Here is a 72,089-nt window from a genome sequence, read left to right on the forward strand (position 1 = left end):
AGATACTTACTGGGCCAGGATAAAATGGACCATCTCAGCAAGCCATCTGCAGTCTAATCTCGGTAGCCTATTGTTAGATAATGTTGGACTATTACCTCAGTGAAAAGGCTGTGATGATCTTTATATCCTCTTAGCTTTATCAGCAGCAGACAGAGCCTTGAATACGGCAGACTTTAGGTTACATTACTTTATCTGAGAGGAGCCCCAGGTTCTGGAGTCCCGTGGTGTGTAATAGTCAGCCACTCTAAACCAAGTGAAGATAACAGAGCCTCCACAATAGACTGTAATAGGGTTAAAACTAGTGCTGGTTTCTGAGTCTTTGGGTAGGCAATTTGCTAGCAATGTACAGGGTGTTTAAAATCGAGCTGAGGGTTATAGTGTCGTGGAACTCTGTCTCATTGTCAAGAGCCGGGTGGAGTAGGACTCTCCCAGCTAATGTAATAGTTAAAAGAATTCTTTAAAAAAATTAATCATATTATGTATCATCTTTGGAAATTTGGATGGTGAATTCAGGCAGTCATCAGTGAACTGAAGAAATGAGTTGTGAAACCTGACTTCCCAAAGTAGAGAGAATTAAAACATGACATGGGATGTTGGAGGAATCATATTCTCTGGTCCCTCCCAGTCCTATGTTTCTAAGACAGGTTCTTGTGACAGATTATAAAATAAACTTTGCACATAATTGCAAAATCATTTTATTATTTGACCCCACATAAGGAGGTTAATTTACTTTAGACTTATATCAAGCCTTTGTCATGCCTCACATGGAATTCTTCCACAGTTGACTGTCTGGTCTCTGAGTTTTCACCTGGTAACCCTTCCAGTCTATCTTCCTCACCACCATCAGAGTGATCATCCAAAAAAAAAAATTATACACACACACACACACACACACACACACACACACACATTTGCTTCTGTCCAAAGCAAAACAAAAACTGAGGAATTGAATCCCTCTTGTAGTTTTCTGTTGCCTATAAAATTAAGTACGTATTCTTCATATTGATATTTAATATTACCTCAACCTACCTTCTTGTGCCACTTCGTGCTGCTCTTCCCATGGCTCCCATCTTCTCTAGCTACTTCAAACTTCCAAATATTCCTTATGTGCCAGATTTTTTTTTTATGCCTCTGGAATTTTATTGCATGTGTTCTTCTGATTAGAATGCTCTTGCCTCCTTCTTCCTTAGGGAAAGGTAGTGAATAATGAGGCAAGGGAGATATGTGGAAGAGGGTAGTGGATTGCTCTTAAATCATGGTAGAGAATTTGCACTTCATCCTAAGGTCAGAAACTAGAGACTTAGATGATCACGAATCAAAACACTTACGGTGATAGCTATCTTAAGTTACCTTCTATTATTAGGGATCTGGGATCTCTGGAAAGAAAAGGACTCCATAACAGATTCTGAAACATCAATTCTATAATTTTCCTGGTAGAGCTCCACTTTACAAATGAGGAGACTGAGAACCACACAGATGTGAATTGATAGCCTAGAGTCCCGTGGCTAGTAAATCCTTTATACCACGCTGTATCTAGACTACCTCCAGCTTCCTATCTCAGCTGTTTCTTGGCACTTTGCTTGTACATCTGCTTTAACATTTGCCAAATTATGTTATAACTTACATACTTGCATTTTTTAGTTGCTCTTTGAGTTGAAATTTACCAAAATATGTCATACAAGTTTCTTGCCACAGTGCCTGCCATATTATAAGTGAGCTAAAAAATAAAACAAAACAAAAACAAAACCCAGTTGTGATATTAAGTACAAGAAAACTTGGTTTGAAAGTACATTTTCAGGTATTGTATGCATAGCACATGCTAGGTTCTACCCCCAAAATTGGTACTTATAATGGCCCTACTTACTACTTTTGATTTATAATTTGGATGAGAGAATGGTGACCAGCAATATTGTTGTGGGCAATAATAATACTTTTCTTGAATCCAAAAGAAAAAGATTTATATTTAAAATGCTTTAGGAATTTGATACATGTGTAGATATAATTTAATACTATTTGTAATTACTATATATATAAAATATAATCTCTGAATTTATGTTATACAGGATAATCTTTAAGAAGATTCCAGAAAAGGATTTGTGGGACATTTTGGATCATAAGCAAATATGAATTCATGATATTCATATGTTACTGTTAATGAAGTATTTAGATATTTAAATTGGCTATGAAGTATAAAATTATCTTTCCATTAGTTGGATCATTTGTGGTTCTTAGATAACTGAACCTATAGTTATACTCTATGACGTAAACAACAGGTAAAAACTTGAAAAACATTCATTGATAAGGGAAAAAATGTGGATAGTCAGTGATAAAAATTGTCATCTAATATATATTAGGCATGTTGTTATAAGTGATTTTTAAGCATTATCACATTTGATCCTTGTAACAACCCTTTGAGAAAGCTGAGTAAAGTGAGTCTCACAATTACATACACAAATTGCCCATACAATTAGTGAATAGTAGAGCCAAGATTTTCATTCAAAACTGAGTCTAACTTCTTCAACCTTTCCTGAATACCACGCTGCCTTCCTAAGAAATTTGATTTCTTTGGCTTTGAGAAAATAATACTACAAGAGGCTATGAGTGTTTTAAGGGGTATATATTTATACGCAAAATGAGAATCCCTGCTTCCATTGAAGTCTGGATATGAGGGCATTGGGTTATGCTGCAACTGCGGAAGTTTCAGTTAGATTATTTGAAGAAGACACTAGAATATATTTCCTTGAGAGGTGGTGTTGTCTTCTCAGGAGATCAAATAAAGAAAGGTTTGAAGGCCTACAGCTTTCTCTCCGGAGGTGAGGTGGCCAACATAACGAACGTCTCATTTCAGCTCCAACTTTTGATTTTAGTTAAACAGGGTACTTACTGTGTACTGATCGAGCATCTTTAGAGACTCCAGAGAAAGCAGCAATTAATACTGCTCTACCGTATAGGGTAGCAGGACTTCTGTTGGAACAGCTGTTTGTTGATCCAGCTGACATTCTCTTTCATCCACCCATCCATTGTTCTCCTTAAACAATAGTGAGATACAAATGTGAGTTTTACTCACTCTAATGAAAAGGGTAGAGTTTCTCTCCCTATAAATATTTTCAAAAGCCTTGATGATTCATGAGATTTGCACAAATACATTTAGAGCTGAACGTAAGTCTATAAGGTGTTTTAAGAATACTCTGCCCGTGGCATAACAGGGTGGGGAGGGCACTTACATTAAAAAAAATTCTGCTTGTGCTTCTAAGGCAAACACTCTTTATTACTCTCCTCTCTACCCGACTCCCTCCCCCCCACCCTGGAAAAAATAAACATTATCCAAAACAAAACCTGACATAAGAGAAGATTGCTTCTTGGGTGGGCATGAGTGCAATCTTGCCTGAAGCGAGGGGTACACACAAGATGACCTTTAAAAATTTCCTTTTAAGCCCATTACTCACTGGGTTTATCTAAACATTGTTTATGAAGGAAGATAAAATATGGATGAATTTTTCAAATGAAGAAAGTGGCAAAGACTTACGGATTCTGTTTTGTTGCAAAAAAGGAAATTGTATTTGTACCTTCAGCTCCTGCAATTCTCATTTATTTCATTCAGTCATGTGGGGGACGTAGCAAGTATCAAATTCACCTCTGAAGCTCAACTTGTACAATAAAAACTTGATGGCTTCATCTCTTTTCTTCTGCAGAAATCTGTATTTCCCTTTCAAGTTAGTAGTAGTTCTTCATGCTTCCCTGTTAGAGAAGATTCCAAACTTTAAAAAAATCTCCCTCTGGGCATTTTTCCTTTACAGATGCTTCTGAAATGAGGGGCTCAAATTACACAGGAGATTAGATTCAAACACCTGTGATTTTTCCAAACATTTTTCAAGATATCAGATCACAAAACCCATTTTATCTCCATATCCTGTCTTTCACTTAGACACTGAGTCCCACTTATTTCAACTAGTTATTTGTTATAATTCAGGATGCAGGTCGAATGCCATCTCTTCAAAGATTTTTCCTGACCACCCCAATCTAAAGTAGCCACTTGGTCACAATCACATCCCATTGTTTCAAGCCTCTACCTAGAATTTGTTACCATCTTGTTTCTTTATTTAATGTTAGCATCTCTCAACTGGAATGTATTCCATGAGAACAGAGGTCAGCTCTGCTTTATTCACCTCTACATACCCAGCAGTGACAACAGAGCTTTCAGATAGTAATTAATATTTGTTGGATGAATGAATACAAGATACCCTCACCAGGAAATATGCTGCAAATGTCCACGGATAATTTTATATTCTAAAAATAACATGTTCGTGGAGAAATACAGACAGATTTTAATTACTTGGCATCAAAATTTATGTTAATTAATAAATTAACATAAAGTCCTAAAATAAAGCAGATCAAGGCAAAATGTAAGGGTTTAGTCTGGCATTGTTGCTTTAAATTAGCAAAACTGCTTTCCTTATAGAAAAACCTAATAAGAATGAGTTTTCAGCATCCTTACTGGCTTCCAACGTTGTGATGATCCCGTTGTCTCCTCTGACAGCATTACTCTGTTCTCCGTCAGTGTTGATCTCCTTAGACATAGATATCTTGATTTAAATACCATTCTTGGGCCTGACACCATTTCTCTAAACAGATCTTCGTTCCTTTTTTTTTTCCCAGCTAAAAATTGTTCATACCCCTTGAAATGTGTCTGCTCTTAGGCAATTTGGGTAATTTTGTAAGCAGACCTACTTTGACTCTCTGAACTCTATTTTGGCCTCCCTCTGCCAGGAACCAAAGACTAAGAGTCCTGTGTTTTTCTCAAGTCCTTGCCATCCTCAAGTCTTTTAAATTATCCCTCTCTCTCTTCTTAGTTGATCACTCCTTCCATTTTTATTTTCTTTCCCACATTTGTCTCTGCTTCTTCCTTTTGGCTGGCCATGTTTTATCAACTGTCAGTCAGGTTTTAAATTGCCTCTAATCTGCAAGGCAAAGAACAGTTTGGAAATCAAGCCATAGCTCTAATATCGGTCTTAATTGGAGCCTATACCAAATGACATTGGCTTTGTTTTCGTTCATAGTGTATTTTAAACTATATTGGCATTGACATTAAGTATACTTGGAAGACTTCCCTTAAGATAGAGTAGAAATTTTATATTTCTTTAATTGGGCTTCATATTGAACATATCAGTAATGGTAATGATTTTAAATTCCTGAAAAAGCTACCTAATTTTTTCTAAAATTTATGACTGGTGCCACCCTCAGCATCAACATTTAATGGAACAGAATTGCAGCCAAGTATATCTTTAGTGGCACAACCCAGACTGGTGAGGAGAAAAAAGTAAAACAACTTAATCATGATATTTGGAGTCTTCTTTTAGTTAGCTTAAAATTCCCTTTATTTAATTCTATTTTTAAAAGTGGAATTTATATGACTATAGAAATATATTTATTACATAACAACTCCATGTCAGTTTTAGAAAATTATGTACAGCATCGGGAAGATAATCAATAATGTTGTAATAACTGTGTGGTGGCAGATGGTTACTAGACTTATCTTGGTGATCACTTTGTAAGGTATATAAATGTTAAATCACTATGTTGTACATCTGTCGTGCGGGGTGGCCTTTGGGACCTCTGTTCCCGCTCCCCACATAAGAACGTAGGATATGGTGAGGCCAAAAAGGAACACCCACGGAGCCATAGGTAGGGGAGTCATACACTATAGTCTCTCTCTGGCCGGGCGAGACACACGCAGTAGTAGCCACACGATCTGCAGTCCACAATTCACTTTTTTGCCTGCCAACCAACCTACCAATCAACGCAGCCCCGCAGTTACAGCTGATGACCAACCAATCACAGTTGATGGTCATTCACTACCCGAGCCAGCACCTCCCCACGCGAGGCAGAGAGCCTGGAAACTGCAACCTGGGACTTGGTCCCCACAACACCTGAAACTAATATAATACTGTATGTTAACTATATTTAAAAATTAATAAATAAATTTTAAAAATTAGAAAAATGCAGATAAAGAAAGCACACACCCATACCCACACACTCTCAACCTTATTTTCTAGTAAAGTTTCACTATTCTAAACTTCTTCCATAGCCACACAATTGGCCGTCTTACAAATATATCAGACTCTCCATCTTTGCTCAGACTGTTCATTCAACAGGAAAAACCCCTTTAAATATTCTCTCTTTTTAAAATCATGATTATTATTCAGAGTCCAGCTCCAATCTTCTCTATCAAAATTGCTCAGGTCATTTCAAATGAACCTAATCTTTCCTTCCTCCCCTCTAATAAACAGTCGATTTAACTCATCCTTCAGAATTTTTAATTTCCTGTAAATTGGTAGTTGGAACTTGTGACTTGATAAGATTCAGGTTTTATATATATTTATACATATTTTTCCTCCTTCTCCTCCTCCTCCTCCTCTCCCTCATTCCTCCTTCTTCCTTTCGACTAGGCTACTTCAGTCAAGAGGCACATATTGTCTTTTTATTCTCTTTTTATGAATTTAGCAGTCATTGATTCTCAATGCCTACATCCATTAATAATAGAGGATGCCAAATTAGAATATTCTAATTTTATTTTTCCTCTATATTATTAATTTGAATAATTCTATTAAGGAAACTTTCCCTTCTGTTACTATTTGGTTATTTTGTGGTAAAGTTTGAAAAGAAAGCCATCATAGAGGCCTGATTTTTATTTCCCTCTTTACCTACCAGGTCTCAAATAACAAGTTGATTCACTAGCATCCTACAAAAATGACCATCACTTTTATTCAGTGTTAAAATTATCTTCTGGTGGTCCTTTACTATCAGATTAAGTGAGAGAATGACCTAAAAAGAGACTTCTAACAGCAAACCATTTTACTTTCCATAAACAAATGTTTTATCCCTGTTTTAGTCTTCTTTTTTAGAGATTAATAATTTTAAAGTTTTCACATGCTCTGCTTATCACACCTTGGGAATCTCGTCCAGTCTCATTATTTAAAATACAGTATATGCATAAATAACTCCCATATTTCTGGGATTTAGATCATCTCTGGTTCTTTTCCCAAATTCCTGTTTCATATACCTGACTCTTTACTTAGCCCTTGACATCCCTGCTTAGAAGCCTAATCATTATCTCCTACTCAACATATCAAGAATTCAACTCCTGATCTTCCTCTACCCACATACCTTCTATATTCAGTTTTCTCCATTTCACTCAATGGCAACTTCACCTCTTGAACTTCACCACCAGTTGATCAGGCAAAAAAATTGAAGTCACCCTTAGGTGTCTTCTATCTCTTGTATCTTGATTAAATTTGTATCCAGAATATAATTATTTCTCACTCTCTCTACTGCTACCATCTTGGTTCAATCACCATCATCTCTTGTGTGAATTATTGTAATAAACTTCAAAGTATTCTATCAATTTTTGCTTTTGACTCATACAGCCTAATCTCAAATCCAAAATGTTAGAATGTACATCACATTATGTTACTGTTCCATTACAAGCCCTCTAATATCTTTTCAACGCAGAGGGAAATCCAAAGCCCTTACAGTGGCTAATGATCTCATCTCCTACTATTACAACCACATTGAGCTCCTTATTTTTCCTTTAGCAGAAAAAGTACCACACTGCTGGGGGTCTTTACCTTTGCCATGCTCTCTGATAGGAAGGCTCTTCTTCAGATTTTTTTATATTTTCTTTTACATCTTTCATTCAATTATAACCTTCTTAGTGTTTCCTTCTCTTCTAATATCAGCTTTGGTTATCACCTTCTAATATATTGTAAGATTTATTTACTTATATTATTTATTTTCTATTTCCCTCATTAGATTATAAGCTCCAGGAGGAAAGGGGATTTTGTTTTGTTCATCGTTGTACCCCGTTTTCCCAGAACACTGTCTGGTAGTAGTTTCTCAATAATTATTTGTAGGTTTAACAAATGAATTCTGAACTTTGGTATTTTTTACAGTCTTAAATCTCCTATTTTCTAATTTTTAGTTTTAGAATGTTCATTTAGTTACTTTCCATGAGTTATGTCACTTTAAGAATTCTTGCTTATCTTTTGCTTTACCCAAATTTTCTTTTACTTTCATGAGTATACTGATCATAGTTGAAAGTCCCCATTAGACAACTCCAATATTTGAATCATCTCCAGGTCTGTTTCTATTGTCTATTTTTTTCTTTAGACTCACAATCATTTGGTTATTATTAGTATTATTATTTTCAGGCCTCATACTTTTTGACTTAATACATGAAACATTGTAGGGGATCTTCAAGACGGACATTTCTCTAAAGCAGTTTAAGTTTTCTTCTATCAGGTACATAGATTACTGGCAGAAAACTATAGTCCTGTTCAAACTTGGTATTAGGTTTTGTTAACATGGGTCTATTTAAATTCTGCCCTTACATGTAGGACATAGTCCTCACTTCTAGAATATGGCACCAAGTACCATATTAATCTTAGGATGGCACCCTCTGAGATGTCAACTTGGAAATCCAAAATGTTTGATAATGCTTGTCCATTTTGGTAAGCATTGAACTTTAATTTCGGTAAGCATTAAACTTTAATCTCCTCTGTATCATGTGGCTACTGAGAATCATTCTTAAGCCTCTCAATCTCTGTTTTATTCTGGGTTATTTGGATTTTCATCCTATATGTTTTATGTAATAGAATGAATGTATGCATTCATTCTATTATATATTACACATATATGTATAATACATAATATATAATATAATTTAGGAGTCAGTCAGCACTTGGGATTTGAATGTAGATTTTGGGTTTCTTCTTTGAACTTTCCTACTCTCCAGGTTTTTTCCCTTCAAATATTAACTTCTTTGGCAAACCTGAACTCCAACTTCTGTCTGCTAAGCAGCAATGTTGTCATTTTTCTTTATTAAAACTTGACTGCTTTTACAAAAGTAACAATAATTGTAAAAACTAATATATGTAGATATATCTTACAATGATCATGTCACAATGATCTGATTGTTATAATGATTATATACTTTTATTTGTAGTAAAGCTTGGCTAAAATAGAAATTCTGAGTCAAGGTGCATGTTTCAAATGTTATTAGCTCCTGCTTTATTATTTTACCCAATACTTTTTTCTCCCACCAGCAATGTATAATTACTGTTTTCCCACATTCTCTCCAGAAGAGTATATGATCAACATTTTAAAATTTCAGTAAACTGAAATGGGTTAATAATGGAATCTCAGTGTTGATTTGATATTATCAGTTTATGAGTATTCTTGAGTTGAGCATCTTTCTGAAGTTTGTTGGCCATTTGTCTTCCTTTTTTCAGTGAGAATTTTTTATTACTATTTTTATATTAAATGATATTGTTTGTCTTGCTAATATTGATTTTTAGGAGCTCTTTGTGAAGAAATAATCTCTTATAGTCTATCATTTTTATTTTAACTTTTCTTTAATGATCTTTCTATCCAAAATTTTAATGCAGTTATCTATAAATGCTATTTTTGTATGACATCTGGATTTATTGTTTAATAATGGTCCCTTTACCTTTTATGTTATATAAACATTTCCCCAAATTTACTATAATTCTTTTGTTTGGCTTTTTACATTTATATTTTAATCCTTCTGAAATTTAATACTTTATGCTGCAATGGTGGACTTAATACTTTCATTTTAGGATGTGTAATATTTAAGCTAAGATCATTGATTAAATACAGTATAATTTTCCCACAAATACTTCAATACTTGTCTGTTTTTCAACTTATCTCCTATTCTTTTGGTCTTTGCTTAAGCTAATGACATACTGTTTTCATTTCAATAACCAATATAGTAAATTTTATGTGATATGGAATTTATTCCCATTTCTTTTTCAGAGTTTCTTTGAAATTATTAGATTTTTATTTTTGCATATGTATTTTAAAATATCATCGTTTTAAAAAAAATGAATTGTTAATGGAATCACGTTAAGTTAAGCCTCTCAATTGCTGTTTTATTCTGAGTTATTTGGAACCTCAACCTATATATACTATACGATATGATACTATACTATAATATAATATAAACATAGTATAGGAGTCAGTAAGCAGTTGGGAAGGAGGATTTGAATGTAAATTTAGGGGTTTCTTAACCCAAAATTTAATGTTAATACGTATTAATTAACATTAATACGTATTAACTTGAGGAACTGTTTATATTTTATGATTTAAAAAAAATAATTCATGAATACTGTGCAGACATCAGTCTTTCTATTTTTCAAATCATTTATTTATAACTATTTTAAATATTTAATGTTTACTTTTAAAGTTTATTACAAGGAATATTATAGTTTTATCACTTTTATCAGCATGGTATTATACATACTGTGTTTCCCTGAAAAAAAGACCTAGCCGGACAATCAACTCTTATGTGTCTTTTGGAGCAAAAATTAACATAATAACTGGTATAATATAATATAATATAATATAATATAATATAATATAATACCTGGTCTTATATTAATTTTCACTCCAAAAGGTGCAGTAGAGCTGATTGTCTGGCTAGGTCTTATTTTTGTGGAAACACGGTATGTATACATACATATTTCATATTTGAAGTATACATATTTTAATGGTTGTTCGAATAAGGAAAAGTATATAAAAATAGTTTTCTTTTATCCAGTTATCTCATTGAATTTTTCTAATATTTTTAATATATTTTTTAGAGTTTATTTTGACTATAATGACATATACAAATAGAGATTTTATCTTTTTTTACAATAATTATACAGCTGATTGGTTTTCTTATTACATTAGCTTATTCTGGATAGTATGTAATTGTGGGGATGGTGGGCATTCCAGTATTTACTCTCATTATAATGAAAATGGTTTTGGCATTTCAATAGTTAATACACTGTTCATTGTTTGTTTTACAATGGTAAACATTGGCCATCATATCTAGATAATTATTTTCTGTTCTTAAAGTTTGTATTGAAAATGGCTACTGAATTTTTTGAAATGTTCCTTAGGTATATTTTAATGTGATCACATGTAAATTTTTTATTTAATATGTAAATTCAATAGATTTTGATTTAAAAAACTATCAAAACAATTCATACATCCAAAATTTATAAAAATAATGCTTTCTTAAAAAATATGAGTTTTAAATATGCTTTTTAAATAGGCTCATACTATGTTTAATATTTTTATAATCTACTATTTAACAATTTAAGGTAGCTATTTTTCTTGCATATAAATATAATTCTATGTTACCATATAGGTGGCTACAAAATACATATTACATGGATACATACCATAATGTATCGTGTTGGACATTTAGGTTATTTGAGTTTTTGCTATTAAACACATTTTTCAGATATTATTCAAAAAATGTTTTAAACAGCCTGAAGTTTACAAGGTATAATTTAACTGATTTAAAAGGAAAGCTTCTTAATAGTTACACAAATACTTAATTTTTCTTTTTTTCTCAATCATAGCATATGCAATTTTATTGTCAACATTCTCAAACTTTGTAAGTTTCCTGCACATCTCCAATGCATGAATCTATTTAAGAGTTACTAGCCGTGCATGGCTATTTTTTTTTTTTTTCAGAGCATTTTGTAATCATACATGTTGGTTGGGCTTAAAATTATGGAATTTCCATGTATTCTTAACAAAAGTAGATTGAGGGGCAGTTGGTGAGGAAGAATAAGAAGGATTATGGAAAACTCTTTGTGTGAAGTGAAATGAGGTGAGGTCACCAGCAAAGAATCTTTCCTCCATAGAAGAGTTAATACTCTTAGCATCTATCTTTACCTCAGATGATCTCTTCTGTCTTTCACTTGTCCAGATTTTTTTATGGAAGCTCATTTCTAGAACATATCAAGTAAGGTGGTTAAAAGACAATATGGAACTTTCTAAAAAAAATATGTATAACTTCTGAAATAAACCAAATATAACATTTATCAATAAGCACCAGGATTATATACATACTATGTCATTAAAATTATATACTTTTGAAAAAGTATTTTCACTTATCTCTCTACATTATAGAAAGGATTTAGCCTTTGAAATAAGAGAGATGCAGGTTCATTTTCACAGATTTACAGGTACAGCACTTAAACTCTGTGAGGTTCACAAAAATTTAAAAATAGAATTACCTTATGACCCAGTAATTCCACTTCTGGGTATTTATCTGAAGAAATTCAAAACAGTAATTCAAAAAGATATAGGCAGCCCTATGCTCATTACAGCATTATTTGCAATAGCCAAGATATGGAAGCAACCTAAGTGCCCATCAATAGACAATTGGATAAAGAAGATGTGGTACATGTATACAATGGAATAGTACTTGGTCATAAAAAATGAAATCTTAACCATTTGCAACATCATGGATGGGTTATTATGCTGTGTGAAATAAGTCAGACTGAGAAAGATAAAATACTGTATAATATGTGGAATCTAAAGAACAAAAATAAATGAACAAACAAAACAGAAGCAGACTAATAGACATAGAAAACAACCTGATGGTTGCCAGAGGGAAGCGGGGTTGGGAAGCTGGGTGAAAAAGGAAGGGATTAAGAAATACAAATTGGTAGTTACAAAATAGTCATAGGGATGTAAAGTGCGGCAACTATATATAGTGCCAGGTGGGTACTAGTTTAATGGGGGTGCGGTGGGGGGAATCACTGCATAAATTATGTAAATGTCTAACCATTCTGCTGTACACCTGAAACTAATATAAAATAATATTGAATGTCAACCATAACTGAAAAATATAAATAAATAATTTTTAAAAAGAAATAACTTCAGATGGGGAGAAAATCAAAACTCTGAGGTTCAATTGCTGGAATCATAAAATGGAGATAATAATACTTACCTTGCAAGATGAATACGAAAACTAGAGAGAACATATGGGAAGTTCTTTGCACTGTGTGGGGCACTCTGCGGATGCTTTGTAAATGGTAATCGATTACTGTGATAGCACTATTGTTGATAATAATAGTATGGTATTTAAAATATGTATAGTTTCCAGACTAGAAAATGTTTAGACATTTTCTTTTAACCTTTTAACAATTTCTATTACTCATCCAGCTACTATTTGCCTGTATTCATTAGTCTTCATCCTGGAGAATGTCTTGGCTTGGTAGATTATTGATGACAATGCTTCCTGTTCTACTTTTTGTTTGGATGCAATATGAATTTACATGCTGATTAAATTGGGGAGTGGGATCATCACTTTACTCCTCTGCCTTTGTCATAGATCTCATTTGTTTGTAATCGTTTTTTCTTAACCTTTATACACCCAAGGAGATGGTGCATGAGTACATTACTTATTTGCTTCATACTTTCATTCATAAGACAAGCAGCTAATGGATAGAATGCAAAAAGGAAAACAAAAGAGGTAAATTACAACTTCTTTTGAAATCAAGACTGTTTCAAACTTGAAAATATTATTATTATTTTTTTTTTGAAAATTCTTACTAATTTTGTGTGTATGTGAAAATATAAATATCATATATATTCATGGGGGTCATTAACTAAGTATGTGTAAAACTAGAAAGATGACATACCATAAAAAATGGGTTTTTTTTAGTGCATAAAATGCATGTATAAAATTATGATGAAGAGAAGAACTCTCAGACTGAATGCTACTTAGTTGGTCTCAGTTTTGAGAATGCAGTCCTTTCATGATGTCTTTTAACCCTGACGTTTACTATTGTAACACTGCTGGAATTCTTTTTAAAATAATTTTATTACATTGTTTATTAAACAATGTCCTTAAATAGTGGGGTGGGGGTGTGGTATTATAAATACTGATATCTTGAGAGTCTGGGATATTTTATAGTGGGACCTGTGCATGGATATAGCTCAACGTTGTCCATGATTCTGAAATTTAAAATGAGATTAGATCATTACAATTTTTCCTAGATCATCTAGTAGTCCTGTGACTAATTACCAACAGTTCTTAGAATTAGTAACTTTTCCTTATTTTCCTGTCACTAAAGCTTTATTATTGAATGCAATGACAAAAGACCATTCGGGGAAGTAGAAGAGATACTAGATTGTAATTTAGAATAAGAGTAAGAGGAAAGAAGGTAAGCCAGAAGAGAGGGAAAGATGGGTAGAGAGAAGGAGGGAGGCAGAGGAAGAAAGGAAGGGACAAAAGGAAAGAAGGAAAAGAAACAAAAGAAGAAAAAAGGAAATAAGTGAAAATAGAAAGAAGTGAAAAAAGAAAAGACAGAAAGAAACTAACAACCATTTTTTACTATGTCTCAGTCGAAGGGCTAACACATGATACAGCAGTGGCTCCTCCCAGCATTATGAGGTAAAAATTTCCCCGATTTGACAGATGCATACCTGTGTGGTGCCATAGAAGGAATGTTTGATTCCAAGGGATCATGAATACACTGAACATGAAGTTGCTCCAAAGCCTCCACACCTTGTTTCTTCATTGTTTTCATTTTTGCCTTTTGTTTCCTATCTTTGCTCCATAACCATCATGAGCACACTCTGTGGGCTAATTTTAGCCATAAGGATTTAACGTTTCTTTTAACTACAGATGGCAAGGCAACTAGGTAATCTTGTTTCTCTAGTGGCAGCCTGTCAGGTTAGTGCTGATAAAGCCACTGTAGCAGGAAATCACTCCCTTACCAATGGCTGTGACCATTTATCTTTTTGGGCACAAACTTTCTTAACTGAAAACACAAAAACAAAGAGACAGAATACCATTTTGGGTAAGACTTCGGCTCGGGACCCAGTCTGACTTAGCTCTGATACTTACTAGATGAGATCTCCTTGGGCAAATTGCTTAACCTCTCTACACGTCAGGTATTCTCTAAAATGAGAATAATACTACTACTTATATCATAGAGTGCTTCTAAGTATTAAAAGAGTTAATATGTAAAAGTGTCCCGGCACATACCAAATGGTATATAATTATTGCTGTTATTATTATCCTGTACAGTTCATTCTAGCTTTGTAAATCAGTGATTCTATAAGACGATACCCTATTTCTATACTTATTCCACATTCCTGAACTTTTCCTGAGTTCTAACCATATCCAACCCCTTTTCTTGCAGGAAGTCACTGTCTTTGCATGTTGCTCTCCTTATTCTTGGAATTCATTCTGAAATCACATTCTGCTCAGCAAGAGTTTTCTTTGGGAAGTCAGCTACCTCTTTCACCCCACCCCAAGGATGCTGATTAGCAGGTCTTGTATGTCTCTGTCATGACTCATCATTGTACACTTCATACATTATAAATGCTGTCAGCTTCCCATCCCCCCAACTCCCACCCATCCCATCTCACATACACACCTGACAGGTAGCTCCTTGAGGACAGGAATTGCAATGCCTCTGGCTCTTTTCCCCTCCTGAGCGCATATCACAATGCATGAATCACAGAGGGCTGTCAGTAAATGTCAAAAGAGTAAGGGAGCTTGTGACTAGGAAGACAGCAACCCAGGGGAGATGAAATGAATGAAGCTTAGGGACCCAGGAAACTGGGAGCTAGGTATACATACAGCCATGGCAAAGACCCATAAGCAATAGTTATCGGCCCATCTTGCTGCCAACTAGCTATATAATAAAACTAGTACTTTTAAGTACCTTATCCAAAAACACCTAGTGGGCACTTTATATTTGATCTCTCCTTTAATATTTACAACAAGCTCATGTAATATATACTATTAGTTAGTCCCATTTTGTTGATGAAGAAAGAGGCTCAGAGAATTAGGTAACACAGCTTTGACTTACTAAAGCTGGGATTAGAGCCCTGATCTCTGACTCCAAATTCTGTTCTCCATTTTTTAAATTGCTTCTGTATGCACACTGCCTTTCACATTGATAGATATACAGATTTTTTAAATGAAAAAAATTTTATTTTTTTTTCGAAGAGTTGAGATGTCTCCCAACAGTCAAATCTCTTTTGCAGCCCAGGATAGTCCATCCATCTTATTATTTCTGGGGAAGAATGGAGGAGTACAGGCCAGATAAGTTCAGAGAAATATGATTATATCTCGTCTCTCACTTTTTAAAAAAGCCCTGACCACAGTTCAATATTTGCACATTGCTTTTTAATCTCCTCTTTTATAAAAAAATAACATTTTATCATCAGATATCTCTAAACTTGGAGAGAAAAACACAATTAATTAAAAAAAATGGTGCCAATTTCATTTGATTTAAAAAAATGCCTTGAAAAACAAATTAAATTGAAGGCAAAAATTGACAACAGCCATCAACTTCATTGGGAGTTACTTTAGAATGGACATATTTTAAATCCTGAACAATTAGCTCAGGATGGAAACCCTGCCTCATTTGACCACACTCTTTTTTACTGACAAGGAATCAGTCCTAGATGCTTAACAGTCAGAACTGGGTCTTCTATGAGACCCAACTTGATATCTTATTCTGTGCAAATGAGTAGAAGGTGGTGAAGAATGTAAATGGATGTCTTGGTTTGAATATGTTCCAAAAGTAGAGTTTATGAGGCTATTGAAATCCTGTTAGACAAGAATTATTGCCTACATATTTCCAAGCTGAGCAATTTAAGATAGATTAGAGTGGAATTTTTGATCAGAGCTGCTAACAAGGAGACTTCTCACTAATAAGCAATATATTACTGTAGTCATGGTAGGGAGATTGTGGTAACCAGTTGTTTTGGGCATTGTTATTTTAAGTTACCTCTCTTCTCCAAAGTTGGGTACTTTGCATATGCTGTTAACTTTTTACTTATTCTACGTCTGAAATCATGTTGAGGGAAAGGAATTTTCTTCAATTGCCAGGTAAGGAAGAGTGGGAAGTAGAGGTTAAGTTCAGGTCATTGTGATTGGTTAAGAATTTGGGCTGGAATGTGCTCTTCGGATGCCCAGTATTCATTCTACACCCTTCAACATGAGAATGTAGTGATATATATCACACAAAACTGAGAAAACAGTCAGTGTACTCTGATGTGAAATGCTGATGACTTCAGCATAGGAGAATCTATGAGACTTTTTACCATAGCTTGTGAGATTAGAGTTTGCTCATCTGGGAAGTAGACGGGTTTCTGAGCTTGAGCATTTACCACTTGGGATCAATAAATCCCCTCGTTCATTCTCCTCTTTTTTGAAGAAAGATTCTGCAACAGATCATGGCAGCATTCTCCAGTTATGTTTCTCTCACACTTCAAAAGGAGAAAAAAACTACATTTAGTCTATAGATAAATCATTTTATAAAATCCTGTTTTGAGATACATCATTTCTCATTTTCCAATGTAAGGGATTTTTTAATATTTAAGCACTGAGTGTTTTCTCAGTTTTGTTTGAAATTATTCATGTGTATCACTACATTCTCATACAGTATTGTTTTGTTGGTTGTTTGTTGGTTGATTCTTTGTGTCTTTTTTTTTTTCCTTTAGTTTTTGTTTTAACTTTAATGTTAAGCCTTGATCAACTTCCTGATGTTAGTGACAGGTTCTATAATTTCAGGTATAGTATATTGAGCATTACTGAAAACAGCTCCATATCAAACTGACCTTCCTGGAGAAGATAAAGCACAACTCATTGGTTTAATCATTGCATTCCATAAAGGGAGATGTCACTTAACTAGCTTTCCTCTCAGTGCCAGGAAATCAGCTGAAAGTATTTTTCTTCAGATAAGTGAACATGCTTGTCATAGCTTACCATGCCTGCTAAATCTTTCTATGAAATATTTTACAGGGAAATATGTAAATATTTTGACTGCTTATGCCATTCTTTTCAGACTGCTTTGCAGATTACACAGGGGTCTCTATATGAAACAGGAAGGAAAAGCAAGCAGAAATTTCTTAATGTAGCATTTTTCATTAATGAAGACAGAAAGACTAAAGGAAAACATTTTAAAATGGAGTCTTAATGTAAATATCCAAGAAGAGTAATATATACTCCATGAGTTGGCCTCAAAGTGACACTAGTAATGTCCTCTTACCTTTCCTTCCTGACAGCAGATAAGTAAACCAGGGCTTAAGAATAGAATATTTGCCAAATACACATTAGTGCAGACTTTGTATGTAGCAAGACTTTTATGGGTTTGCTACATCTTACGTGAACAAAGTTCTATAAACCAGCCTTTAATTTTAGAAATATGTTCTTTACAACTTATAGTTAACAGATGTGATATATTCTGAACATAGATAGAGTTGAAAAACGTGAGGGAATTTTCACCAGGCAGTTCTCATTAAATGTGTAAAGTCTTTGTTTCAATTCAGTTATTTAATTTTTGCTTTTTCCCCATGATTATTATTGAAAGAATAACATAATATTCATGAGATTTGAAGACCAATATCATGGAATAATTGTGCTTGTTCTACTATCTGAGATGACATGCTTACAGATGTTTTTAATTTGTCAAATGACCATATTTTTCAATGGAACACATTTTATTCACTTTTGGGGTTATACATATAAATGTATAACTTGACTGAGGAAAGAATTACATCACTAATACTTGCTTACAACTGTGGAGCTGAATAGAATAACCAGTCGGGGCTCCTGGTTTGAAGCAATAGAAACCATCACTGGCCTTGCCTTGACCAAAAAGAGATATGTTGGAAAGATATCAGGGATGCCCATGATTGACAACTGGCTGGTAATCTAAGGCTTAGAAAATGCAGGCCAGGCTGTAGGAAGTGCAGCCAAAGCCATGCCACAGCAATCATCCGATCCATGGACTCTTGCTTTGGTTGGGATCATCTGACTTCCCCTACATTTCCTCATTCTTTGCATTGCCTCTCCAAGATCCAGAGTTCCAGAACAAATGCCTTATCAACAAAGCTGACCTATTGGCCTGTACTATGGTGTAGCCGGGAATGGTAGAGGAAGGTCCCAGATTCTGTAGTCTGAGATAGGAGCAGCAATAGTAGGCAAGGATTGGGAATTGTCTTCTAATTATGTTGGCACACAGCGAGGAACTAATAAAATAGTGGGAAGTGACGATGGTCAGCCAAAAAATGAGAAATGTCTACTCCACTTAAGTATTGGCTTGGAAGTCATGATTGGTTTTTAGAAATGGACTTTATTATTGAATGCTTTGAGACCTTGAATAAGTCTCTTGTGCTGTCTTTCCCTCATTCTCTAAAATAGCAAATTTGACTTAGAGCAGGAATGGGAAGTGATATTTCCATAGTCTTTCCATAGCAGACATCACTAATCAATCACTGTACTCTTCCCTGCTGAGACCCAGCATGACTTCAGAAGCTTTCTTAGTACCATGTTTCCCTGAATATAAGACCTAACTGGAAAATAAACCCTAGCAGATTTTTCAGGAAGACATCCCCTGACCATAAGCCCTAATGTGTCTTCTGGAGCAAAACTTGATATAAGACCCAGTCTTATTGTTGGGGAAATACAGTATAGTGCTGTGGCAGAAACTACTAAATTACTAGAGCTGACAAATGAGATAAAACCTTGGAAATATCTCTGAACTAGAGGTTAATTATATTTCCTTAAAGTGTTAATGTTCTTTGAAGTTCCAAGATTAAGAAGAATTATTTTAGAAAATTAGAAGGAACCTAGATCAGGTGGAAATAGACTCATAAAGTAACTAATCCTGTAATAGCTGTTCGAAGAGAAAGAAAATATTTTTAAACTTGACTGGCTTTTATTATGGAAGTTGAGATGTTAAAGAAACACTTTGTTGTGGAAGGTGCTATTCATCTTCTGCCATTAATCCAAGAAAGTCCTCAGCTCACAAAGACTATTTTTTGAACAATAGAAAAATGAGATACTGGTCTGAGGCTTAAATTATGAACTTCATTATTGATGGTAAATAAATATGACATATTCTTTTTTTAAAAAAATTATTAGCTTCAGGTGTACAAAACAATGTAATAGTTAAGACATTTACACCCCTCACAAAGTGATAACCCTCTTCCCCAATCTACTACCCCGCTGACATCATATATAGCTGTTACAATTCCATTGGCTCTATTCCCTATGTTGTACTCCACATTCTGTGACTATACATATATTAAATTATAGTTGACATTCAGTATTATTCAGCTTCAGCGGTCAGGCATCTACACTGTCCATGAAGTGATGACATTATATTCTTAATAGTAAAGAAATTACCATTAACCAGAATTATATTGTTAATGGTAAAGAAACTACTATTTAAGTAGTCTTTTAAAGTTTATGGAACACAGGATCTGAAATGGCTCAAAAAATCTTAGAATTCACTAGGATGTAAGTTACTAAACATAACAGTAAGTTGAGCTATTGTGATACAATAAATATATTTATTTAGAACTGTTTTTATTTACTAATCTATTATAATAGTGCGTCTCTTGTATTTAGAGCTTTTTAACACCCCAAGCCACTATTCAGGCTAGACGGATGTGCAATTTAGCACATGTAACACCAGATGGAATGACGAAAGTACCCAGAAATTGCTAGTCTCCAATGGCCAGCAGCATCCCTTCTCCACCCGATAGGTTTCCAATGTGTTTCCTGTGACTTTGTGCTGTGTTTGTATTTATCTACACATCAAAGTGTTCTTTTGATATGATAATAACTTGTAATATGTCCTTGGATCATGCCAGGAAAATATCTTTCTAATTCAAGGGAAATAACATGCTTTTATGAAACCACAAAAAGTCTTCAAAAACAATTTTTGGACACTAGCTTTCTGTAGGGTACCTAGAACAAGGTAAGTTTCACAAGCTAGCTTTCCTCTGCGGTACTAGTGGTAGATTACAAAAGGACCACAATTTCTTCTCCTTCCTGTATGCATGCCTTTTAAAAATGCAACTTTGCAGCTACTTTCATCGAGAAGTGGAGTCTGCTACTCTACCCCTTGAATCTTTGTTGGCCACACGCCTTACTATAGCCAAAGAATTCTTAGCAAATATCTTGCAAACAGAGGCTAGAAAAGTGCTTGAATTTTGGAGTTTATCTTGCTGCTCTGGGGAACACTGAGCCCACCACCACGTGAATTAGCCTGCACTAGGCCTCTGGTGATGAGAAACACATCATTTCTGTCACTATAGTTAACACTGAGTCAACCATCAATAATGGCAGGGAGACCTTCCAATACCAATCAGCCCCATCCGAACTGGCCCACTATGAACGGCCCAGTGAACTTTGAGAATCATGAGAAATCAGCTTTGTTGTTTTAACACATTAAGTTTTGGGGTGAACTTTTAAGGAACAAAATATATCCCTGGTCGTTGCTTTTATTCTCCCCATCATTTGCCCAGGATTGGTTTGCCTACACTCACAGGGTTATCTCTAGAAATTCCTTAGCTCTACCTATTTATTGTCAATGAATAGAATGCATCCTAGATACACTGGAAAAGATTCCTGATAGTCTATCCACAGTTTTTAAAAGAAAACTGACTTTGGATCTTTTGGTTGTTATTATTTTAGCTTCAGACATTATTTTTTTAAATGAAAAATACATCTATGTTGAAATTCTTTTTAAGTTATAGCAATGACACAGTGTCAACACCTTAGCACATACTTAGCACAGTAAGTTCTCAACTTGCTCAGGGTTAATCTGTCATTAAGATTTGGTGTGGCATTGAAGAGTGAAAAACGCAAAAGAGACCAAGATGGCCTCAAAGAGAGAAGGAAGGAGCTTCATAACATGTAAGCTACATAATATCTTCCTGATGGGTTTATGGAGGTCAGTTTAGTTTTAGAATATATTTATTTCTTTGAGACATTTTGCTCTAGGTCCTAATTCTATCTAATCCTGCATCCCAGGGTCAATTGATTAATGTTTTCTCTCCTTCATCTTCAAGCTATTTTTAACATATACATCATCTGTGTTCCTGGAAATTGTCCTCAAATACAGAGTTCCTTCCATAATTTTCATGTTTTGACTATGTTACTTGGACTTCTTTCAAAGTTAATTTATGTGCGTACATGCACATGGATGTATTTGTCATACTTTTCTGTTATTTCTCTTTGTGCCTTGGAAATAGTTTTCTGGAGAACATTGGTCAGAGACATGTTTGGGAGGAATGGCAAAGCATAGTAATCTATGGTCAGAGAGATTGTACCTAAATTGTGTATCATATCTGTAGTTACAAATATGCTTTTTTGTTTTTATCATCATATTTCAGTAATGTGATTGTACTTTGGGGTACATAAATATGCTGTTTATGTGGTTCTGGAGTTCTTTGGTCTGGTATTATGATGACAATTTATTTCAATGTTTGCATCTTAGGAACCATGGAGAAGTTGCTAGTTTTGTGACTAGGCATATGACAACACTGGCATTGCATTCAAATCAAAACCCAGATACAACACAGAACCATAGTGTTCCCTGCAAAAGTAGGAATAGGGTCACAGTGGTTCCTATGACAGCTGGTTCTGAAAAATTACTCGTAACAATTCTCTTTGGATTGAAACATTTAAGTGATCAAGAATTAGAGTCACTCAAAATGTCTCATCATTTTTAGGTCAGCACCCTTTGGATGTGACATAAAACATGCAGAGGTTTCTTTAGACATCAATAGACTTTATGATTACTTTTATTCTGAATAATTCAGTTCAAATTCTCTCTAAATTAACTTTGAAAGAGGTCCAAGTAGCATAGTCAAAACATGAAAATTTTCCTTCCAAAATAAGTATACCAAGTATATATTGAAAATGCTGTTGTGGGCAAAGTCTTGTGAAATCCATTAATTTCCAAAATAGAGGCAACAGGAGGCAGAGGTGTCTCGCAGAAATACACTCTCTTAACTCCGTCCCAGCTGGGACTGCCCACATCAATAAGGGAAAAAAGTAAGAGAAAGGTATTCCATGTTAACAGTGGGTAAAGCAAATTGTGACCAGTCATTAGTAACTTGGACTCCTTGTTGCTTCGCAGAGGACAACAAATGAAAAGGAACAAGGTGTCTGGACCTTGGAATGAGATAGACTCTAGCTGACTATGAGAGCGTATGTGAGAAAAGTAACTATTTTTCTGCCTTTGCTGAGAAAATACTCTAAACCTGGGCTTTAGTGATGCATGTTCTCTTTCCAGTAACCAATAAAAGCTGGTTAAAGCATCAAACAAGAATCTTTACTGTGCTTTGTGTAGTAGTTCAGAATCAGATTCTCTTCTCTAATTCTTCTTTCACAGTCAATGGAAACAGGCTTAAATTTCAACATGATTTGTAACCCCCATTGGGATATTTATTTATAGGTATCCCTAACAATATACAATCAAAATTAGTCTTATGTTATCAGTAAGCCTCACCAGTGTTTGTGTGGGAATAATAAGGACATGAGCTGATGAAGGGATCTTTCAGCCAGGGCCGAAGTTTAGAATTATCTTCTCCCCGCCCAACTGTCCTATAGGCAATCATTTCATTTCAATAGCTCCTAGAATTAATAACAGTGCTAAAAGTGCATTAGTGATTCCACATTTTTTTTTCAAAGTATTTACTGAGCCTTTTGTGTAGTACATCCAAAGCACTACTCTGGTGCTCTTGGGGGTTCAAAAGGAATAAGACCAAAGCTTTGACCTTAGGGTAGAATCAGGTGAAGATACAGAGTGGAACCACTATTTAGGTCTCAAAGAGAATCTAGCTGTTGATTAAGTGGGATTATGGTATTTGTTAGCCTCGAGGATCCAAACTAACTCATCTTAAGTTGTAAACCTGCCTGTTGGAATGATGCATTCATTCACAACACAATTGTTTTATTGAGCACCTTCCATTATTCATTCACTTATTTGTTCATTTAAAACATGTTTACTGGGTGTCTATTATGGGCCAGACTCTGTACCAGTCTCTGGAGATAAAGTGTTGACCAAAATGGAGACAAATCTCTGCCCTATGGAGTTTTCATAACAGTAGGAAAAGACAGATGACAAAATGAAGAAGTTGAAATACAGTAAGTTAAATGGAAAAAAAAAGAAGCTATGGAGAAAATTAAGACAAGAAAGTGGGATTGTGTGTGTGTGTGTTTGTGCATGTGTATGTGTATGTGTTTGGGGCAACAATTTTAAATATGATAGTGACAGACACTGAATTAGATTTTGGAGAAAAAGTAATGAGACTGACATGCTCATGGAACTTAAAGACCAGTGGAGAAGAAAGGTGATTATACAGATAATTATATTAAATTGTGATATTAGGATAAGAGGTATATAATGTATAATGCTATGGATGAGAACACAGGACAAGGGGACCTCGCGTAGTCTAGGGAATCAGGAAAGATTTCATGGGTGAATTGACATTAAAATCGAGACCAAAATATCGAATGAGTCACAAGAGAAGTGAAGTGGGTTGAGGGTCAGCTCAAAAAGATAAGTTTAAAGATCCAGAAGGAAGTGAGAACTTGGTACATTCAAGGAACTGAAAGTTTAAAATGACTGAAGTGTGTATTGGAGGAGGGTGACTTGAAATGAGTCTCTAAAAGTAAGCGTGGTCCTACCACAAAAGCATTGAGTGCCATATGAAGAAATTTGGACTTTATCCTAACAGACAGAAATGATTAAAAGAATTTAAAGGTTTGGAAAAGACTTGAGGTTTGTTGCCAAGGTCCTCTAGTGAGGCAGGATGGTGCTCTGTTCATTTAGATTCTTGATCCTGAATGGCCTCTTAACTCTGTTCTTTGATTCAACTAATTAGTTTTCCTTTCAACTTTAAAGTGCATTTATCTGTGACCCACACATTTATTCATTTCTTTTCCTTCAAAAGATACATAATATTGTTAATTTACATTCTGGTCATGTCCAAATAAACCTTTTTAATTCAAATGTCTGAAAAGATGTGTTGTATTCCTCTTGGGACTTAAATCACTAGAAGCCAGCTAAAAATTCTGGGTGAACAGTACAAAGCTCAGGGCTACAATTTTGATCTTAGTTTTAACTCACTTGAGCCTTTATGGCATGTGATGGCCTTGCTTTACATAGTATATATTATTTGTTTTCCAAAAATACAATATACATGAATATTCTCAAGAACATTCCATAGCATAGACATGAACTTTCATAGTTGGGAGGGTTCACAGAGATCAAAATTATTGTCCTGAGGAGAAAACTGCCCACTTGCGAGAGGATATCACTTAATTTATATTATTTGACTAAATTTCCCTATAGTATTATTATTTTTACTTTATATATTTTATATGATTTTTGTTTCATATATTTTAATAAACTGTTCTTTAAAAAATTGTTAATACAAGTATTGGTTCAAAAATCCAAAAGTTGTAAAAGGATATGCAGTTAAGTACTTTTTCCATCCTTTTTCGCAGGCCATGCTCTTTCTCTTCTCTGATACTATTTTTATGTAATCTATCCTGATATGCTTCATGTATATGCAAACACATATTAAACATGTGTGTACTTATAAAATTTATTATAAGACAAATTTTAGCATTCTCTACATATTTTTTCCTCACCTCGCTTTATCTCTGAGCACTATGTTTTTGAGATTGTTCCATATGGATATATAGGAAGAGTTAATTATTTTTAATAGCTGTATAGAATTCCATTGCATGGATGTTCCCTCATTATTTTAATTGATCCACAATCTAAAGGATTTTATGTTTTCCAAATATTATGATACAAATATTTTAATAAATATCATTTATATAATACAATTTTTACCATGTGGGATTCTTCTTAAACATGGAAGTACTGGTTCAAAGAGTGTAAATTTTTAAAATTTTAATAAATATTGACAAATTACCTATAAAATGCTATATATTTTCATTAACAATTAATGAGAATGCTAGTTTTCCCACACACGCTTTAACACAATGCCTTAACAAACTTTTAGATCTTTCCCATAGATCAAAATGATAATTTACTAGTATTTTGTTTTACATCTCTCTTTTTAAGGGTAAAGTTGAGCATATTTTCATAGATTTCAGATTTATTTACATACACTTTTCTGTGAACTGCTAATAGCATTTGACTATTTTTTCATCAGGTTAGTATTTTTTACATTGATTTATCAGCATTATTTATGTATTAAATAATTGAAACCCTTGTGATGTAAGCTGCATTTTTCCCCCCACCAGTTTGCAATTTACCTTCTCACTTTGGTTAAGGGGTTTGTTTTTACTGTGCACATTTAAAAAGTGCATGTAGTAAAATATATGATCCTTCTATTTTATCACCTCTAGATTGATGAAGCTTGCATAGAAGGACCTTTTCTACACTGAGATTACAAAACAAAAAAATCCATGTTTTATTTGAGTTATGGTTAGTATTTTACATGAAAATATTTGATATAAAGATATGTTTTCTATAATTCATGTACAAATCCAAGTTATAATTCTTTAACATGGCTATTTGTTGCAATATCTTTTTTTTAATAGTCCGATCTTTGTTCCCTTATGTGAAGTGCCATCTGTATCATAAACTAAATTTTTAAATTTATTTGAGTCTATATTTGGACTTTCTATAATGTTCCATTGATATGTGTGTCTATTCATGTTTCAATTATTGTAGCTCTAAAGCATGTTCATAACTACCAGATCTAACCCTTCTTCATTTTTAAAGTTATTTTTGACAATTTTTTTATATATGTATAAACTTTAGCATCTATATAGTTCCAAAAACTCGTATATTTTGGTGATTTTATATTTATTGATTTACTTAAAGATAATTAGTGTCATTTTGAAATTGTGTCTTTCCATCCAAGAAGAGAGGATGTTTTTACATTTTGGGAATCTCTTCTCTTGTGTAAAACAGTCTATGGACTAACACTGGTCTGCAGTGAGATAATAAAAATTAAGAGCAAACATTTAGAAACTTTTAGAGCAATTTGACACGTTTGTGACATACACTGTGGTTGTGACATTCTTTTAGAAAATCATTTTTATTGTATTTTTTTGAAAATTATCTAACCATGATAAATTGAAAGTAAAAAGATTAGCCTTTCACTAATTTAGTTTGAGAAGCATGGCTGCAAACACAATAGCAATTTTGGTGGTTATTATTGTTTGAAGATTGTTTAATTTGATTATTTATATGCATATACATCGATATGTTGATCTATAGATATAATCATATCCATGTTCCTTGTAAATTAAAAAAAAAAAATCCACTTTAGTTGGCTCTTTTCACCCTTCTTTGTCTTCCCTATTTCACAGCATCTCTCCACTCCAAATAACCTATGTTAACAATCCATTGTATTGTCTTCCATATTTTATCTAGAATAATGTTAAATAATAGCAGGCAAAGTTTCTTCTCCCTAAATTTTAAGAATACTGCTAGAGCTTTACCAGTAAATATGATCCTTGTTTTGGGAATAGGATAAAAAGATATCCCTCTATTTCTTTTTTATTCAATTTTAAAAGAAGAATATATCTTAAACATTATCAGATGTATTTTTAGAATCTCTGGTAATGTTTTGATGATATTCCTTTTAAATGCATCCATACGCTGAATTACATAATCATATTTCCTAATGCTGAACCATCTTTGCTTGCCTGGAGTAAATCCTGTGTTGTTATTCTTTTTCCCCAGATTTATTGAGATATAATTGACATATAACATTGTGTAAATTTAAGGTGTACAATGTGATGATTATATATATATATATATATATATATATCCAAAAATGTATACACATTTTAAGAAAGGAAAATAAAACTGTATTAAAATTGTAATACAATGAATGACACTAGCATTCATTTGATTAATGCCATCTTTTGAGAGAACGCCATACTGCACATTGCTTCTTCAATTCAACTTCAAAAAGTAATACATAGATAACATCTCTTAAAAGGTGCACAGTTTTTTGGAGAAAACTCATAAACTGTGATTTTTTAAACACTCAGGCCCTCAAAAGCCTAAACTACACAAAAACAAAGCACCTAGTCTACATCTTTGGGCCACATAATTTATTGTACAATTGACTTAAAGTTGTAATTTTCAAAGCATGGAAAGCATCATTTGAAACCAAATTGGGGAGCTCGCATAAGTGGTAGATTAAATGCTGTAATAGGCTCTGAAAATCAAGGCTACAAACATAGAAAGCAATCAGTCCACTCATAATTACTATGCCACTTGAATTCTAGTAATTGATGGAGAAGGAAAACAAATCTAGTTACTCATCCTCTTGGTGAATGAAATGTGCTCTGCACTACAAATGCAAATTTTATCCCTCATCTAAATCTTTGACTTAATGATATTCTATTTCCCAATCTCTTCCTCATGTCACTGACAATGAAGAGGCTTCATCTAATGATTAAAACATATTCTCTGTTATATTTGAGCTGGAGTTTATTTCAGAGTTGTGTGATTTAAGATAATATAAAATAAGTATTTTATGGTTTTATATCTCTGTAAGAGAATATGGAAAAATAGATGTCTCTATAGTTTCTCCTCAACAGGAATGATGCAAATATATATTAGTTCCTGCCCAGGGAGCTCAAAATTCATTTCAGAGAGCCAAGATATAAGTAAAGAGTGCCCACTGAATAACTACACAGGAGATAAGTAAATATTCAAAATGATGTTGTAAGTTCCATGGGAATACATTAAAATCTCTTTTTTTTTCTGGAAAATTTGGGGGATGTTCTCCTAAAAGTCATAAGTAATGTTTATTATTTTAAGTCCTGAAAGATTCTTAACGTTTTAATAGCTTGATGGCATTGTAGCTTAAGTGTTATACACATGCCTCTCCCTTGCTTTGTAACCATATCAATAACCATAAGTGACAATTTTCTTGGTGATTCAAAATTGGGGTTGTAAATGGCAATTGTTATAAAACAGGGAGACATATGTTCTTTATATATAATAGCTCTTAATGAAAAAATGTTAGTGGTTGTATCTTTTTTTAAATGTCTTTTTAAAAAAAGTTTCTCTATCTTCTGATGTGCTATTTGAGAATGTTCTACTTGTTCATCCATGGATTAGGAAATAAGGTATGGTGTGGGAGTGGGTGTGTACATTTAAATGTGTGTGTGTGTGTGTGTGTGTGTGGTATGTGTGTGTATTTGCGTATGTCTGTTTTTGTGTGTTGGATTCCTTTAATTCAAGGAACCAAAACACTTGTTTATCTAAAATGCTAGAGGATTTTCATTATGATGCAGAAATATCTCCCAGATAATCATGCCTAAAGGAATCTAGAAAAATTGTGCATTAAAGAAGACTGGAAAATGATTTGGGAACTAGAAGGTCACTTAGGATACAAAGCAATTCTGGGCTCTAGACTATCTTATCACCTTCTCTTCCATAGGACTCCTGCAAAGAACTTGACTAATTTGACCCATCACCTACTTTCTCCTTCTTTTATTTGTCTTAGTATTTCTATCTCCTACTCATAAACGTTTTAATTAGTTCACTTAGTCACTATGACTTAATTGGCTCTTAGATTCCCAATCATTTTAGAAGTATCTTGTTGGCCTATGAACTGGCTGCTTTAAGGTAAATTATATTTGGTGCCACATTAGCTATTTATTGAAATAGAACCATTTGGAAAGAGACAGCATTTGAGTATTCTTAGATATCATGAGTTTTGGCCTGTCCAAATTTCATATGAACCAATTGCTTATGACTATGTTTAATTTCAGTCTAAATGTGCTTGGAGTATAGCACTCAGGAAATGGAATCTTTTATCTGCTGTGACTGTATTTTATAAATGTATACTTTGATTCCTCAGTGTCTTTCTTTTTCCGTACAAAGCTGAGTGCTTCTTTTGTGTATTTTATAGTATATCTTATAATCTATCTTATGTTAATTTTTATAAGTATGTCTCTTTACTCCTTAATGGGTTAACACACATTTCCCAAAAGGCCTATCAAACTCCCTTGCTTAAAATCAACGATGAATATATATTCAGTTGTTTGAAGTAAACTGAAGAAAGGTGTTACTAACTATGGTTGTCAATGACGATTTATAAACAATATGTGCTATGAAGGAGAGAAATAACACTTGGAACTGAAATAAATAATTAGGTAGGCTTTATGAAAGAGATGAAGAGAGAAGATGTTATATAATCAAAATTTATAAGGGTTTTGTTTTAGAGATACCCATCATTGTCATTGCTGACATTAAAAATAAAGTTTAACCTGCAAATGTTAATTTCTACTTAATACTCATTTTGTTTTGATTCAAGATCTCTAATACTCGAAGAGAGCTAGTACTCGAAGACAGAGAAGTAAATTCACACACAGACAACTTTACAAGGAAAATACCAATTCTGGCTATTTTCCATCTAGAATATGAGCCAGTACATTAATAGACTGAGGATATACACACACACACACACACACACACACACACACACACACACAGAGTTTATGGTATATTCAAGTTCCTCCTTTTTTTATATGTCTTTTTATATTACTTTTTTATTGGGGAATATTGGGGAGCAGTGTGTTTCTCCAGGGCCCATCAGCTTCAAGTCGTTGTCCTTCAATCTAGCTGTGGAAGGCGCAGCTCAGCTCCAAGTCCAGTTGCCATTCTCAATCTTAGTTGTAAGGGGCGCAGCCCACCATCCCATGTGGGAATTGAACTGGAAACCTTATTGTTAAGATCTCGCGCTCTAACTAACTGAGCCATCCGGCCTCCCCTCTGGCAGCTCAGTGGCAGCTCATTTTCTTCAATCTAGTTATGGAGGGAGCAGCTCACTGGCCCATGAGGGAATTGAGTAGGCAACCCTATTGTTAAGCTCATACTCTAACCAACTGAGCCCTCTGGCTGACCCCTTAATTCATTTTTGAGTGAGCTCACCTACAGGATCTAATAACTCAGTGGAGACAGCAAATCTGTTTGATACAAAGATGAAGAAAATGAGATTCTTTATCTTTCAAACTGAGTAAAGAAAGGCATTGCCCCCAAGAAGGATGGATAGATAGATGACAGAGAAATCTTCATAATTAACAATTGCTTTTTCACCTCCTATTCAAATCTTTTCCCACCAATCTCTTTATTTCATTGGTATATGAACTTGATGGTCCCATAAAACAAGTAAACAGAAATGGTAAATTTAAACTATTTGGGCTGAATCAATGTCATGTGGGGAAATATGAGTCCCTTAGCAGTAGTGTGCTATGCATGCACTAAACCCAGACCTTACACAAACACATCAAGTATCAGTCGATAATACCCCTCCACCACTTTATCAATATGTCGCATATGCTACTGTGGTTGCCCACTGTGGTGAGGGGACCATGCTTTACTCATCTCTGTTTCCTCACCACCTAACATAGCATCTGAATAAGTATGTTTCAGTAAATGATAAACACATACACACAAAAAAAACAACAAACAAACAAACAAATACACCAAACCAAAAAAACCACAAAAACAAACATTAGCAAAGTGAAGCATTCTTTAATGGACATGTTAGGAAGTGGTATTTAATAGAATAAATTCCAAGGACTCAAAGAATTCTGGGCACATGTTCATCATTATAATTACCATAATTGTGTTATTATTTGGGTTATTCTATGTGTACAGCTCTATATTAAGAAGTTAGTACACCGCATTTCCCCGAAAATAAGACCTAACCGGAAAATAAGCCCTAGCATGATTTTTCAGGATGACATCCCCTCAACATAAGCCTAATGTGTCTTCTGGAGCAAAAATTAATATAAGATCCAGTCCTAATTTCGGGGAAACACAGTATGAAGAATAAAACAACTCAATCTTGGTCTTACAAGGTAGATTTGACAAGAGAAAAAGGTAAAGAAAGGAGGCAAAGATATAGTTGTGAAGTGTTAAGGGCACTGGAATGACTGGTGACAACGATAATAAAAGGGAACAATAGCTTTGTGGAACTTTTTGTATAAAGACATATGTATAAAGCCCAGAGATAGACAATACAGAAAAAAATGGAGAAGAATTTAAATTGAACAATTGTAATAATACTGACAACATGCCCAGAAGTAGGGGTATCTGGAATGGAAAGTTGGCTTTGGTGTTAGAGATAATTAGCTAGATTTGGAAAATATACTTGAAGAGAAGGTAAAACATTCAGACATTCTTGTGGTTGTTAAATTCGCATTTACTAGCTTATGTAGTGTGAAAACAACACGAAACTCTAACTCCAGCAAGAATCTGAAGATAAGCCTTACAGGCTGTATAGTTGCCCTCTGACACAATAAAGGACCCAAGTACTATATGACTTCCTGTTCTACTATTCCTATAATGAAACCTTTGTCCCCATGGCCACAAAACAACTGCTGTATCTTCAGGTATCACATCCATGTTTAGGACAAAAAAAGAGAGAAAGATGAAAGGAATAGCTGAAAGGATGACTCCTCAAAGATTCTCACTTTAGAAAATATTTCTAGGAAGTGCCACCTAATCATTTCTGCTTATAAAACCAGAATTGGGACTATACAAAATGAATATTTTAATGTTTCAACCTCTGTAAGCCAGTCCATGGTCTCTGCCACAGTATGGTATTGAAGCTTGGAAGAAAAGGTCAGGAGATTGACAGCAATAAGTGAAATTGTTTAGGGAGAGATTATGGAGTAAGAAGAACAAAAAACGGAAGTAGGAGCCTTAAGGACAGCAGAAGAAACATTTTTATTTTATGAAATATGAGGAGGGACCTGAGAGAGCAAGGAGGAAGAGCCGATAGGAAATAGTTTCAAAAGAAATGTCTGTGTGTAACAATGTAAAATGCTCTGAAATTATTATTAAGGAGTAGAAATGAACAAATGGTAACCAGAAGGTCATTGATAAACTCGGGTAGAAAAATTTTAGTAGAAAACTGAGAGGAGGGAACTGTTAGCAGGAAGTAAGAAGTGACCACATATTGAAGAAAACAAGGACTACAGACTACTCTTTTCAGGAATATGATAATGAAAAGAAAAACAAAAAGAACTGAGTAAACCCAAAAGGTGTCATTGTTGAGAAATGCTTGTGAATATATTTTAGGCTGGAGAGATCTGAACATTTACTTAGGCAGGAAAAATATAAATCAATGTCTAACAGATAGCAGATACTTAAGGAAGGAACATTTCTTTGATTCCTGTCTTCTTATTTTCATTCACTCCAACAATGTTGGTTGACTTACTTTACGGTGCTACTATCTTCTGTACTTAGTGCTTAGGATACCAAGATAAAGATGGTACAGTATTTACCATCAATTACTCACAACGTGGAAGGTGGGAGAGACAAATAAGCTGAACAGAGGTTTTAAGTTCTGATTTCTGAAACCAAGACCTCAGGGTATGTCAGATTTGAAGGTCTTGATAAAGATGCTTAACATAAAAAACCTTTAAGAAACCTCTCTCTCTCTCTCTCTCTCTCTCTCTCTCTCTCTCTCTCATTTCAATTCTCTTTCCAGCAATCTATTTGGGAAGTGGTATCACAGGCCAGTGGTGGTTAAATAAAAACCAAACAGAAGATGCTTGGATAATCTTTCTGAGCTTGGGAAAAGTTGTTGACGTTTCAGGGCTCTTAGTGATGCATTTGATCATATGCTTATTTCATTAGGAATCAAAGCATGTGCATTCTTCCGCATGGAAGCCACCAGCACAGGTACAGTAACATTCCCAAGGTGCGGTGACTAATACTTTGAGTAAGATCTAGCATTCCCTTTATAGATCAGGTGTTAATATACACTGACATCCTTGCTCACAGCACTGAAAATTAATACGAACACCACAGGCTAAATAACGGGCCATTCTGAAAATGCAAATGCTTTGGGTAGAATGGGAAATGTTTCATGACTTGCTTTAGAAATATTCTCTCAGTTCCTTTGAAGATAAAAATAAAATGCTGAAATTCCCATTAAGGTCTTTTAGGGGTAGTTGTGTTTTTCCTTCTCCATCTTGTACTGAAGTGAAACCTTTAACTTGTGTTATAATAAAAAAAAAAAAAAATTTCCAAAAATGACAAGTTGGAATTAATTCACGACCAAGTATTTTTCCAATGACAATCATTTTTATCCTTTGAAACAATATTTTTCATGAAGTTTCTTTTTAAAAACTGTTTCTCCTGGTTAGTTTAATTATAGATTCAAGGGTCTGGAAGGGATACAAGTAGTTAGTTAATCAAAATGTCTAGACACACAGGAGTTTCATTTTTCCCTTTTTAGAGCAAGAACTGTAACCATCCAACTCCTTTGAGAGCTAACAGTGACCATTTCATAAATTCATTGAACCTGGAAGGACCTTGGAGATTAAGCTAGCAGGAATTATTCAAACGTCTATAATTCTGGAAATACTTTCCTTAAAGGGAGTATAGGTAAAAAAAAAATAATGATAATAAGTAAATAAAGAACTCTCAAATTCAGACCCAAGTAGCTTTAGTAATATAACTAGTTATGTTCTTTCTTTGGGCACCGGCCTAAATTGGATGCAGTGGTTAATTGCATGGTAGATGACACCAGACTTTGGTTTAGAATCCTCTCTGTGCCACTTACTAGTTGTGTGACTTTGGACAAGTTACTAAACAACTCAGTTTCCTTTTGTGTGAAATAGGAATAATAATAGCTACTTGATAGAGTTTTTGTGAATATTAAGTGAGTTCATAAATAGAAAGTAATTAGAACATTCTTTGGCACATAAAAATTACTTTGTATGTTTAAGCTCTTGTTGTAACTTAATTTTTGCGACATGACCAGAGGGTAGTTAACGTTTTAATTTTATAGATGCGAAAATTAAGACTTACAGAAGACAACTTGCACAAAATGTCATTAATCTAGTAAGCAGTGCAGCCAGGCACAGAGCACAATGATTTTCATTTCAAAATATATATTCTATGTGATATTGCTTTGAATTTTTCCATATGTTATCATGCGTCACCTGTGTTAGTATCCATGTAATGCCACTTTAGTTAATATTCAAATTTTAATTAAAATAAGATCATAGTGTCATTCTAAGTGGTTTATTGATCTTTTTATACCAAGTTTCAAGCTAGACAAGTTTTACATTTCAATATACTCGTTTAGGAAAAACAAGATATATTAATTTTTTACTGCTTTCTAAATATTACCACAATTCAGTGGCTTAACACAGCACAAATTTATTTCTCACACAATTTCAGAGGCCCGACATCTAAACTCAGTTTCACTAGGATAAAGGCAACATGTCTGTAGCCTGGACGTTTTTGGAAGCTCTAGGGGAAAACCTGTTTCCTTGCCTTTTCCACCTTCCAAAGGTCATCTGCATTCCTGGGCTTGTGTCCCCTTCCTCCATCTTCAAAGTATATCATTCGGAATTTTTCTTTCATTGGCATATTGTCTTCACTCTTTCTGACCCCTCTACCTGCTTCTTATAAAAATTTTTGTAGTTACACCAAGTCCACCTGGAAAATCAAAGACAATTTTCCTAGATCCCATCTGCAAAGTTCCTTTTGCTATGTAAAGTACATGTTTATAGTTTCTAGGGATTAGGATATGAATTTTTTGTGTGTGTGGTGCTGGTGGGGCTTTATTTAGCCTACAACACAAGGTTTGGATTAAGAGATATTTATTTTATGTTATTTTGAAAACTTTTAAGTAGCATCACTTTAAAGAACAGAGAGAGAATTTGGATAAAACTCTTGACACCTTTTCATCTTTCGCTCCCTCCACCCACATACTTGCTCATCGAGGCTACTATAAGATCTGATGTTTGTTAATTATCGATTTTATTGCCAGAAAAATGCCTACTTAGGCTACAATAGTCATCTAAATATAGCCAGGGATTCAAGACAACAAATGTTTAACTATAAATATTACAGGATTCAAGGAAAACCACAATAATAGCTTTAATTTGAGGAGAAGAATAAATATTTCTTAAAGCTTTTGGCTGAATCAAGTTTGAGTTATGTTTTTCAAAGAGTTTTTTTCTGAAAAATGGGCTCAGATGTCCACTTACCACCATTCCCATATTTTAGGATTTTATTGTTACAAAACAATGAGAACAAAAAGCATTTTGCTGCGGCTTAGGTAAAGTTTATATAATTATGTCTTTTGGAAAAAGAGGAAAAAGCGCACTAGATTAAGTTCATAATCCAAAGTTGTTGGTGTTATAATCACACTAAGGCAGGAATTGAAAACCCAACAGGAACATAGAGAGATTAGCCTGCACAGGTGAACTTAAACTAGTTAGGGCTATTCAGTCACTAAAGATAATAGCTGAGCATGAGTATAACATTTATCTCTATAAAACCATTTTGGGTATCTATAGGGAGCCCATAAATATGATTGCCAAATTCTATCACATTAGTAAAGGTACCACCCCAGCCACCTCTCCTAAAATTTAAAAGAAATAATTTTAGGAAATGGAGCTCTCAATAAACTAGCATTTTCAGAGAATGAACTAGTTGACTTAATTAAATAAAATAATCAATTATGTTTCACCAATTTTCAAAGCCCCTTAAACTTAACATTTAATATTAAAGTACCTATTGATTAATTATACAAAAAATGTTTATCTATATTAAATTTTTACTATGTGCCAAGCACTGTGGTAAACGTGTTAAATGCAAGCATAAACAAGATACCATTCTTGTCCTTTAAGACTTTTAGACTCCAGTTGGGAAGTCATATGTGTAAACAAACAAACATCAGAATTCACAATGATAATGGTATGCACTATAGTGGAAAAAAACATATATCATGAGAACACATAACCTCACAATGTGCAAGGTGTAGGGCTCTGTTAAGGTACTGCTTGAGCTGAAACTTCAAAGGAGTCCCTATGGAGAAGGGAAGAGTCTGTATCACAATCAAAGGCACAGAAGGGCATCATCATTTTTCCAGGGAACTATTTTATATGGAAAGGTAGAAGAGTGATAGACTAGCATTAGGTTGTGAATGATTTTTTTTTCTCGCTAAGTTAGAGAATTTGACTTTCATTCTGAATGCAGTGAATTAACGTTGAGGAATAAAGCAATCGTATCAGTGATCTGAAAAAAAATCAATCTGGTGGAATGTCAAGGCTGGTTTGGACAGTAGAGAGATTACTTGTAGGGGAAATGACTAAATACTATTTCAGTAATCCAACTGACAAGTAACCAGGATATTGACTAAGAAAATAGAAACACTCATGAGTAGCAAAGGAAAAATAAAGATATGGATGTAGATTCAACAAAACATGAAAAGTGAAGTGAAAGAGAAATTGAGGATCTATTTCAGGTGGAAAATAATGTAGTTTCCAAAATGGGGAATATAGGCAAAAAGGCAGATTTTGTAAAAAGGACAATGAACACATTTTTGGACCTATTTAGTTGCTGAATAACCTATAGGATATTCCAATAGAAATGTCATCTATGTAGTTGGATATACTGTCCAGGAAGTCAGAAGAGAATTCTGTGATATATGTCTATATATCTATAGATATGGATGTAAATATATACCACATATACCGTGTTTCCCCGAAAATCAGACCTAGCTGGACAATCAACTCTAATGCATCTTTTGGAGCAAAAATTATTATAAGACCCGGTATTACATTATATTATATTATATTATATTATATTATATTATATTATATTATATTATATTATAGACTGGGTCTTATAGTAAAATAAGACCGGGTCTTATATTAATTTTTGCTCCAAAAGATGCATTAGAGCTGATTGTCCGGCTAGGTCTTATTTTTGGGGAAACATAGGGAAACGTGTATGTATCCACAAGTAATTGAGGAACTGAGGCCATAAGTGTAATTAGAGTTTTCCAAGAGTATGATTACTCTTTTCACTTGAGCAGAGTAAAACAGTGTAGGATGAATGCCCACAGAACACTCCCTTTAGAGGAAAAACTTTAAAAATTAAAGGAAGAGCTACCACTAAAATGTCCAATACCTGGTAAAATAGGAATAAATAGAGGAATATCTTTAGGATATGAGGCAAACATGTGGCAACTGTTGCTCTCATTATGTAACCCCAAAGTAGCAAATTCAATTACTTAGAAGAGCCAGACAGGTAATTTAATGAGTAGAGAAGCTTGGGTGTGGGATAATGACGAGGGACTGTCATATGCCAGAAACCACCTTGTACACAGGCAGAAGCTGCTATCTAGGTCTTGCCTATTATTACCCCGTGGGAATTTGGGTCAATGTTGCCAGATATTTGGCTTTTTCAAAAAAAGCTGAAACTCTATATTTTTTATATAAAATCTGCCAATTTAAAAATGTTCAAAGCCTCACAAAAAGTATCTATGGGATTTTTTTAGCCCACAGGCTGCCAGTTTGCAACATCTGCCTCAACATCCATGACAGGAACAATCCTGGGCCAGGAAGATCTCTGGCTGGACCCACTGTTATAATCTTCTATTTCCATATTTATGAGTAGGTTCTCCCCATACAAACCTTGATGAATAATTTTGACAACCAGTGCTACTCTATTTAAAGATTGACAATTTGAAAAATTAAGAAGTAACTCATGAAAACAGAGTTATTCTAATTAACGCCTAAGAACATTTTATAACCTTTGCTAGCTATTGTCACATAAGACCTTGATATCTATAAATATGCTGACTACATACTTCAGCATTTAACCATGGGTACATTTGGGGTGGAAAGGGGTGCTCTCAGGAAGTATGAAATGAGATGTTTGATCACACTAAAGAGAAATGCACATTACCAGTGTTGAGCTATCTATGTTTGATTTAGATCCTGTGAATTCAATGTTCTTCAGTTAAATGGGACTCTTTTTCTCCAAATTACTTAATCTTTCATATTTATCTTGAGGTAGACCATGAGAATTTCAGTATTTTTAATTCTCACTTGCTAGTCATGCAATTTGTTTGGAACAAGAGCAATTTTACTGTGTATCAATTAGTGGTTTCTTTTGTTTAGGAATATACCTTCTAAGTAACCTTAGAATAGGAAAAAAATAAGTAGGTTGTGTCTCTTCACAGGTGGTGCATATGATTTTCTCATTTATAAATTGGGCATCAAGCATTGCTCTTCTGTATGTCAAAGGCCATTCAATTAGTTGGATGAATATTCTCTGGCTTTATGTCAAGTTGTACTATTTGGCTTTGGGTTTGGAAGCAGATGACAAGTACATAAAAAGATTTTCTTTTTTAAGAGCATAAAATAGAATGATTTTCAATACATTAATAATAAGCCTTTTGTGCACCTTTATTTCTAAGATGGCTGTTGTGTGCAAGCATATTTTTATATCCCACAATGAAGATGCCAAGAAAGTCACCCACTCACATGCGCTTGCTGGTTATTCTCTGCTGAATTATACTGGGATGACTTTGGGGGGAGGAAAACAAAACATAATAATCCCACATCAGCTCCAAGGAATTTAATACCAAAAATGTTTCTGAGCTGATGATGAGGAAAACTCCTTTTAGGGTACTTTATTTGGAAGGGTTAGCCAGCAGCAGGGAAAGAAAATTTACTTGGGACAAAAGGGAAAGTAAATAAGTAAAAAAGAGTTCTTATTACCATGTTGTTACTGCAAGAATGAGTCATGGAATTCATCAAATAAGGAGGCTTAAATGCATGTGTGGGACATCTTTTGAAGTCTCATAAATATTTATATATTTGAAAAGATGAGATCGGAGGATTTCCAAGATAACTTTTGGTATAAAGTGCACCAATGGCCTTTTAGAGCAGAAAATGGCCTCTGAGATTTTTCAAGTTCAATCCTTTCTCTCTACTTTTCAGAGGAGGAGTTTGATAAAATCAGGACTAGTTTGTGGGAGAGTTGGAAGTCAAATCCAGGGCTCCTTATTCTAAGCCTAGTGTATTTTCAACTACACATTTTTATGTTTCAACCATTTTTTATAATACAAACAGCATTCAAATATCCAGGGAACCAAGGGAAGAAATCTTTGAATATTTAAATTGGCTCGCACATCATGAAGAAGTTTATTAATTTTAACATGGTATCTCCAAATGGAATTAAGACTTAAATTACCATTAAAACACACACACACACACACACACACACACACACACACACAGTGTCTGGTGGTGTTTGTCCTCAGCATATACTCTGAACTGCAATAGTTATTTAGGGACTACTTGCTGTTCATTTCTATTTTGGGTAATACCTGGAGGGATATTTAACCTGTGCTTGCCTTGGTAAGAGGTTCCTGGGAACAAATATCTTTTAAGAAGGCCTGAATTTAAAACCCTCTCTTCCTAAGAAACTACCTCATCTTAACTAAAGTTTGCTTTATTTGGATTCTCTCTCCTGAATTATTTAAAAGTTCTGAACTTTAATATAAAAAACTAGTAGTTGCAAGCTTGATTATTACACAGCAGTTTGCATTTAGGCAAAAAGTTCTGCTTGAAAGGTATAATTGAGGTTAGCATATACCTACATATTTGGAAGTGGTTCTGAGCGTCTTGTGTCAGGGTGGTCCATTCCTAACATGCCAGGCACATCTGCACTCTTTAGACCCCTTAAGAAGGAGCCAAATAATTATTTTTCTCAGATATGAACTTGTTCTCTGCTCCCTATAAAACTTTGCTTATTTAAGGGTCAAAGGCACATGCTTAGAGTTCTACTCATGGAACTAGAAACATATTCTTTAATTAAATCAATGCAATAATTATGAATAGTAAATATAAAATATACGAGGTCTGACAATTAAGTTCATGAACTTGTTGCAACGATGTTGCTAACCTTTTTTGATATCAGAGGGATAATTCATTATGAATTTATACCAACTGGACAAACAATTAACCAAGTTTACTATTTGGATGTGCTGAAAAGGCTGCATAAAAAAGTTAGACGACCTGAACTTTTCATGGCTCTTGCATTACAACAATGCACCAGCTCATACAGCATTGTCTGTGAGGGAGATTTAGCCAGTGAGGGAGTTGTTAGCCCAAACATCTATATTGGAACACCCTCCCTAATCACCTGATCTGGCCCCCAGTGACTTCTTTCTTTACCCAAAGATAAAGGAAATATTGAAAGGAAGACATTTTGATGACATTCAGAACATCAAGGGTAATACGACAACAGCTCTGATGGCCATTCTAGAAAAAGAGTTCCAAAATTGCTTTGAAGGGTGGACAAGGTGCTGGCATCAGTGCATAGGTTCCCAAGGGGAGTACTTCGAAGGTGACTGTAGTGATATTCAGCAGTGAGGTATGTAGCACTTTTTCTGGGATGAGTTCACAAACTTAAATGTCCGACCTCATAAATATGAAATAATCATAAATTAATACAGAATTGTATAAAGAAAACAGTGATTAGATAATAATGATTTCCCCATCATGCTAAGAAAAGAAAACTGCATACTATTTGTGTCTAAATTCAGCATACTCATCTGCACAAATATGAGCACTACATAATGAACTTGAAAAATTCTTAACTTGTTTGGTGTTGGATATCTCTCTTTTGGCCTGATTTGGAGTCATCATGTTGGATTGTTCAGATTCCAGAATCATCTCCTCTGTCTCATGCTATTGCTTTCCAAGGGAGGCTGATCAATAGTCTATTGGATGGTCCCTATGATTCCTACCTCCTCGTGTTCACACCCTTGTTAATCCTACCCCTTGAGTGTGTGCAAGATATGACTTGCTTTTAACCAATAGAATCTGGCAAAGGAGAAGAGATGTATAAGCTCACATGATTACATTACACAAGTTGTAATGCCCATCTTGCTGAGACATTGTTTGTCCCTTGCTGGCTTTGAAGGAGCAAGTTGCCATGCTCTGAGCTGCTGAATGGAGAGGGTCACATGGCAAGGGACTGAGGCCAGCCTTCAGCTGGCATCCAGCAGTCATCTTGAGACAGCCTGTCCAACAGCCTCCAAGGAACTGAATTCTGCTAACAATCATGTAAGCTTGGAAGCAGAGCTTTCCCATTTGAGCCTCCTGGCTGATATCTTGATCACAGCTTTGTGAGACCTTGAAGCAGAAGGCCCAAATAAGCTGTGCCTGAACTCCTGACACACAGAAACTGAGATATAAATATGTGTTATTATAAACTGATAAGTCTCTGGTGATATTGCTACTCAGCCATAGATCACTAAAACAGAGGCCTGTATTAGAATATTTGTTCCTTTTATCTAAGTTCATTTGTTTAGTCATTTATTCCACAAATGTCTATGAAGCTCCTGTGATGCATAAGGCTGCCAGATGTTCTGGTCTAAAAGATAAGATTAACGCTATCCTGTCAAATAGGTACTATGAATGGAATTTGGGCATGTCCACTAGAAACACAAAGAAGGAAATTGTCTGTTCAGTTCGACCAATTCAGGAAGAAAGAATAAAGTTATAGGCTGTGATAAATGCTAATAATACTCAAATCTAACAATTATAGGCTATGATAAATATTATAAAGCACATAAATAGGAATGATAATAAATAATAGTTAATAATCATTGACTACTTACAATGTGTCAAGTCCTTTTTTCAAAAAATTATTAAGCTGTACTCTGTTTTAGACAATGTAAGTGAATTTCTAAAGATTTTAAGTAAATGAATATATTTTTTTACAATATTTCTATTAGTATATTCATTTTATAGTTGAAAAAAACTACGGGGATGACAGATTAAGTAACTTGTCCGAGGTTTCCCAGTGAGTCAGTGCCAGACCTGAGACTTAAACTTAGGTGGTTTTGCCCAGAGTTCATATTCTTAAACAGGGGGGCCTTTTTTTGGGGGGTGATTGGCAAAAATTCCTTGCTGAGATGACCTTTAGTTAATATGCAATGAATGAGAAGTATCCAAAGATGCAAATAACCAGAGGAAGAGGAATTCTGGCAGAGTGAACAAAATGAAAAAAGTCATAAGAGAGAAAAAGTTGACATATTCTAGGAGCCAACAAAGGCCAGTGCCACCAGATGTCAGTGAGCATTGATGATCCTGGAGCAGGATGTAAGGGTCGGGTTATGCAAAGAGTTTTACTTTATTCTGAGTGAAATAAAGAGGTGTCTTATATAAGGAAATGAATTGGTGGCTGTGCGGAAAATGGTTTGGAAGGGCTAGATGTGGACATGAGACCAATGCGTAGACAATTGTATTCTGAGTAAGAGACAATCATGGCCTGGGCCAGGTTGGAGACAGGAGACAGAGTGGTGGACAGACTAAAGGTTTATTCTGGAGGAAGAACAATGGGATTTGCTGGAGTGGCTAGGAATTAGGAAAAGGGAGGAGTTAAAGATGAATAACAAGTTTCCGGTTATAGTCCTGGTTGGATGATGGTGCCCCAGTAATTTATTGAGTATCCGTTATATGCCAAATACTGTGCTAGGTCCTTTGTGTATGTGGTGGTGGATACACCTTCCTGTTTGATGGGCTTCTTCAACGAGAGAGAGAGAGAGAGAGAGAGAGAGAGAGAGAGAGAGAGAGAGAAACAGGGGACCATAAAATGAAGAGATGAAACATAGAGACATCTTAGTGCCATGGAAACATGGAAATGTGAGTGATTCATTCTGCATGGTTTTCCAGAGGCAATGTGGGCTAAATGTCAGGGAAAGCTTTCACAGAGAAGAGGGTATTTGAGCTAGACCTTTGAGGTTAATAAAAGAGGGAGGGAGAGAGGAAAAGTAGAGGAAACCTCCTAACAAGCAACCAAAGATTTCTCTAAATAACTTCTCTTGTTTATTTAGACTCTTTCTCATTTCACAAAGAAGCTGAAGTAGTGCACAGAAGTACAAAACAGTATGAAATGTTTTGAGAATAAGTAATAATCTAGTGTGGCTAAAAAATTGGAAGGCTGCTGGGAAGTCGAGTTTGAAGAAGCTAGTTCAGGATGTGTTTATCAAGATTTAATGCCATGCTAGGACATTAACTTTTCTCCTACTAAGATTTCATGCAGATCTGACTGAACATCTTAAGTACAAATGCATTAATTGGATTTAAAAGACTAATAACCCTCCCACAAAAAAAAAAAAAAAAAAAAAATAGAAGCAACATACCATATCTATTGTTTACTAATTTGCAGAGGATCAAATTGTATATGTATTTATTTATTCAACAAATATTTAGCAATAGGTTGTGACCATATTAGTCATAACAAGATAAACATGATTATTGCATTTAAGGTGCCACCAATCTAATAGAAAAGATAATTATTAAACTGATGAATTCAACAAAGTAATTAATTAGATTTCTCAAAAGTGCTAGAAAGGAAAAATTCATGTTGCTATGACAATATTTAATATGGGGGACTTAACCTAGTCAGGGAGGTCAAGGAAGTGATAATTAAGGTAATTAGGTTGAATGATGAAGGCTCTGTGGTGTGTGAAAATGGCTGTTTTATAAAGAAAAGGTAAGCAGCATTAGGATACATTTATTCATTTATTTATCCAACATATCAAAGTGCTACTTAGGTATGAAGCACTATGAGAGAAACAGGACAAATAATGTAACACTTCTATAAATTCATCTTGCCCTTAATAGTTTATAAGCCATATATTTTTAAACAATAGTGTGGCTACTATACAAAACAAGACACTGTAAATAGCATCCTTAAATGTATCTTACATGGATGATAATACCAGGACCCTGTTAATGGGAAAAAGGGCCTTTTAGAGAACTAGAGGGCAGGTAATAAAGGCAGAGACCTCTCTGGCTTATGGAGGCGAACCCAATTTTATCATCAGTCAGTTGAACCACAGAAACTAAGATAAACATCCTCCTTGCCCAGCTCCAAAGGCTCAATTTTGAACAAAGCATGAATGATTAAAATAACTGCAAGAACAATGACAACAACAACTTCTCTCATTGTAACATTATTGTCTCTCCAAGTTTGAGGTCTGTCCTATCACTATTACAACCAGAAGTAATAGCACTGGCATGTCTCCTCCTAACTCAGAGACACTTGTTCCCAGATAACTGAGACTCTGATTCTCTCTCCTGGGAGATTCCACATCGTGTGACCACCAGCATAAACCCCAAAGTTCTAAGGAATTCAGGTTTTAATGACATTGAATTATTCCATATAAAAGCTATAATTGGGTCTTCTTCCAGGTCCAGTACCAAGAGAAGAAGATGTATTATATACACCAACTTTTACAAAACAGTGAAGGCAAAATGTTCTACTGAAAAGTGAATGTGAATCATCATTGAGTGGTAAGGAGCCCCAGAGTACCTCCCCCAATTCTGACTAAAGTGACCTATAACAGAAATAGGATACAGTGAGATTCAGGATGCACTATGATTTTCCAAGGGATAGGTTCTCAGTAACTTGTTCAGCTTAGTTTTGAAAGTGACTCTCTTCAGCTTACTACCCAAACTTATTTTTCCATCACTGCCATCACTTTAGGTCCCTATTCCAAAAAGAAACGTGAAGTTTAGCAGGGGAGATAAGATGTGCATATAAAGAACCAGAGTATAAAGTGCAATGTGGGAGATACAGATAGAGTGATACTTATTATACAGACTTCCTTTCAATGGAAACTTATGTGGGTCTTCATGAAGGCAATGGGATTTGTTAACGCTGAGCTTCCATTCATGGCAAGGGAGCAATTTTTTTTGGCATAAAGCGTCTTTCAGTATTTGAACCTCAGAGGAGATGGCATAAAGCTAAATATGTGCCATGGATGGCTTTGCTCTTTTTACTTTATTTAGTTTATTTTTAAAGGTTTTATTGGCAGCTTAAGCTCAATTCTCCTTGACAAAAGTACTACTAGCTTACCTGCATTTGGACAATTTACTATGTGATAAAAATTGTCATTTGTAGATGCTTTTCTTGCCAATAGAGACTAAGGATTTCATTACCACCAAAATGCCTGTCTCAGTGTAAAGGTCAGAAGTATATTGGAGAAAATGCTCATAAATTCGGCTGTGACAAAGTTGTTCTCTTACCACAAACTCTAGTACAGGTACTCTCTGAAGGTTCATCATTTATTGCACATAGAATGAATGTGGGCACTTGGTTAGAGAAGGTATTAATATTTTAAATCATATGCATTGTTTTAATTGATAGAAAAAGATGGAGAGTTGTATCTTGCACGTTCTAGATGTTTATGGGAAAAAAGAGTGGCCATGTGTGGAAGGTGAGAGGTGGAAATGGGATGAAATGGTTTGCTCAGGTCATTTCCTGCCAACCTTTTTATTCAACCCAACTCAGGAGATGGTACTTTGTGGAAACTAAATGATTAATAAGGCATCCCAGCAGGACCACAAACCAACCTTAACCATGACAGGATGTTATAGGTTACTGTCTAGAGTAAGAGAAAATGTCCTCAGAGGGCTATAATAACAAAAAGAAATATCATAGAGGGCTTGAAATGACATCAGTGAGATACTGAACAGAAGAAAAAGAAACGAGTCAGCAAGCTTTTTGTCAGGATATCCTCTTTGTGTTGGGACAGTTTGGATATTAGGTAATCAGAACAAATAGAAGCATTTAGTAGGCATCTAGATGTTGTTGCAGAAGCAATAAAGTCCCTTAGCTCACCTAGGGTTCCCTTTTCATATGGTATAGGGAGTCTGGACCCTGTCGTGCACTGTACCAAGTGCACTGTGCTTTATTTTGCTGTTTTTCCTCAAGTTTCTTTGGACATGTGTCCTTAAAATTGAAGGGGTGTAGGCCAATAAATTTAGCTTCATACACATGGTGATTGTGTGACCTAATTTGTCGGCATCTCTTGACATTTTCTATATACACAATAGATTCCAATTATTCCAGGAATTGTTTCCTAGAGCAAAACAAGGAAAAGGCCTAGCCATGGAAAATGGCTCTGATGTTCACCTAAAAATATGGATTTTAATTTGGAAATGAAAGTATTATCCCAAAACAGTACGGGAGTTAGTGACTGACTTAGAGCAAGGAAAAGGACACGATTATCTGGAATCAGCATAGCCAGGTCCTTGAGTTCAGAGTCAGTGCTATAGATAAGGAAGAGAGGAAGATTCTGGAAAGGCAATGGCCAACCATTGATGAGGAGAACACACACACACACACACACACACACACACACACACACAGAGCCACATGAGGTGCAAACACTTTTTAAAGCTTGAGATTCTTCTACATGATTAACTCTGCAAATTGATCACTAATATGGGAGATTATTATTTTTCTGTCTTTTGTTTTCTATCAAATATTAACATTCAATTACATTAGTGGGGACTTTACATCTGTATTCATTTCTTACTGCTGCTATAACAAATTACCACAAAGAAACTCAAATGTATTATCTTTCAGTTCTAGAAGTCAAAAGTCTGACATGGGACTCGGAACTAAAATCATGCTGTCATCAGGTCTACCTTCCTTCTGGAGGCTCTAGGGCGGGGGTGTCCAAACTGCGGCCCGCGGGCCAACTGCGGCCCATGATCCATTGTTAATTGGCCTGCAGCAAATTCCAAAAATTTATTTTGTTTACTTAAATAAACCAGGTGAGGCAATACGTACTTCACCTCAAGTGAGTAGCCAAGCTGTTTGTGTATTTTACCGCATATGGCCCTTGGTGAAAAACATTGAAAAAAGTTTGGACACCCCTGCTCTAGGGGAATATTTGCTTCTTCCCTCTTTTCAGCTTTTAAAGTCTGATTCATGGACCCACTCTCAACCTTGAAAGCCGGCAGCAAAGCAATTTCAAATTTCTCTCTGACTCCGACTTCCTTTTCCATCACCCTCTTCCACTTTAAAGGGCCTTTGTGATTATATTAGGTACCTGGATAATTTAGGATCCTCTCCTTGTTCTAAGGTCAGCTGATAACCACCTTAATTCCATCTGCAAATTTAGTCCCCCTTTGCTATGTAGCATAACATATACACTGGTCTCAGAGGTGAAAACATGGACATCTTTGGAGAGGGACATTATTCTGCCTACCACAATATTTAACTAAATATTAACTTGACATGTTTACATTCAGAGTATTTTCAATTTAAATTTACCTTGACAGAAGAGATCACATCATCCAAGCTTCAGAATGTGTGCAGATGCTGTGTAACTCTCTGATTCAAAAACCTTCATCTACCAACCAACCACTAAACCCCATCTACCTATTTTTTAAAAATAGACCTGCTTTGCCTGTAATATATTCTGAATTCATTGGTTTTGAATTCCTTCTTAAGGGAGATTTTGCTTCTCACAGGTGAATTTGATTGCCTCGATAATTTTAAATTCATGTCTTCACCCATCCCCTCACCCTATCCTTATCCACTCGTTCTCATAGGTAACAAGTCCACTATGTGTCAGATGCTCTGCTAGGTACAGGATATTCAAAGATGCATAGAACACATAGTTACTACTGCTTACACAGGATCTGAAGTGGAGACAGAGAAGGGAACATAAAATTAAAGAAAAACAATGTGTTTTAAAATAAAGTACTATGAACTATGACATCAGAGAGAGAAATCCTATCTCTTGTTGGTAAGGTCTGAAAATCTTCACTGTAAATATGAACTTTGGATGTGATGAGTGAGGGCAGGGGGGTGGCATTTCAATTAGAAAGGAAGAACAGGGGAGAGGGAGAGAGCTACATGTCTCTTTTGCCCTTGCTATTTGTTCTCCCAGAAATGTACCCCTACAATCTGCCACATCTGATCCTTCTCCATTCCTGTCCCCATTTTCAGGCCACCTGTCAAAACTCCATACCTGTTTTACTGAAAGACTAAGATGAGGACAGAATCAAGTCTTATTACATAATGCATCAGCTCTTTATGATTTTTCTTGCTTACTTCTCCAAATAAATCTCACTTGCCCACATAAACCTAAATTCTAGATTTCATTGTGTGATGGGAAGAGAAGAGACTTGGGAATCAGAAAGACTTCAGTGTGAACCCTTGAGCGATCACTGACAAAGCGTGTACCTTGAATGAATTGCTTTATTGCTCTCAGCCTTATGTAGCAGGGATGTCGTAAGTTAATATAACATGTGACTGGTTTATTGAGTAGGCTGAACACGGTGTGGTTCAATGAGGAAAGTATTTTATTTTTCTATTGCCTTACAATATATTCTGTTGTACTTCCCTTATTCCAACAATATTTATATAAGACTTTATTTATAGCTCTAGATCATCTTAACAAGAATAAATGCCATTTTGATGATAAAGATTAAATTTCATGTATTTATAAAAGGTTTCCTCTAGACTTAAATCTAAATTCTAAACTTCAGTCTCAATTCTGTTTCATCTATATTGAGGAGACAGCATGGTTTCTCCTTTTTGTCTTTTGTTTTTTTTGAGTACATCACCGCCCTTTTTTTTACCCTTCTTCTGGGGTTAAAAAGAGGAGAAAAATGGTCAAAGTTAGTTTTATTTACCTTGTCCTGTCTGCAGTTCCGTCTTGGCTTATACTATCTGCCATTTCTTGTGTTTTCGCAAATGTTCAAAGGCTTATGTTCGTAAGGTACAAATGTGTTTGTTCATTCAATGCCCATGACAGATTTTCACACTACGCATTTGCAGGTATAAAATGATGAATTCTACACCTGGCCTGTCAAATCCACTCATCAGTGTACCTCTTTTCCCAGCAGTTCACCCCAAGATACTATTGTATCCCTTTGCTTTGGGTAGTCTCAATAATATGGCCCAAAGCTGGTTATCTTCTGTGTAATCAGTGTGGCCCAAAGAGACCACTTCATCTTTTCCATGACAAATATGGACATGCACAATCATTCTATTGATACCCTCTCCTCTTGCACTCCAAGGTATTTCTCATCATAATTTTCCACCTTCATAACTTTCTGATGGGAAGCAGATACAATCTTGACCGAGGACAAAATTCGAGAAGACACATGCCAAGATGCTAAGATGTTTCTCCCCACACCGTACTCTTAAGACAGCACTGAGCTGGCCCTATGGTTTACTCCAGGTCATCAAGACCTAGAGAATGATGTCCACCTTTTTATTTTTTCCTCCCGCAGGCATTCTAGATGTCTGTGAGTTTTTATCGTGGTGCTCTGTGTCTCTTGGCTTGTGGGCATTATAGCACCACATACCTGCTCTCTCCCACTAGGCAGAGGAAGTGGACACACTCCCTATAAGGCTGGCAGGTCTCCATCTGACCTTCTATGAGTTAGATGGAGTGATAAGCTGAAGGTTGAAGGGCTCGTGTGGCTACTTCTAGGGCGCCCAAGGTGACTGTATAATAAGCTTCCTTTACTGCTACCTTCAGAGAACAATTAAAGTACTGATTACTACCTGCGGAGGAACTTATCTCCCATTGTGGTTAGATGTGTAATTTGAGCCAAAATTCTCAAATAGTGACTGTTCCATTTTACATCCAGGCTCATATGTGAATTTCATATAGCATAGTGCCTGGCACATTATGGTGCTCAGAAATGTTAGGTTTTTTTCTTTTTCCCCCCCCAATTATTATTTTTACTTGCAAGCTTTCAATTGAGCATTCCTGTCATGCCACCTGCTTATATAACTTTTTAAGAGTCATTTAAATCTAACACTCATCTTCTGGCATTTTTTTTTTTTTTTTTTTTTTTAATGAGCAAGAAAGCTAAAAGAGGGAAAAAGAAGTAAATCTAAATTTTAAGAACTGCTTAGGGGAATGGAGAAAAGTAACACCTTCCTGCATTGAAATATTTTTTTCTTCAGTTCAGAGGACTGTGGGCCTCATTTACACTTGCCTTTTCCAGGAGCTAACTTGTAGCTCTGCTCACCTGCTTTTAAGAACAGGTTGATTCATTTTACCTTAGCATCCAGCTAGTGCATTTGAAATTGCTGATGAAAGGTACTGTCAAATCCCTGGTCTATTTCGATAATGATTGGTACTTGTAAGGCAATCTGCCTATTAGTGTAAAAAAGGAGAATGGGGACAGATCACAAAACGATGTCTGAAAGCAAGCACGGAGCCCCAGAGTCTGCTGGGCAGGAATTTATACTCCTCTAACATTTTGACTCAGCACACAAATGTGGGATGTATGGGGGTGTTTGGATTCGGTGCCAAATTCTTTGCCTACACCAGAGGCTGTCCTAAGAGATTTGTTGTACCTGCCTTTGCTTACAGATTGCGATTTAGGGAGCCTTTATTTAAATGTGAAATTATAGCACAGGGTTTCTCTACATTTTATCTATGGCTGCCTAGGTATAATCACCCACCAATGATCAGGACATATCAAAATGTATCCAGTTGTCAGCCAATTAGGTGGAATATCATCTGTCACTAACCTGCTCTCTGTAATGTACTCAAGAAGGGAACTAGTAAACCAGAGACTGCTCATGTATCCTAATGTGCACTGAAATGCCCTTCCATCCATGCTACGAAGTCGGGCACTCTACCCAAATATTTTACCTCAGAAAACACAGTTGCATTGAGAAATTTATTAAAAAACTATAACTTGTAGTAAATTAGGCATTAGTTTAAATTTTAATTTTGGGGAGTTTGACTAAAATATCTTATTTTTTCTGAGCCATTTTCTGGGCTACATTAAAAAAAAACAAAACAAAACCAAACAAAAAACAACCACCACAAAAATCCCCTATATCTTAGTTTGCTCTGAGGAAAAAAAAAGAGATAATGTAAGCATAGGGCCTACAAGATTACGTGGCATGTACTAGGTAGTCAAGAACTGTTCTCTTCTCTCTTCAACCCTAAGATATGACTTGTTATTCTTGTACCTAGAATTGCCACTGGAGCATCAAAAAATAAAAATTACAGCAATTTTTCCAGCTTTGGGTTTTGGGGAGCCAGCATTACCTTCCAGGGGCAGTGCCTCAGCGAGAGAGGAGGAGAGAGCTCTGCCTCTGTTTTCAGCTGTTGTTCAGTCCTACTCTGAGATGTGTAGAAGGAAGCCCCTTTCTTCTTTAAGATCCCTTTTGATGTTAGGAACATGTGTTTATGAGGAAACAACATAAATCGCTCTTTGTCTCTTCATGGTCACTTTTAAAGGTGAACATTGTTGTCAGGATGACTGTTATCTCTTAAGATTTCGAGGTAGACTTTTAGGAGTGTTCAGAGGTTTAGGAGTCTGGTCTTTTTGCCCGCTTTTCACTTCTTCCAGTTATTTATTTATTTATTTTATTTTTCATTTAAAAAAAAATAGATTCTTTCCCATCTTAGGTCCTTTGTCCCCTTTGTTTCCTTTCTTGTAACTGCTTGAGGGCAGAAACTAGGTCTATTGTCTCAATATCCTACACCCAATGCTTCCCACAGTAGCATAGAGAAGGTGCTCAAAAATACTAATTAAAGCAACAAATAAATGAATTTTCCAGCTTCATTTTTTTCCTATGTAAAGGGAATAATAATAATAACATTTGGTGTGAGATTTAAAGGGGATAAAAGTGGGAAGGAACTGGCAGAGTGCATGATCTAGCATTGACAGTATCATTATAAGTATGTGCATTATTATTCCATTACAGTTCAATAATTGTGTAAATTGGACAAGTTTCTTAGCCCTCGGGCCTCACCTCATCGTTAAAATGAGAGCATTAGGCTATTTTATTTGAAGAGCCTTTTACCTATATAATTCCCTGTTAGCAAAGAAAAAAACTGTATCTGGATGTTTAAGCATATAAGACACCTTCTTGATTAGACAATTTAAAGTGTTATGCCACAATATGCCCAAATATTTGAATTATTATGTAATGAGAACAAGAATCTCTTTCTTTTCCCCTGGGAAATTAATTATCATCCAAGAGAAAAGGGGAATATTTCACTAGCTGTAATTCTGTAAATAGCAATAAAAAGAGGAACTGGAAATAATACAATTTCTCTGCTGTTATAAAACATGTATAAAATTCACTACAAAATTAACAGCTCTTACCATTTATAAAAACTGCAACTGCTTTTCCCATGTTTCTAGATTTTCTGTTCTGAGGGAGGGGGTGAAGGGAAGCAATACGCTGAATTGATATATTTAATTAAAATTGTAGGCCTGCATCAGAGGAATTGCTAGGAAAGCTCTCCTTTGCCAACGGTGACATGGCACATCCATTCCCAAATGGTGGGGACATTTTGCCACCTTGCCCTCATGTAATTTCTTGTTGCAACAGAACATAATGCACTCCCCAGTTTGCAGGGCTTGTTTCAAATAGCCAACCTGATCCAGACAACATATCTTCCCAAGATGCCTGGGGGAGATGTGTTGCAAGAAAAGACAGGCTCACTTGAATCATTTTTCTTCTTTATTGTCTGTCATTCTGTGACTTGGTGCATTTTGCTTCTATTTTCTACAGTTATAACAATGAGGAGGACAACAAAAGCTAACAGTTACTAGGGTTTGCTTCGTTTTGGGCACTGTTTAAATAATTTACATGTATTAACTTATTTACTCCTTAATGTACGAATTATTGTCTTCTACTTTTTACAGAGGAGTAAAGAGGTTAAGTAACTTGTTCTGAATGATAAGCTATTAAGCAGCCACGCCAGGATTTGAGTGCAGGCTGTATGGCTTCAGAGCCTGCCCACCTAACCACTATATTTATAAACGTCCGCCATCAGCTTGAACACCTGTGTTAAGAAACTCTAAAACGGCCCCCAATGATCCCTGATTTCTGGTACTCAGTCCTTATGTAATTTCTTCCTCCTCCCCTTGAGTCAGTGCTGGATCTAATGACTTGCTTTAAATAGATAGAATACAGCAAAAGCAATGCGATTATCACTTCTGAGATCAGGTTATAAAAGACTGACTTCCATCTTGTTCTCGCTCGCTGTCTGTTTCTGGCTCTTTCTTCTGATGAAGCAAGTTGTCATGTTGTGAGCTTTCCTATGGAGAAACCCACTTGGCAAGGAACTATGGGTGGCTTACAGCCAACAGCCATCAAGGAAGTGAGGTTTTTCAATCCAATATCTAGTGAAGAACTACATTGTGCCAACAACCATGTGAGTGAGCTTGGAAATGGATCCTTCCCCGGTTGGGCCTTGTGAGGACTGCAGACTCAATCAGTACTTTAATTGTTCTCTCTTGTGAGAGAACTTGAGTGAGAGAACCCACTTATGCTGTAGCTGGATTCCTGACCCACCCAAACTGTGAAATAAAAGATGTTTTAAGTCCCTAAGTTTTTCAGTGATTTGCTACACAGTAATAGAAAACTGATACAACACTCTAGCAGTCTTATTTATTCTTACCCTCCCTCCCTCCTTCCCTTCTTTCTTCCTGTTTTTCTTTCTTTTTGTCAATGCTTGCTATGTGTCAGGCAATATTTTCCCATTCAATGCGAAAATTTATTTAATCCTCATTACAACCTTATGAGGTATATATTATAATTTTTGTTTTTTAATTTATTTTACAGGTCAGAAAACAGTCTCAGAGAGTTTATGGAACTTGATAGCTTAGTACGGAGAAAAACCAATGTTTGTAACTAGATCTCTGTGATCTCTTCGTCTTTTGTAAATTTATATCATTGATTACATAAATTATTCCATCCCCAAACCGTAATCCTAAACAGAACTAATCATTTATTGTCTGTGATACTCTCTCTGCATCATTTAAAATAATTACTAGTAATAGAATTATTGAGTGACTATAATATTCCGGCACTATGTTGAAAACTTTCTATACGGTATCTTATTTTGTTCTCATAACAATAATCTGAAATAGGTTGTGTCACTTCCGTTGTTTTGCAAATGAGGAAATCAAGGATCATAGATATTAAACAACTCACTATTAGTCACAGAGACAGAACATTTTGTCTTATACTTATTAACTTTAACTGTAATTCACATGACTGATTTCCCCCAATGGACTCTGAGCTCCAAGATGGCTTGCGTTTTTGCAGACCCAACACAGAACCCAACACAGACCCTTCCCATATGGATCCTGAATAAATGTTTTTTGAGCTGACCTGAATTTTGACCTCAAGTCCTGTCTTCTGTGTATATGGATAGTCAAATTTATTCAGAGCAATATAAATACCAAGAAAATTCATTCTGTATGTTAACTCACTCTGTACTTTATCATGTATATATTAGCAACATGTTGAATGGAAGCATTGCATTAAGTTATAGCACAAAATTGAGAACTACAAAAATCTGATATCATTGATTCCCATAAAATAAAATCCTTGGCTCACATAGCATAAAATCAGTCAAACCTTCACAATTTATATCTGTTTCACATGCTTTACAACTAAAAGTAATGTATAGAATAGTGAATTCTGAGAGTCAACAAAATTTTAGTTATAAAATAATTAAGTATGTTCCTTAAACATACTGCTCTTTCTCAAAGAGTTGAAGTCAAGAAAACAGTATACAGAATTTCTAAACTAGGGTTCAAACCAAATGATATTTATAAATTAAAATGATGAAGCAACCAGAAAACTATTTAATCATACTTCCGCATTTCAGTAAATTGAATAATTAATATAGTAAATCTTAGAGGTTCTTACTGAATCGTTTGTAATTGCTTCCTAAGAGTACAACTTTTAAATGATCAACTTGATTAATTCCACCATTTACTTAAGAAACATTCAACGAATGCTTACCATAGCAAGATACTTTTTGTAAACAATAATATAGAAATGAATGAAACATGGTCTCTGTGCAAAGGGTCTTTCAGTAAATGAAGCTAGATTTGGATATTAATAGTTACAGTATCATCTAAGTGCAAAGATAGGTGTATATTTTAGGAAGAGAGACAGGGGAGTTTCTACTCTGAATGATAGGGGTATATCAAAATAATACGTTGTATGTAAAATTTTAATACATTCACATTTTCCATGTAATTCCATATTCTCTGGAATTTTATTTAAATGAAGAAATATAATTATAGAAACTACCAAATAGATATAGACATTTAAAAAGTTTGACTCTCCTGTAACAAATTCTTAGCACCTAATGAGTCAGCCAGAAATATGACACATTTAATGTTGTACCTCTGTGTAGTAACATTAGCACAGATGAGAACCATAGGCATTTTGAACTCCCTAAATGTGTCTCAAGTTCAGAAACACCTGTGCTAAATAACTTTGTGCGTATCTGCTGTGATGACTCGAGGATTTTATAACTGTGGGATTTTGCATTGCCAGATTGTCTCCATTTATGATTCAGAGAGGAACTTAGCACTGCACTATACACTATAAAATGTATGAAATCCATATAAATTTTGGATATTAGCCCCTTATCGGAGGCGTTGTTTGCAAATATCTTCTCCCATTCGGTTGATTGTCTCTTTGTTTTGTTGATGATTTTTTTTGTTGTGCAGAAGCTTTTTAGTGTGATATAGTCCCATTCATTTATTTTAGCTTTTATTTCCCTTGCCTTTAAGGTCAAATTCATAAAATCCTCTTTGAACCCAAAGTCCATAACTTTAATACCTAATTGGTATAGCAGTTATGGAAAACAGTCTGGAGGTTTCTCAAAAAATTAAGAATATAATTACCATATGACCCAGCAATCCCTCTCCTGGGCATCTACCCCCCAAAATCTGAAAACATCTATCTGTAAAGATATATGCACTCCGATGTTCATTGCAGCTTTGTCTATGGTGGCCAAAACATGGAGACAATCAAAGTGTCCTTCAACAGATGATTGGATAAAGAAGATGTGGTATATATACACAATGGAATACTACTGTGCCATAAGAAAAGATGAAATACTGCCATTTGTGACAACATGAATGGATCTTGAAACTATTATGCTAAGTGAAATAAGTCAGACAGAAAAAATCGAGAACCGTATGACTTCACTCATATGTGAGATATAAAACTGAAGGCAACAAAGGAACAAGACAAACAAATAAAGAAACAAAAACTTATGGACACAGATAGCAGTTTAGTGGTTACCAGAGGGTAAGGGGGGAAGGGGGATGGTAGAAGGTAAATGGGATCAAATATATGGTTGATGGAAGGAAAACTGATTCTGGGTGGTAAGCACACAATGCATTATATAGATGATGCATTATAGAATTGTACACTTGAAATCTGTGTAGTTTCGTTGACCATTGCCACCCCAATAAATTTTAATAAAAAAATAAGTTCAAAATCAAATAAATATGGTTCCTGATCTAATATATATTTATTAAAGTATATATATATATATATATATATATATATATATATATATATACCTTAGAATTACCCTCATCCAACAAGAAGCTTCCAATCTAATGGAATTACAAAATAGACTGACTTTTCAACTTGATTAATTGTTCAGGGTCACATGGAAAATACATTTTTAAACTAGAGTTCTAATGTATTTTCTATTAAGTTCATTTTATAGGCAATGCTGTCATAGTCTTTGAATTGACAGATTTTGTTAAATTCAGCAATGACCTTCCTGTTTGTCTTAGGGACCATCATTCCTTCCTCCCTTCTCTTTTGAAACTTTCAATATTTGAGTATACAAACTCTCCCCTTCTCATTATCACTATCATCTGGCCACATTCTCACCGACTGCTCTTTGGTTTTGAATCCGTTTTACTTGCTGCATGATGTTTGCATTCCAAACATTATCACTGTCGTTAACTTACACATCTACAAGGAGATCATAGATACCATCGTCTTAGATTCTTCTCCCTTTCAGTTTTTATTCTAGTCTCATAAAATCCTGTCCATTCTTTCTCCAAGATGTTTCTCCTTTTCACTCCTTTCTCCCTCCCTCCCTCCCTCCCTCCCTTCCTTCCTGGTTCTTGCCAGTTAGTTATATCCTTACTGATCTGTCATGTCCTAGTCTTCCCCTCAGATCCACTCTATATACATCCTTAGATGATCTGCCTACACTACTGTTTCTGTTCATCGTTTTTGGCAAAGTACACAATGGATCACAATGTGTCTCATTCAGCTATTTTCCCTTCAGTATACTTATTACCTTTCTTTTATTATAAAAGTCTTGACTACTCATGGAAAAAGTGAAAAATACTGACATGTTAAAACGTAGGCAAAAATTTCATTTTCACTCTTTGCAATATTTGGTCTCCCTACTAAGAATAAAGAATAACTACATTCCGTATTTAAATTAAAATTTCTCTTATATATCTCTGGAAAGTTTTGTAGCCTTCTACGTGAAGGTCTTACATATTCTTCTGTGTGGTGTTTCTAGGTGCTTTTACTTATTGTACAGCTATTGTAACTCAAAAGTTTTTCTCTTGTATTTCCAAATTGGTTATCCTTGTTTTATATAAAAATGTAGATTTTTGTTAATTTTAAAATATTCTTATTTATTTAACTCTCACTGATTCTAGGATGTTTCAGTTTATTTTCTTGAAGTTTCTGGGCACATAACCTTATATTCTTCAAATAATAGTAACTTTTCTACCCCTTTCTTTTTAACACTTTATTAGATTTGGATAGAACTTCCAGGAAAATGCTAAATAATGGGAATAGTCCATTGTATTGTCTAGCTTTTGATATCAGTGGGAATAACTCCAGTGTTTCATTAAGTATCATGTTAGATACTGTTTTATGATATTATGTTCATAAGTAAGTATCCTTTGCTTTCTAAGAGTCTTAACCAGGCGCAGGAGCTTAATTTTTGTCAAATGTCTTTTTGCCATCAGCTGAGGGGAAAAATGTGTTCTTTTCCTTTTAATTACTTTTGCAATGAAATCTTTAATAAATTACCTAATGTAAAATGAATGTTCCTTGTCTCCACCAGCTTATGATTTAACGTATATTAACATTAGTAATCTCTAGGTTGATGGCTCATTGATCAGGAACCATGCACCACTAAAATTCTATACCTGATACTACTCACCCCAAATCTTCGGGATTTCTTGTTTCCGGAAGGTATTTAGTGGGTGTTCAAAAAAAAAAAAAAAAAAAATCTCACAGCCTTTGACTCTGACCTCCTTATTGATATCAAAATCTCTTGAGAAAGGTGTGTGGCCTTCCTCTCCTCTCTACTGGTGGTTTCTTTGATAAGAAAGATGCTCTTTAAAGAAAGATGCTTTCTTTATTATGGATTCGTATCACAGGCTCCCACAGATGAAAAATAAGGGAAGTGATAGAACCCATTTCAAATTATTGTTATGAGAACAAAGTTCTATTACTAGTAATTATTTTAAATGATGCCAGAGAGGTATCACAGACAATACAACGATTAGCTCTATTTGTAAAACTAGGGTTTGAGGATTGAATCAAACACTTTGCACCTTTGTCCAAAAATCCTGTGTTTTTGTGTGTGTGTGTGTGTGTTTTTGTTGTTTTTGGTTTTGGTTTTGGTTTTTAATGTACCAGGTGCAGGAGAAACATCTGGGTTCCCCGGCATGGAAGACCCTTCCTCAGAGAGGCATCCATAAGGAGTTCGGCTCACACCACCCAGCGTGCCATCCCTAATGCTGGTGGAATTCTCGACCCCCAAATCCCTCACCCTGTTCAGAGTCACAGCCCGGTAGCGCCTAACCCCAAACACAGCCAGGTGAGGGGAATACACTGTGGCCCAAACGCTGAGGCTGGGAAAAACACCGGAAGCAAGAACACGGCAATGAACTGCACCTGAGGGACCACAAGTCTGCAGCTTGCCAGGAGCAGAAAGGGCCTAGGGAAGTGAGGCCATCTTCTGGCATAGAACCCTAGGACTCCAGTCCAACGTCTGTCAAGGTCCAAGGCTGCAGTGAGTGGAACACAGGTCCAGTTGTTTCTCTGGGAGTTTTGAGGTATCTAAATTTTGTCCTAGGAGACTGCCTCTGCCTGTCTCTGGTGAATTTTCCTTGAAAGGCAGTCTCAGAGTGTTACTCTCTGTTTCTGACCCATCTAGCAGTGATGGGGGAGCTGGCTCCTTCACCAAATCTCCTTTATCAGGAAATATTCTGTCCTTTGAACACCATCAGGGTTGCCTGTGGGCAGGGGCTGGGACCTGGGATAGGCGTGTGGAGTGTGGGATTTCCCAGGAAGGCAAACGGTGCAACAGGAGCCCACAGGGTGTGCTATGTGACTTCTGTTTATGTCTTTTGTCCATATTACTGGGTTCTCAGTTCTTTTCCATTGACCTGTATGTATATTTTTATGCCAGCACCATACCTTTTTGATTATTGTAGCTTTGTGATATGTTTTGAAGTCAGGAACATTGGCTGCAAACTTTACTCTTGACCTTTCCCCAAGGGAGAAGCCTCCCAGCTCTATTAGCTCTGTCTGCTGTACTACAGGTAACAGGAGAAGCAGTAAGCCTCCCAGCTCCCTTTTGGTTTCTTTGGCTCCCAGGCACCTAGGCATGCTGGCTCCCATCAATGCATGGAGATAGGCAAAACAGAAACCAACCAGTCCCTTGGGCAGCCCCCTGAAGAGCTAGAACATTGGAAATATGTTCCAACTCTTTTCCCCCTGAGGGAGAAGACAGGTGTTGGGGATTTCTTCCTTCTCATTAAGCCCTGAGTTGGGGGGAGGACTACTGGTTTCCTGGAAAATAAGACCTAACCGGAAAATAAGCCCTAACATGATTTTTCAGGATGACATCCCCTGAACATAAGCCTTAATGCATCTTTTGGAGCAAAAAATTAGTATAAGACCTGGTTTTTCGGGGAAAGACAGTATCGCTAGCAAGTGTGTGCTAGTCTGTATTGTCACCTTTGTTCTCAGCAACTCGCAACCTGACACTTTTTCCTGTTAGTGCTGAGATTCAGGCAAGACAGAAATCAGTCTCTTGGGCAGCCTTCCTCTCCCAAAGTGTATTTCAGTCTTTTCCTTTCCTCCCCAGGGAGAAGCCAGGAACCCTTTTTCTCCTGATTGAGCTACAGCGAGCCAAGGTATGTGTGTGTGTGGTAAGTGTGTGCCATGGATTTTCCTACCAGCTCTGATGCAGCTAATTTTGTCCTCATCCGGGGTACAGGGACTTATTGACTGGTTTGTGGATATCTTAAACAGGGAATTTGTCCATGTATTGTTGTTGAGTAGGTGTCTCATTGGGGAAAGGAGGATCTGGGGCTTCCTCTTCTACCATCTTGTTTATATCCTGCACTTTCTATTTTTAAGATACAAAATTCAATACCACTTTCATATTGTTAATTTATCATTTAAATTCTCTGTGTCCTTATTTATTTTGTAGAATAGTTTTTCTGGTAATCTATAAGGGGATGATGTTAAATTCTGTCTCAGAGATCAAGTTGTTATTTGCTCCTTGCATTTAAAGCTATTTTTTGATGTGCACATTTCAATGTTACCAGCTTTTTAAAACCTTATAAAAATCCCTGAATTTATAGGTTTATATTAAAAGAATAGAATTGATCTATGTGCAATTTTTCATTTTGCTTTTTACCTTAGATTCTAAAAATGTTGTTTTAGATACAACTTACTTAATATGTCAACCTGTTTTATGTTATGTGTTTGCCTGAAACCTATTTAGTTATTTTATTTTTAACTTTTCTGTATGATAATGTTTAGCTGTGCCTTACCAGATTATTTATTTATATATCTTTGACCTAATTAAAATATCGGTCTTTTAATAGAGGGATTTAAATAATTTGTATTGAAATCATAGTTATTTTACATCTTAAAATACTATATATTTTAAAATATATTTTAATATTCTTGGTATTCTGGTTGTAATTATATAGGAACTTTCCTTAGCTTCAGAATATTTCCTACTCATTAAAGTCACAGTTGAATGTTCTCTTCTATTTCTTCACTATGGAAAACAAAGAGTTTGATAGAACTTTGCTTTGTTTACATCTCACTTTTATAAATATAACATTAGTTTGTTTCTTTATATTGTAATTAATGTTAAAATTATGTGTGTTACCTTTTAATCTTAATTTTATCACATTTGACATTTGAGTTTGGTGTTCTATTTAAATTAAAAACAATCATTTAGGGTCGACTTTATTTACTTTTACTACTGACTTCCATTCCCTTCAATTCAAAAGTTTCTGTTTTCAATTACTTAATTTTGATTATTATCCTTGGGCTATCTGGAGTCTATCTTCAAGAAGGGTAAATGGGTACATATTTCTTAGTCCTTGTTTATTTGATAGTGTCTTTCTCTTGTCTTCACATTTATTTGAGTCAAATTGACTGAGTTTCACATGACTTTCAAAACTTCATTTTGAAATAGAGCTATGTAGCTTCATTTTTTTCATATATATTTTTTTTTTCCAGAAGGATGTGAAAAAAATCTGACTTTCATTCTTATGTAGGCATTCTGTTTATTTTTTGGAAGTTGGCTATTATTCGATTTTAGTTTTTTAATATTCTGATGTTACTAATTTGGTTATATTAGTTGTTATTTAATTTTTAATTTCCTGATTTTCTTTGTAAATGTTGGCTCTCTTTTCATCTCATTCTACTGCATTTTATTCTCAACATCTTCTATTTTCATGACTTTCTGATGTTTCAAAAAGTGCTGCTTCTTGCCCTGTGTTGGTGGATCTATCTAGATCAAATTTGGGCCAGCCTCCAGGTGTAGAAATTCTTTTTGGTCCACCTTTTCCACAGCAGGTGATGGGTGAATCTCTTTCCAATATATATACAGTTGGATGGGAAATCCTTGTGCAGTACTAGCCCACATTTGCTTTTATCCTGCTCCACAGTTTGGTTCTTAGAACTTTGAAAGAAATGGTGCATGTGAAAAAAATATTAGAATCCTAAGTATATAACACTCCTCGGTGCTTCTCTTTCTTTATTTCCCCATATACTATTTATAGTTTCTACACCTTCCACGGTGTCATGTTCGAAAACAACAACAACAACAATAACCACAAACTTTCTATAGCTTTTGGAGCTGAAATATCCATCTGAACGTAGAAAGTAAGATACTGTGACAGATGGGATATGGAGACTTTTCTGGATATATATCTTATTTTTTTTGATGAACTGGAAAAGAAGGTAGAGACAAAGGATATTCTTGCTTACTCTTTCTTTGCAGGATTAGTGTACTATTAATTGTCCTATTCAGTAAAATCTTCCATCCTTGTAGTTTATAGAAATATTCATAGATTTTGACAGTAGTTGAATAAGCAGTCTTCAGTCTTTGAGATTTCGCTTTTGTTTTTACTGTCTTTTTATATATTAGTGGGAAATTGAGAGTGGTTCTGTCGTGGAGGACTAGTCACTTTTATACCTCTTTCATAATGTAATAATTTTGAATACCAAGGTTCTCCATAAAGTAAACTCACTTGCCCTTTTCATATGATACTTTTCACTGTTCCCCAGCAAAAAAGCTTAATGCACCAGAGAGGAAAAGCACATATGATGTGCTATTTTCTTTATCTCTGTAGCTTCCTGTTTTTCTCATCATCATCCTACTAATCCATTGAGGGTCAAATAATATATCCTTCTGAGTGTGTCCTTTACTAAACTCTCAAAGTGTATTCTTGATACCACAAACTGAATGCTCTAAGTTACTGTTTTTGTCCTCTGATTGTTCCTTATGTCTAATCTTAATCCCATAATTGGAATTCTTTGGCAATGGGACATATGTATTATGCTATATTTACTTATTAAGTATTCTTTGGTTATCCAAAGTGCATCACATTATACTTTGTAAGGGTATTTAAGATAAAAAGTCCCCAGATCCAGAGAGTTTAATATCCAATAAAAAAAATTCTTTGTAGATACCTTCACAAAGACTAACATTACTGCACTATAACAAATTACACATTTCATGTGCTATAGAATCAAGGAGGGATAAGTAGCTTTTCCAGGTATTAACCTGGCATTGGGCTTAATGATGAATGAGGGAAGTGAAGGGTTCAGAAATATTTATGGACTGAGTAGTCTAGTGAGAAATTGCCTAGATCAGTTGGTTGCAACATCCTAGGCACATGTTTGGTGGGAGAAAAAGAAAGAACATATCTTGAAAAATCACTAAAGAAAAGATGAAAAATATGATATAAGACTTATCAATTTACTAGATTTATAAAAGGCAGAAATGATTGTGTTCCCTGGGCTAACATATTTTAGATATAAAGACAACCAAGCTGCTAGCAGCAATACATTTTCTTCAAAACTAGCTTTGCCTGCTTACTAAAACTTTATAATGATATTATCCAATTAAGGGAGTAAAGTGATGCTCAGTCACGTTTGAAATCTGAATGTTGCTCAGCAGGTATCAGATTTTCACCTAAATTACAAAATTGCAACTGGATTCCATCTTTCCTTTTGTTGCAGTCTTGTTCTTGCCTATCTGAGTGACACATGATAATGTGATTAATTACTCTAATTTGTCTTTAGCAAATCTTCATTTCGTAGTTTCAAAATATGTAGGTTGTCATCTTCTAGCATTTAGTTAATAAGCGCATGTGATTCACTGCATTTACTATAATATGATAATTCATGCAATGAAATCAGGGTTAGCAAATTAAAACACAAATGTTCAGATATCAGCAGCAAAGACTAAAAATGATGCCTTTCTTTTAGGCTCCTTTGAACTGACAGCACTTGAATCCTCTGATGTTGTTGTTCTTTTTTCCACGATTGTTTTGTCTCTTCTAGTTTCCATATATATTTCAGGATGTGCTTGTCAATTTCTACAAAGAAGTTAATTGGAGTTCTAATAGTGATTGCACTGAGTCTGTAGAGCAATTCTGGAAACATCATTTTAACAATAGTTAGCCTTCTGATATATGAAGATGGGATGGTTTTTGTTTTATTTAGCTCTTTAATTTCTTTCAACAGTGTCTTAAAAATGATTCTAACTATACTATGTTGATGAAAACATGGAAGATCTCAGTCTCTGATATATTGCTCTGAGGAGTGTCACTGTATCATCATTTTGAAAAACTTGCAGCATCTAATAAAGTTGAACATTTGCATATCTTATAATCTAGCAAGTCTACTCTTAGGTAAATATACACAAACCGTGCTTCCCCCAAAATAAGACCTAACCAGAAAATAAGCCCTAGCATGGTTTTTCAGGATGACATCCCCTGAACATAAGCCCTAATGCGTCTTTTGGAGCAAACCTTAATATAAGACTGGTCTTATTTTCAGGGAAACACAGTATATGCAACATAGGAGATATACAAGAAAGCCAAAGCCCCAGCATTATTTATAATAAACATAAACTGGAATAAACACTAAAGCCCATCAAAATAAGATGGATAACTACATTGTGGTATAGTCATACATGAAAATACCACAGAGGAGTGACAAATAAATACAAACAACTACTTTAGTTAACAATGTGGATGAATCCTCAAAGCATAATATTGAACAAAACACAATGAGACAAAAGACTATATGCATAAGATTTCATTTAAGTGATGAGGGAGTTCTATGAGTATAAATATCAATAGTAAAGTAATAAGCTTTTTAATAAAAGTTAAATGTACTCTTATTGTAAAGTATAAAATTAGACATCTACATCACAACATATGAAAAATAAACTTTGAGTGAAGATTTAGGATGTAAATAAAAAAGGCAAATATGTAAAAGTTTAGAGAAAAATAAGAGAACCCCTTTATGACACCAAATTAGGAAAGGATTTGTTAAAATATACAATCATATGTACACATACTTATACACAAAGTATAACAATAAAGAAGGTGATGAATTTAATCACATTAAAATGAAAAACTTATTTGGAAAACAAAGACTAAACAAAATGAAAAAAGAAAACATAGACTTTTAGGAGATATTTGTAATTCATATGATGGATAAGCAGTTTTATAGATTATATGAAGAACTCCCAGATATCAAAATGAAAAAAGATTAACCAATATAAAAATTGGAAAAATAGAAACCTGCAATTTACAGAGGAGAGAACCTAAAAGGATCATATATGTATTAAAAAAATGGTCAACTTCACCAATAATCAGGGAAATACAGTATTGAAACAAGATATTTCACACTCATAATATTGGCAAAAAATAACCAGAAATCATCAAACTTTTACAGGAATGTGGGAAAATGAGAACTCTTGTATATTATTCGTGGGAGTATACATTGGTATGTTGAGTTTGGAAATTAATTTGGAGCTACTCAACAAAGCTAGCTGAAAGATAGCATACACAGCAGTTCCAATTTTTGATGTCTTATTTGACATACTCTTACATGTATGCACAAGGAGATACATGAAAGCAATATGCCAGTGTTTGCAACAGTGAAAATGTAGAGAAAACCATAATACCTCTTAGGAGAATGATATAAAAAGTGTGGTTTAATCATGGTGAATACTCTAGAGCAATTATAGTAATGAACTAGATTTACATGGATCGATGTGAATAAATTTAAAAATATAATGTAAAGCCAAAGAAAAAAAGGCAGTATCATTCCACTTATAAACATTTTTTTAAATCTTGCAAAATGACAAAAGTTATTATCTTTGAAAACATACATTTTTAGTAAAAGTATAAAAATAAAAATAAAACATCATGGGAAAAATACACGTCAATTGGCCATTGCTATGGCCTATGTCTTGGAAGTCATTCTGTTTCCTCTTTTCCTCACATCCAACACCCTTTCTACAGAGAAATCTAGCAATGCTTTAAAATATATTCATTATTCAACAACTTTTACTATCCTCGCTGGTCTCAGGCACCATCATCTCTTGATTATTTCAGTTTCCTCCTAATTCGTCTTCATGCTTTCACCCTTCCTCTCTTTCGGACTATTCTTAACTTCTGAATGTTTCTTTTAAAACATAAGTCAACTGATATTCTGTTTGTGCTTAGAACCCTCCAATGGTTCCCCATTTCTCTAAGAGTAAGTTCTATCAGTGAACTAAAAGGTGCCATATGATTAAACTATCATCTCTCTGACTGAGTTTTCTAACTTATAACTTTTCTTCCCTCTGCTGCTGCTTCCCCAGCTTGTTGTTCTCCAAGTGTGCAAGGTAGACTGTGGCCTTTGAGTCTGTGTGTGTGTGTGTGTGTGTGTGTGTGTGTGTGTGTGAGTGTGTGTGTGTGAGAGAGAGAGAGAGAGAAAGAGAGAAAGAGAGAAAGAGAGAGAGATTTACATTCTACTCTATTAGCAAATTTCAATTATATAATACAGTATTACCAACTTTAGTCATCATGTTATACAGCAGATCTTCAGACCTTATTCATCTTATAGCTAAAATTTTGTACACTTTTACCAACATCTCTATTTCCCTCACCACTCTTCCCTGGACAACCACTTTTGTACTGTTTATTTATGAGTGTGACTGTAATTTTTTTTTTTTTTTTTTTGTATTCCACTTTTTTTTTTTTCTATTTCACATTATGCTACTTATAAGCCAGACAAAGAAACACAAATACTCCATTTGTCTTTCTTTGGCTTATAAGTAGCATAATGTCCTCAAGGTGCATCTATGTTGTTGCAAACAGTAAGATTTTTCTTCCTATGGCTGAGTAGTATTCCATTATATATATATAATGAAATATATATATATATATATATATATATATATATATATATATATACACACACACACACACACACATATATATATAATGGAATATATATATGTGTATATATATAATGGAATATATATGTATATATATATATTGGAATAATGGCATATATATATACATATGGCATATATATATATATATAAAATGTTGTTGAAAACAGTAAGATTTTTCTTCCTATGGCTGAGTAGTATTCCATTGTATATATAATGGAATATATATACCACATCTTTATCATTCATTTGTGGAATGACACATAGGTTGTTTCCAGATTTCCATATCCTGACTATAGTGAATAATGCTGCAATGACCACGGGAGTGTAAATATTTCCTAGACAGCCTGTTTTCATTTCCTGTGGATATATACTCAGAAGTGGGATTGCTGCATCATATATTTGTTCTATTTTAAATTTCAGAAGGAACCTTCGTACTGTTTCCGTAGTGGCTGCACCAGTTTACATTCCCACTAACAGTGCACAAAGGTTTCCTTTTCTCCACAGCCTTGCCAGCACTTGTTATCTCTTGTCTTTTTTATCACAGCCATTCTGACAAGTGTGAGGCAATATCTCATTTTGGTGTTGATTTGCATTTCCCTGATGATTAGTGATGTTGAGCACCTTTTCATGTACCTGTTGACCATCTGTAAGTTAAGTCTTCTTTGGAAAAATCTTTCAGTTCTTCTGCCCATTTAACAATTGTTAGTGTTATTGTTTTTTAAAAATTGAAAAAAAAAAAAAAAAAAACATTTAAATTTATTTCACACATTAACCTCTTATCAGATATATATATATATAAAATGTTGTTGAAAACAGTAAGATTTTTCTTCCTATGGCTGAGTAGTATTCCATTGTATATATAATGGAATATATATACCACATCTTTATCATTCATTTGTGGAATGACACTTAGGTTGTTTCCATATTTCCATATCCTGACTATAGTGAATAATGCTGCAATGACCACGGGAGTGTAAATATTTCCTAGACAGCCTGTTTTCATTTCCTGTGGATATATACTCAGAAGTGGGATTGCTGCATCATATATTTGTTCTATTTTAAATTTCAGAAGGAACCTTCGTACTGTTTCCGTAGTGGCTGCACCAGTTTACATTCCCACTAACAGTGCACAAAGGTTTCCTTTTCTCCACAGCCTTGCCAGCACTTGTTATCTCTTGTCTTTTTTATCACAGCCATTCTGACAAGTGTGAGGCAATATCTCATTTTGGTGTTGATTTGCATTTCCCTGATGATTAGTGATGTTGAGCACCTTTTCATGTACCTGTTGACCATCTGTAAGTTAAGTCTTCTTTGGAAAAATCTTTCAGTTCTTCTGCCCATTTAACAATTGTTAGTGTTATTGTTTTTTAAAAATTAAAAACAAAAACAAAAAAACAAACATTTAAATTTATTTCACACATTAACCTCTTATCAGATATATATAAATATTTTCATGTTTTACCCCAGCCCGTAGGTTGCATTTTCATTTTTTTGTGATGGTTTCCTCTGCAGTGCAGAAGCGTTTTAGTTTGATGCAGTCCCACTTGTTCATTTTTGCTTTTGTTACCCTTGCTTTTAGTGTCAAATCCAAAACATTTTTGCCAAGACCAATGTCAAGGAGCTTACCTCCATGTTTTCTTGTAGGAGTTTTATGGGTTTGGGTATTAAATTTAAGTCTTCAGCCCACTTTGAGTTGATTTTTGGGAATGGTGTAAGATAGTGGTCCAGTTTATCCTTTTGCATGTGGCTGTCAAGTTTTTCCAGTACCATTTATTGGGAGAAACTATTCTTTCCCCATTGTATATTCTTGACCCCTTTGTCATAAATTAATTTACCATATAGACATGGGTTTATTTCTGGGCTGACTATTCTAATTCATTGATCTGTGCATCTATTTTTATGCCAATACCATACTGTTTTAATTATTATTTATGATATAATTTGAAATCAGAAAGCATGATGTCTCTAGCCTTGTTCTTCTACCTCAAGGTTGCTTTGGCTATTTGGGATCTATTGTGGTTCCATACAAATTTTAGGATTATTTTTCTATTTCTGTGAAAAACGCCATTGGGATTTTGATAGATATTGCCCTGAATATGTAGATCGCTTGGGGGTAAAATGGACATTTTAACAGTATCAACTCTTCTAATCTATGAGCATGGAATATCTTTCTACTTTTGTATGTCTTCAGTTTCTTTCATCAGTGTCATACAGTTTTCAATGTACAGGTCTTATACCTCTTTGATTAAATTTATTCCTAAGGAGTTTATTTATTTTTTTGATGCAGTTGTAAATGAGATTAGTTTCTCTTTTTGATAGTTCATTGTTAGTGTATAGAAATGCAACTGATTTTTGTATATTGATTTTGTATCCTGTAAGTTTACCGAAATCCTTTATTAGTCTCAATTTATTTTGTTTCATTTATTTCCACCCTGATCTTTGTTGTTTCCTCCCTTCTACTAACTTGGGGCTTAATTGTTCTTCTTCTAGCTCCTTGTAGGGTAAGGTTAGACTTTTTCACTTGTGAACTTTCTTTTTCCTTAATGTAGGTGTTTATCACTACAAACTTCTCTCTTAGAACTGCTACTGCTGCATTCCAAAAGTTTTGATATGCTGCGTTTCCATTTTGATTTGTTTCAAGATGTTTTTTGATTTCTCTTTTGATTTCTTCTTTGACCCATTGGTTGAGGCTTGTCCCTTGGGCAGCAGCCATAAAAGCTGGAGCACCAGACATGTATACGAGCTCCTTTCTAGAGAGATACTGGCGATTTGGAGGAGTGGTGTTTGCTGGCTTTTCTGTTGTCCAGGGAGGATTGCAGTCAGCCCCTAGGTGCATATTAAATTAAGAGACTGACCCTCAAGCAGCAGTATGCAAATAGGCTTCTTTCAGGGAAAGACTCAGCTTTCTTTTGCCTGCCCTTTTTGCACTGAGTTCTGGGAGGATAACGGAGGTGAGTCCTCGTGAGCTCCTTAAGAACTGTTTCTTTGTTTGCTCTAGTCTTGTGAGTCTCATGGACACAGGCCCTGTGGGCTTTCAGAGTTAGGTGTTCTGCGGCCTGTCCCTCACGTGGGAGTCTTAAAAGATGGTGTGCTTGATATGGGATGCAAACCCTATGCTCCACAGGCAGAAGCTAGGAATTAGGAGTTCCCTCCTAATTGTATGGTGCTGTGCTGGGGATGGGATTTATAGTGAGAGTGTGACTCTGCATTTCTCTCCCATATTGATGTGGGTTATGTGGGTATTCGCGTTTGCCTGATGTGTAAGAGTTGCTCAGCTAGTTTCTGAATTTCATTCACTGGGAATTTCTTTGTGTATAGCTGTACATTCCATACATCCATGGCAGGAGGTAAGTTCAGGAGGCTTCTGTGTTGCTATTATGAATGAGAAACCTCCATAAGGTCTTTACATTATCTATTCACTCTGCCGGGAAAGTATTTCTTCCAAATATCCATTAAGCTCACTTCTTTACTCTCTTTCAAATTTTGCTCTAATGTCATCTTTAAATTTATAATTGCCCCCCTCCCAGCTCCCAGTCTTTCTCATTCTGCTCCATTGTTTCATGTTTTCGCACCATTAGTCACTCTCTCACATAAGATGTACTTATTAGTTAGTTATGTTTGTTGATTACAATCTTCCTCATCCTTTTCAATGTAAGTTGTGGAAGGTCAGCAATCTGTGTCTCTTCAGTTTATTGATGTAGTATTCCAAATACCTGGAATAATGTCTAGGACATAATTGGCATTTATTAAATATTTGTTGAATGAGTCAATGAATGAACTAACCTCAGAATATTGATTATTCTAGGGGAGGAAGGGAAGAAAGTAGAAAAGGATGTAAAAAGGTGAGTCTTTAGCTATAGAGAGAGAGAGAAAGAGAGACAGAGAGACAAAGAGAGACAGAACAGATTTGGTGAAATGTTAACATATATCGTATTAACAGACTACATGCACATACCACTGTGTAATGTCTTTAAGCTTCTTTGATCTTTTACAGAAGTGACAGAATTCTCTGGCCTCCACTATTAGGGTGGGGGCCACCATTGAGATTGACAGACCTTATTTCCCTCCCCACCCCCTTTTCTTTTCTTCTTTTTGTTTAAATGTTTATTTCTCCCTTGCTTTTCTTTTCCTTTCCTTTTTTTTTTTGGTACACTAAAGGAATTTTCTGAAGCAGTGGGATTAAGGAGCTTCATTTCCATCCTTAATGAAGTTATACTGTCTGGTTTCTCAGGGAGTCACTGGAGGCTTTATAAACTTTGCTTTTTAATTGAGCTGTATATAACCTACTCCACTTAATGTTTGACCTAGCAATTGAGATATGAGCATATCATTCTTTCAGAAAATATAATATGAATCAGGGTTAATATCCCTGTCTTGCCTAAATTTTTTGGAGGAGAGGGACAAAGAATGATTTTGGAATTATAAACTTCTAGTCATTTTGTGTTTCCTAGGCTTATTTGGAAAGAACTTTTTTTTTTCATATTAGAAATGGTTTATGCCCTTGGCTCTCTTACTGATGCAGCTGTAGTGATTTAGAGAGGTATGTTACCATAGTAGAAAAGATAACAGTAGCATTCCTACACAGCTGATACCTGAGAGAATTCTCTCCTTGAGGATTGCCACCCATCAGTTGATGAGCATTTGGTACACACTAGTAGGCACTGTGCTGTGTGTGTTATATACGTAGTTTCTAATAATCCTTAAAAATGGAAAACATTGCAAGGGTTGTATATGTGCCATTTTTATCTTCATTTCATAGATGAAATGCAGAGAAATAACTTGTCAAAGATTTTAAAACTAATAAGTAACAAAGCCCTGATTCAGGTCCATTTATCTGGACTCCAAAGCCCACCCTCGATAGTACAAGATACCACCTTCTTTTATTTCCGTCAATTTTCACTGTATTGACAATGGAGTACAGGAAACTGTACATATTCTGTGATTATGAAAGATAAGATTTCTCCTTCATTTTATATAAAATCTGTGGTCAACTTATGTTCTTTGGAAGGGGATTTGTCCTCAGTTGGCTATATAACATCACCAGAAAAGAGAAGTTATTCCAATACTGTTTTAAAAAACACAATTATTCTGTTTTGGTTTTTTCTCAGTGATTTTTGGTGGTCAAATACCCTGGATAATGGAAGAATCCCGTTTTTAGATTCTCTCACTGCTTGTGAGAAGTCTTAGGATCACAGGAAATGGACATGATTGGCACTTGAAAATTTGTCATTCTCAAGCACAAGTATTATAAAAGTTTGTACAACTTTAAA

This window comes from Rhinolophus sinicus, linkage group LG06, assembly GCF_036562045.2.
Source record: "Rhinolophus sinicus isolate RSC01 linkage group LG06, ASM3656204v1, whole genome shotgun sequence".
Lineage (NCBI taxonomy): Eukaryota > Metazoa > Chordata > Mammalia > Chiroptera > Rhinolophidae > Rhinolophus > Rhinolophus sinicus.